Source organism: Sparus aurata, chromosome 1 (genome assembly GCF_900880675.1).
Source record: "Sparus aurata chromosome 1, fSpaAur1.1, whole genome shotgun sequence".
Taxonomy (NCBI): domain Eukaryota; kingdom Metazoa; phylum Chordata; class Actinopteri; order Spariformes; family Sparidae; genus Sparus; species Sparus aurata.
The window spans coordinates 28,991,218-29,043,046 of record NC_044187.1 but is presented as its reverse complement, the minus strand read 5'-3'; the positions used below and the strand labels follow the sequence as shown (position 1 = coordinate 29,043,046).

The window sequence follows — 51,829 nt, the reverse complement described above, 5'->3', positions numbered from 1 at the left end:
ATGGTTATTTGTTGGTGCACGGGTTTCGCTTAAAGACTTCATCACTCAGTTGGGTCGGGACTGAATGTTTCCCATTTATTTACCATTCATACACATAGTTTACATGTGCTCCTACAGCAAGTCGATTCAGTTGCTGTTCATAGCATTTTATGTTGAGCGAATGGTTAAGTCATCAACATTCCCAAGATGTGGTAGGTTTTTAAAATGAAAGCAACAATAGCAGCTATCGTAACTGTTGTTCTGCAGAAGTGTCCGCTGCCGTAGCACCAGACTACAGAGCAGCTTCTTTCCTTGTTTTCCTTTTTTTAAAATTTTCGGAATACAACCCAGTGTCGGGTGTGAGGAATGACTATCTTTTTTTTTTTTTTTGAATAGCCAGTCTACCAGCAAATGGACGTTTTTGCTTGTGTAGGTAAGATTTCTGTTCCAATTTTTCAATATTTCAGACTTGATTTAGAGCAAAATTCTGATGTTTTAAAGCGACCAGTGGTGCATTAGCAGCAGTTTAAACCCTTCTATTGGGTCACATGGCACAAAAGTAATAAATAAATTTGAGCCTTGAAATCAAAAGAGCGTCACAAAGGTAAACTCTTTTGTCCACACCTGTCATCAGCACAGTTCCTCAGGGTGTATTGATAGATGCATTATGCTACCAGTCTGAAGACAATGCATGTATATCTCCCACTGAAACTCACTTTCTCTGTTGGGAAAATCTCCTGCACCAAACATGAGTGAACTGCTGCAGATTAACTTGGCTTCTTGTTACCTAACGTGAAACTAGCTTTAGGTAATATGAGAGAAGGTTGCTGACACAGTTTGGATCCTGCACCGCTGTCCGACACTTTCATCGCGGATTCGACCGGACGCCGGCAAACAACCTCTGCTCATTACTTTGAGCAACTCCTGACAAACAGACGATTCAGTTGGAGTTATTTGTGTGGGCCTGAGGGTACAGACATCATTAGGAAAGTAGCTGGAGGACAAAGTTTATCAGAGATTTTGACTAATTAGTTTCACAACAGGAGGGGGCAGGGGGATGGATGGAGAACAAACGAGAGCGAGTAGAGAGGAACAGGAGAGATTTTGCTTCCTCAGGGCAGTCTCACCAGATTCAACAACCATGACCTCAAGCTTCCCACTTATTTACTTCTCAGATAAATATATATAATTTATTGATCCAAATATTTAGTCAAGGTGCACTTGCAGAATATTGATTCTTTTTATATGAACTTCTCATTCTTACCGTGCCTGTCCTCACATGACCAAGTATCTCCAGTGGTTTGAAGAATGATCAGATCTGTTCTTAGGTAAAAAATACCACACCGTGAAATAAAAAAAAGAAATCCACTTCCACTACATGTCCCACATTTAAATCCTTTAATAATCATTCTCACTGGTTTGCTGCATTGATGTTTATGTTGAATTTTACTGCCGTAGATGTTTAAAGTTAAGCTAATTTTAACTATTATACATTGTTGGGTAGTTTAATCTACAGCAATACATCATATTGTCACAGCGTGGCTGTGTTCTGAGAACTGTGCATTTTACAGCTATATAAATAATAAATAGTGCATTCATCTTAAGAAGTAGGAGAATTGTTTCAGCCCTTAGAGGGACTCTATCCCGCTGTTTATCAGAAGTCTTTACATTTAAAAGCACCTCATTAAGGGTATGAAAAAAGGTCATCTTAAAGTAGCGACTAACTAAAGCTGTCAGACAAATGTTGTTCAAATTGTAATAACATCCCAGATTTTTAGTAGACTGCAAACTGTATCTATGGCCTCACCAGTAGATAGGCTGTGATGTTAAATATACAAAATATCTTTTCCATTTCCATTTTACTTATTTTCCTCTTACTCACACTTCTATCCTTAAAATGTTATTCATCATTTTTACTTTTGTTCACTACAAATATCAGTTGTTAATGAACCTTTTTTCATTAGACATCTTTAAACCTGCAATAACAGATATTTTCGGCCACTTGGGGACAGTGGGAAAGAAAATCATAAACGTACATTAAGTTGATGTGTTAACCGTGATAGGAAGTACTTGCTTATTTACAATAGTTACTGAGTAATACATCATTTATTTTGGCATTGTTTGTGACCAGACTGCGACTGTAAGTCCAATATTCACTCTTCTTTTAGCTGTTTTTGGTTTGCACCAACTTCTGAGGGAAAATACTGCACACGTGTCATTAGCTGCTTAACGCTCCACTTTGTTAATGAGTTAGTGTCAAACTACGTCAGTCTGCCGTCTGATGCCGAGTAGGTAGTGTGCGGGGATATTTTTGAGTTTTTTGCTGAGAACAGGTGCCTCCTGTGGCAAAAAAAACAACACTGTGAGAGCGGTGATAGTAAGCCAGAACAGTAAAGTTGTGATTTAGACGGCTACTTAATGAGCTGAAAATCGATATACAGCTATGTTGAGCTGAGGGGATCTGTTCATTTATAATCTCATTGTTTTCACATTATCACATACATACAATAATGACAAAAAATATTGATACAGTAGAATACAGTTGCTAAAAGGTAAATATTGGACGGGGCTATGCAGAGACATGCATGAGATACAATACATGACATCATCAGATTTTATCCAGTACGGTGATAAGGGTGTTATGCTGTCCGATGCAAAAAGTGTGAGGGAGATGTCAATCAAGCACTGCGTGTACACAGACAGACGGTCGTGAAAACAGGTCGAATCAGGCAGATTAAGTGATAAAACCTGTGTGGGTGGACCAATGACGGTGCAGCGGCTTTAATTTGGTTAATTAAACATTTGCAGATATTTCCCTCAGGAGTTGGTAGAGACCAAAACAGAAATACGAGTAGAGTGACTACTGAACCAACATTTATCAGCTGGTCAGGAGCACAAATATTTGCTAAGTTTGTATTTACAGCCGGTTCTGGCTCTACCTTTTTTTCTGATGTTGAATAATTGTGATAAACTCTGTTGCACCCTCTAACATTTTAATGACATCACTGACCGTGTATTTCCATGTATTCGACACGAGCTAGACTTGCCTCAAAAAAGAGTGTACAGTCAAAACTATTGGTCAAATAATAAAGTCAACGGAGATGAGTGTGCCGTAACGCTCTCTGCAAACTCCTCTAAACACACTGGATGGAGACTAAGCTGCACGATTTTTTTTGCTCAGCAGTTCATACGTGTCTCGACAGGGGACAACAAATAAAGAAATGATCCAAGATGAAATCATTTGTTATGAAAGACCTAGTCATCGAATGAAAAGTCATATTTCACTTCTGCAGCATGAGGGGGTAAGAAATCAAGTCTTCCAATGACACCCAATGTATCAAGACTCAGACAGCAGTGTCAGCAGGAGTGTGTGTGTGTGTGTGTGTGTGTGTGTGTAGGTTGAGCTGACAAGGTTTGTTGTTGGAGCTCGCCTCCAAAGAATGTGAAAGACGGTTAGTTTAAATGTTCAATCTAAATATGAATGTTTTTTTACCCAAATAGTCAAAAGAAGAAGCGCGAGTTGTAGTAGGAAATCAACCTTTATTTAAAAAAGAAACATAAATATACCTAGAGGAGTTAGAGATGAAAGGGACAAGACTCTACAATTGAAGAAATTGCATAATTCAGATCTGCTTCCAGTCAAAAAAAAATAATCATTTAAAATGCTCTGAACGAGAAAGAGCTAAGCTGAATTTCAAAGGTTGAATGAATTAATCTTTTTTTTCCTTTACTAAACTAAGACTCAAAGTTGCCAGACACACACCAGTATTATCACCTTATGAATGATAATGTTTAACCATTGTTCCTTCGAAGCTAACCACTGCCGTTAACACATTTATTTGTTCAACTGATGGAGAGATGACTTGTGCGACACGCAGTAGTGAATGCTGGTCATGGCTTTGTTCAAAATCATAGTTTGCAACAACAAGAAAACATTTTTTTACCACTTCAGAGCATTCTCAAACTTTATCACTGCTCAGAATGTTCTACCCATTAGCAAACATAGAAATACAAAATACTTGTAAATTGGTTTTGAACATGGTGACAGTTAACATTCACACGATGAGCAGCCGCAGAGAAAGAGTTAATGCTCTAATCAAAGAGGAGATTCAAACTGAAAAAGGCTCATTACCAAATGTGTTAGGAAAGACGTGTTTCACCCAAAGCCTAAATCTTCTGAAGAGAGATAAATCATAAGCAATGTACTGTGATCAGCAGCAGCAGAAGCTACTTGCATCATCATCCATGAACATGAATATTTGGGTTAAAAACAAATGAAATCCAAACTTTCATGTGTCAGTTAACAGTCCAGCCAATACTGCAGATTGCACACGAGGAACCAGCGCAACACCGGCACTTCCTTAAAGTATCACACACACATACGAACGGCCACAAAGGGAGAAAAGTCTGGAGAGTTCTCACGTCTCTCCTTAAGGTGCGTCCAGCCTGTCAGTGTCCGTTTCCATCATTCAGGTCACAGGAGGGACAGACGATGAGGAATCGAGACGGATCATTTAAAACAACAATGGAGGATTGTACTGGTTTGGTGTTTGTATTGTAGAGTATGTGTGACAGTGTGTGTACATGTCCACATGCACAGAAATGTACTGTGTATGTCCATCTGTAGGGAGTTGGAGGTTGTTTCAGGAGATGGTAGAAAACTCTTTGAGCAGGACGTCCTGGCTCAGTGTGTTCAGAGAGACATTCTTCCTCACGTTCAGGCTGATGGAGCGCACCTGCAGACAGACGGGGAGGGAAATGTATTAACAGCTCATGTTTCTATAAAAACATTCATGGAGAGGCAGAGCCTTAGTCCTATCTCAGAAACTGCAACCTCGCCACGTCAACTCAGCATCTGTGTGTTCCTGTCAATACTTTACCACATTTATGATTCTGCAGATTAATCTAAAACCCTCTGACAGTGAGTCTTCTTATTGCTCACACTCTGCCACCTTTAAAGCCCAGTGCATGCACGAGAAACTGCAGGAAACACATTCAATTTTAAGTTCCTTATCTGGTTCTTCTGTTAAACTTTTGCAACGTCTTTCTTTTTTCTTTGGACAGAAATCGTAGACAGCCACCTTTAATCTGTACTTTCATATGAGTTTTAAAGGTGGGACTGACCAGGCAGAGACTGTAGGGACTCTCAACTGAGTTGCATTATAGGAAGTGTAGGATCTAGCCAATATTAGGACTGAGAAGTTAAGATATCTCGGCTGGTGCTACTTCATTATTCACCATTCTTTTGTTGTTATCTTTGCCTCACAAATACCTTACTTTATGCAAGTACATTACTGAATCAGTGGATTATTCCCTTTGAGAAAAGAATACGGTATTTCTTGTAAGAAATGTGTTTTCTGTTTTTACAGGGAAATAACACATAAGCAAGGTAGTAATGTGTCATAATTTCCTGCTGGAGGTGTGTGGTGAGGGCATCTTACTTACCTGTTTTCATCAGTTTAATTTTTTTCAAATAAAGTCTAGAGTTTTATTTCACTATTTAAGTGAAAACGCGAAAATCTTATACATCAGTCATACAAAAGGCCAGGTGAAAATATAACAATTTGCAGTGTAGATACTGTTGTTTGACTGATTCTTACAGAGAATGGTAAATATTCAGGAGCTTATTTCTGTTCACTCTCTATTACCACTACTATCTTCTCTGGCTCGACTTAGCTGTGATGTGAAGACATCACCCAGCTGAACTAGTTAATTTATTCTCCCTTTCAGACACGATGATAAGACTCTTGTTAAAGTTAATATCTTTCCATCTGTCTCTTTCAAGCAACACTTGAACATCATTCAGTCACTGCTGAGTTAAAAAGAAAGACTGATGTTGAAGACAGTAAAAAATTGAGGTTTGTGGCTTCCATGTGGTCGGAGCCGAATAAGCTGCCCGATTTGTGCTGCTCGTTTTTTTCGGTCTAAAAATGTTATATTACAGGAAGCATTTCCTCTGCTTTTAACTTTGCATAAAGATCGTTTACTGTAAACAGCAGTTAGAAATCTGCCATTTTAAAAAAATTGAAACCTTATAATTTAGAGATCATCCTCCACAGCTGTGAGTGTGACTTTATATAAAGTGACACTCGCTCTTACCAGCTCCTTGAAGAAGGCAGCCTCTTTGGGCTGCTCCGAGTATCTCTCAAACTGGTCCAAACCATCCTGCAATTTGAGCGTCAGTGTGTCATAGTTGGACCGAACCACCTCCAGCACCTGACAGGGGTGAGAGAGATGTGGGAGACAGAAAATGAACACAACTCCCCAACTCACAGAGTGCTTAATGGTGGTTAAGTGTTTAATACTTTACTACTAAATGTATGTATTCATGAGGGATCACGTGGCAGGTTGCAGGGATGTGACAGGGACACACCCCTGATTGTTTGTTTCGTCCCATTTCCCCACAAAATTGATCTCTTATTTCTTTTGCAGTAAGAGGTCACAGAGGTACAGAGGAGTTACTCTATCATTTTAAAGACTACAAATACAATCCAGCAAATGCAGTAGAAAGAGTGTGTGCACTGTGGTTGTAAGAGCACAAGACAGACCCGCCTGAAGTAAAGTCCAGCTGAGATAAGAAGGTGAGCTGAAATCAGAGCTAATTATGCAGAGATTCTCCACACTTGCACCCCTGCCATCCCCCCATTCAGCCGTGAAATAGCCCCTAACCAGACCTCTTCCATTATTTTATTAATGCCCCTGAAACACTCCACACAGCATGAAACATTCACAATGAGATGCACAAGGTGCACTTTGTCACGCCTCCCACAGAAGATATAAACACACACTCCTCTAAAACAAGTCTAGCTCTCATCCATATAAACACACAGATGTTAACCTGAGAGAAGTTCATCTCTTTCAGCTGCGGCAGTACAACTACCGCTCAGCCAAATCATCAACATTTCTCTTCCTTTTTATTTTCTTCTAATAAATCTAAAGCTCTTGCTTGTGGGAAAAAAAACGCTGTTGTTTTTATTTCAACCTCTGATGGTACCCTGATGAAAAATTCATACCCATATCTCTCTGTTTCTCTCTGCCTCCTTCTACCTAACAGCTCTCCATCACCCTCCTCTCTCTGTGGAAATGTGGGGGTAGGTTTGAATGAGAACTTCAACTAATGTCGGTTTAGGTTTTCTTCCTCACCGACAGCGCATTAGAGAGGACAGAGAAGATGAAGGAAGGAGGAGGGGGAAATGGTGAGAGCATAGCATAAAAACAAAGAAAACTTGAAGAAAAGTAAATAAAGAATTAACATTTAAAAAAAGACAGAAGTGATGTAACCTATACCGCTTTACACACAACTCAGCTGAACAACTTTCTGCATCACTGAGCAGACATGATTGTGTGCATGCAGCTGCCAATGTTGTATTTTTCTGCGGGCCATCCATCTTCTGGTGTCACTGTGGGGAATGAAGATGCTCCAGGCAGATGGAGTGCAGGTGGTAAGCGTGTGTGTGTGTGTGTGTGTGTGTGTGTGTGTGTGTGAGAGCATGTATGTCAAAACACAGAGGGAAGGGAATGCAAAGTTTCAGCGAGGAAAAGACACTCAAGAAAAGAATATCTGAAAGTCACTCAAATGGACCCAACCTATTCTTGCTTTCTCTTCCTCTGCAGCTGTGCACCGACCACTGGAGAGCTAGTCCTGTTACAATAATGTTCATCAGTGGGATGCAAGACGCGAGGGGGGGGGGGGATTTACACAAGCCTTTCATGTCCATGTGCTACAAGTATTATTTTGTTCAGCCTGAGGTTAGATTGTTCACATGAAAGCTCTTACTGCGGATCACTCCGTTCTCTCCTGCTTTTGTTCAAAATCCGACCTACATTTGATGAATTTGGAGACTAGCAAAGTACATTGTCTAATAAATGAACAATGCTCCAAAAATAACTTTTAAAAAAGTCATTTTAAAGCAGACAACAGCAGGGACATGACTGAGGGGAGAGTGGGACTGGGGAGGAAGTGAATCAAAAGGTCACCAGTCGAAAACAAACCTGGCTTTTCATTGATGAATTCCAATAATATTTAATTTAGAGTAATGTATCAGTGTGAAAAGGTTGTGTCATATGCTCAATATCAATAAGTTAATGAGAACATGTTTCTTGTGCCTAGCAGGGGTATGCTAATCACATATCAAATAATTAAGCCAAAGTTCAATGCAATGAGCAAAATTGCTTTTGGAAAAGAAAGTCCGGATATAATACAGTAAAAATCACCTCACCATATAAAAAATAAATAAAAAATTGTCATATCTTTCTGGTATCATGATATTATGGTATTATGAATGACAAATAATCTATACGTCTGATTTAAAGGAGCTAGAATCAATACTAAATCACAATCTGACAGTGTGAAAGGGTTCATAATGATGACCCTGCTGTTACATCTGCCTCAGCCACCCCCCTTCTACATCCAGGGGTTAATTGCCATTTCCCCGGACTCTCCCCGTTTGTGTATGTGTGAGTGCTTCAGGTGTGCCCGAGACTGAGCAGAGCGGTAACCACCAGCTGCATCCAATCCTGCAATCAGCCTGCCTTCATATGCTCGGCCCTGCCACTTCCACGCTGCCAGATCGTTGCAACTATTGAGTCAGTATACTGCACATCCAGCCTCTGTACTTTGTTCCTTGTTCTGGGGTTTTTTGTAACTTTGATCTCCTCTGTTTTAGACTTTATGCCTGCTCTGCTCTCCGGCCTCCGTCACTCTGGACCTGCTCCCCCCGTTTGCTCCGTTGACCCCGCTCAGGATTCAGCCTCTTGGACTGCTCCCCCCGCCTGAACTCTTCCCCTTCACGGACTCTCCCTATCTGGACCATCCAAGCCCTGCCCCAGATCCAACCTAGTAAAAATAAACTAAGTCTGGTTTGAACCATTACCTTTTTGCTTCCCTGTCCGTGTCTGCATCTTGGTTCACAGTTTCGTTGGCACATAACACCTCCAGGGAGTTTTTTCACTCTCACTGCTCTCATATTGTTTTCTTTTTCCAGCCACAGTGGGCAGGTGTTTGCAGAGAAAAGGTTTTAAAACCCCATTATACACAGTTAGCAACTATCTGATGAACATAGTGGAGGATTTAGCAGCTAAAGAGGCAGATATTACCCTCAGGATGTGGTAGAGAACAAAAGTTGGAGCTAAAAGAGAGTGACTATTAGGCCTCAACACTGGACAATTGTCAGCTGGCTTGAGACACAGCTCCAGATGAAAGTTGTTCTGTATCTGCTGGATGTGTTTGCTAACCAGCTGCCATCTCAACTTGTTTTTATAACTTGTTTTTCCAATGCCCAAATGGCCCAAAAAATCAGTTTTTGCAGGTTCAAAAGACATCAGTTAGAAAAAAAAACTGATTTTAGGATAAAACATTAATACAAAAGGTTACTTTGTCTTCAGAGCTGGGCCTTAACATCTAAAGTGGACATATAACACCAGAGGCAGCTCATTGACAACAAGGCTACCTTCTGCCTTCCCTCTTTGTTGAGAATAAATCTAGCAGATAAAAGCAAAGAAGTAATTGCAGTGTCTAATGACCAAATCCATCACTCGCTTATCAGCTTGTTATAAAAAAGGACTCCTCTGGCCGTTTCCCAATCCTCACCGATTGGAATATAAATGAAAAAAGTCTTAAATGGAGCTGACAAAGCTCATATTGTTAAAGTTCAGCCTCTTTGCAGACTCAAGTTTCTCCACTAATGAAGAAGAAACAACTCAGATTTCAGACAATGTCTTAGTGATCCAATTCTCACTCTGTGTTTGTCGAGTCATATTGTGTGGATAAATTGTCATTGTTTTTAATATACTTCAAATATGTACACAAAAATCTATAATCTGTATAATAGGAGTATACACAGCTTGTGAACAGGGTCCTCTCCTCCCCGTCTCATTTCTGTGCAGTGAATCAGTCATGATGAGTTTTAAGCTCGGCAGTGTGTGATAACAAATGCTCTTCTTGGTGTCTCAACACAATAAGCGATGTCTGAGTCATCCATCTCTGCCACTACTTCTTGATAAATGGGTATTTTTTCAAAATAAAATGCAGCAAAAAAACTCTTCTCCCATACTTAAAAGTACTCAGTGTTTACCTTTGTGTACTAAAAAATTAATCAGGTTCTACTTTTGAAACAACAAGCGTGAGGTTTCAGAGTTAAGCCCACATGACCCTGAGATGTTGCTGAAGTTCATGTTTATCTACATGCAACTTTTAGTGAGAGTGTAAAAGCAGGTGTTGTGTTTCTCTCGTGCTCACCTGTTCTTCTGATAGCTGGGAGATGTGGTTCACTGCAGCGTACGACTCAATCTTGGGGTTAAAATGGTTGATGATGGCCCTTAAACACAAAAACAGAAACATTTCTGAAATGAAGCAGAATAAACATTTTCCTAAAAGTCCAAGAAAGTTACGTTAACTGAACATTACAGATACATGTGATTATACCATGAGCTATAATCTTACATTGCCAATTACATTTACTGCAATGACTTTTAGAAGTTTATTGTTATACTGTAAAATATTCTCTCTCATTACATATTTCAACATTTTAAGGGGATCATTGTAAAATGTCTGAATTGAAATGAATGTCTGAAATGAATCAGAATTTTCCACTTTCTTACATCAATATCAGCCTCAAAGTAAGTACTGGTCAGGCTCTATCAAAGTCTTGTCATGTTGGTGGTGCCACAAAGTTGTGAGCAGAGAAGTCATCACGTCCACCTGAAGACATCTGAATTCAAAAATGCACCTTTTTCTATCCTCATCCACACCAAGTGCCTTTCCATCCACCTGCTTTTAGTCACATTTTCAATTAACGCATAAAAAACCTGAGCAGAACTAACAAAACTATGCCTGAGACAAAAAATATTCCTATTATTATTCTTTAATTGCTTCTTCTTCTGGGGTGATTTAATGACAAACAACTAGAGAATTAGCTGCTCCATGCAGTTAACTGCAATGAAAACTCCCAATATTGACATAATAACAGTTAATGGAAAAACAAATGACATGTTGTCATTGGGTAAGTGGTCCGTGGGAACCCCAACACAATCGCTCCCTTTTCCACCTCCATCCAAACCAAGCACACTTGCCGTGGAGATTGTGCACAAGTCAACCACATGGAACATGCTGGAGAGCCTTGTGTGGACCACAGCACTTGAGTAGAGAGAGTAGCGTCGGCTGTGGTTACTCCAATGGACCATTATTTTAAAGCAATGGCAGATCGTGGAGTCTTTCAATAGTTCCCAGAAGTTAGTTGCAAATACTAGTGACCCTGTATTGTAAATCAATCAAAAGTATCAACTATGAACCACCAAACATCGTACTTCTTCTCTCTTAATTCATGAATCTAAATTGCCCGCTTGGAATTTCTTGGGTCCAAACAAGCTGATTGAATCAGCTGGTGAATGGAGGCAGGTGTGCAAAAGAAAAGAAAAACAGCAATGCCAGTATCTCTGAACAACTTGAACTCTGAACATGCACATTCACAGATAAGATGTGCAGCCTGAAGAAGCAGATTTCAGCCTTCACTGTTTTCTGGTTTTGTTTGTCCTCGAAAACTGAGCGTTTCCAAAGTGGTCTCCTAAGTGGATGACTGGTAAAATGCCAGCTTGCTGGTTTAGTGTTTGGGGGAAAACAGAGCTTTGGTTAAGTGATGAGTTTACTCTGTCACAGTAAACAGAGAATCTCTTGTGGCCTCTAACTTTAAAAGCACAAGTTGTTATAATCCTGCATTTATGTGCATTTGTAGGACAATGTCACAGTCATCAAATAAGGATCAGCTCTGCAGCCTAGCAGCCTGTGAATGGCTGTCTGACTGGCAGGCAGTATGTATGAGATGCAGTCAACCTTTATTTCATACTTGTTCAGCTGTCTGACAACAGATAGCGTATTGATGGGTTAGAGTGGACCAAATTATTCTGTGGTGTCGCATTAAGATTTAATGCAGATTTAATGCAGATTTAATGCAGATTTAATGCAGATTTAAGATTTCCCTGACTTAGAGGGAAACAAAGACCAAAAGAAAACAAAGATATGTGGTGACAGGGGTCTCTATATACTTTTGGCCATGTCATATAGATTCGCAGCCAGCGACAGCCCCCCAACTCATTTTAATGTGCATCTGATATTCCAAGTGAGCAATTTGTGAGGTTAGTTCTTGTTATGGTGCAAATTTATCATACAATAATAGTCAATGTCCAATAATATTTGAAAAGTTCTAAACATCATCAGTTACAGACAGGCTGTCATTTTCTATCCATTCCTATTAAATTCTTTCTCAATGCATCCTTAATACTGCGTAAGCATTTCAGATGTGAATTCAGAGGTGATCTTTTCCAGCATTAGCATTTATTTCCATGAAATAAACTGCTTTATGGCTCAAATAGGAGTTAATGCAATAAGCAAACCTCTGAGATGACATAGCTTATTTCGTACTGACTTAGAGTTCTTCATATATCAAATAAAAATTAGAGTGACTAAAATACAGAGAACTCTCCATTGTGGTAATTCTGCTGTCATTTCGTGTGGGAAACCAGCTGATGAAGGAATGAACTGATGGGAGTAAAATGGAATTGGAGTTAATTTCAACACTGTCTCTGTGCTTCTTTATATCCCTCTGCCTTCATTAATTTATTCATCTATTCTTTCAAATATTACTCTATCAATCCTCCTCCTCCACGCCTTCCCTCCAGCCCCTGAGTCTGCCTATTAAAGCAGTCGAGTCTGCTCCATCAGGAGCCCAGTTGCATGAGGGAGTCCTCTGGGAGGACCCCGCTCGCAAGGGCGCCCTCAGGGACCTCCAAGCCAGGGTGACCTTAGAGGATCATTTCCTCAGAGAAGGCGGAGGAGGGAGGAGAGATTACAGGGGGAACTGGTGGAGAACAGACCAAGCACAGTATGTGTGAGGACTGGAGTAGGGTTAGGATGAAGGAGATTAAGGCTTAAAAATTATCAAATTGAGGGGCCTAGGGGAGGAAGTTGAGGGAGGGGGAAAAAGGAAGAGGTTGCGGATGGAGAGCCTATATTACAGATTTAACTTAATTCACTTTTTATGACCTTCCTCAGTCACATTCTTATTTGAAATTCCCCTCAATCCAATATGATTCTTTTCTCCTTCTTGAAACACGGTGTGAGTTTTTACCGAACATTGACAAGGGCATGTGTGACTTTGCTGGCTGCCTCCTTCCACTGGCCCGTGTTGGTCGATACTCTTAGAACTGGAAGACAGAAAATGATAAATAAAAAATCAATTAGTGCACTCAGACTCAAACTAGATTTAGGACTGTCACCTGTCACACCAGTCTATTAAATGTCAGAAATTGTAAAAATAGAAAAAATACAAATAAAAAATAAAAATACACAATAATGATAATAATAATAATAATAATAATAATAATAATAATAATAATAATAATAATAATAATGGTAACAATAAGAAGAAAAAGAATGATAACATAAAAACATCCATCATCACACTTTCCTTAGGCCCTGGCATCTATTTTTTCTACCCACGCCAGCGGAAATTGAAAAATATTATATTCAAAATTATCCTAAACAATAAAATGCAGCAAATTCTTGTACTGAATACGCTTGAAGCAGAGGGTGTTTTGTCTTTCTGCCTTCATTCATTAGTATGATATGACTATTATTGCATGACTGAATTAGTGCTGCAGAAATGTAAGTAATTACACCTTCCTTAGTGTTTTTTCTAACCCAGTAAACTCAGCCATTAATTAAAACCTTTAATATAAGAATAAACCATAACTGCTTCAGCTGTAGTTTAATTAATTACTGCAGTTTCTTCTTACATACCCATACAGTAGAGGTTGTCCAAGACCTGGTGCATTCGTACAATTTCATAGTACAGCTCGTCGTAGCTGTTGGAGGTGGGCAGGAACGTGTCGCCATATGTAATGAACATGTTGAACAGGTTCACTACCTGCATAAGGAGACACACATTAGTTGAACACATACAGTCCCAAACAAAATAGAACACAACAGGAGAAAATAGAGAAGAAAAACAAACCAAAATAGGTTTTCTAAAGGGAAATCAATTTATACTGCATCGGTTTCTGTATAAACAGCCTGTTTGGCTTCTTTTGTCTCCTCTGACAATCTGATACAAGAAGTTTAAACTCTTGTGTGTGACTTGACTCTCAGTTGGGCAAAAAGCAGCACCAATGTTACAGCATCTGGCAGCAAACATATTCCTGTGAAACTAATTTCTATTGTAGGACGCACTGTCAAGGTCCTGTCTGCATGTTCTATGTGCATGTGTTTCTCACCAGTAAGGCCAGATAAAAGATGTTGTGCTTGGCCAGCAGTGTGGTCTCATTTGACAGCAGGAACTTCAGCAGGTTGATGAGAGCTGTGCAGAGGGAGACATGCACACATCAATGAAATAATCTGGAGTGTTGTTAGTTGTCTACCAGAGGTGGCATGTGGCAGCAGTCAGTGTGCATCTTTATTAAGGTAGATAATGGAAACACAGGAGGGGGGAACCTTTCAACACCAAATCAAACTAAACCCATGAGAAGAACCAAACAAAGCTTTTCAAAACACAACACAAAGATAAACACATCTATTGCTTGAATTTGGCTATTTTTTTCTCTCCAGTCTTATTTCATGGTATGCTATTATAACCACTGAGAGGAGGGGGTCAGTGTCATTCAGGGAATTCAGTGGATTATTGGTCTGATTAGAGGAATTTGTTTTCTAATGAGACACAGTACGATGGGGCCATTACGAGCTGAAATGTTATCCTATTGTGTGTTGACCAGGATGAAAACAAGGCCACCAGATGGATTGTGCTTTCTTTAGAGACTCATTATCCAATCTCAATGATGCAGTACATTTCCAAAACAACAGGCCCAATGACTTCAGCAGGAAATTGGCTTTCTTTTGCAGAAGGGGTACCTATTTACAAAACTCTTTACAGTGAAGCTTAGCAAATCAGAACATTTCCAGATTTAAATTATTCATCTGTGGTGTCCTGAAACTTAAACAGAATAATCAAGTCCTAAACTTTGAGGGAGAAGCTTGCTACAACTCCCAAGGTGCATTTCAGCAAAACAAAACATCCAATCGTCATGTAGCATCAATTTTAAAATATCTTTCTACTCCTTTGACAGGTCCAATGTTATGCATAGGCTATCTTTCCACCAGTGAAATACTTAAAGGTCGTGCACCTTTGAAGAGTACTCCCCTTGTCATCTGGGACAATCACACAGGAACTGATTTTAAAGGTTCTTGTTCCTCAGAGAAAAGTTCCTGCCTACCCCATCATTCATACCAAAATGAAGCTAGAGAGAAAGTTTGGTATCTTTACCTGACCAGAGCTCCCTCCATGTGTAGTGTAACCTGATTCTGCACTTCTTCTGGTAGCACAGGAGTTTGTGGATGATCTGCACACAGCGCCTGCACAGGAAATGAACACAATACTGTGGTGACGGAGCTGGCTTGTGGATGAGGCTAGAAAAATGTGTGAGCGTGATGTGCATGTGTGCTCACAAGTATAAATCCATTGGGAATTCCTTCATCATATGAGTGACAATAAACTCCACCATCAGATCTAGACAAAGAGGTACAGAAAACAAGGGGAAAAAAACTTTCAGAAGGACACATAAATTGTACACATCTTTATCTCAAAAGATGCAAAAACAAGGCTATGCAGGGAAAAATGTGCCACCTTCAACCAAGTAGTGGGGAAATGTCCAATGAATAAATATGATCTATAACATGGACCAATTGCACCTGCATCACAGATGTTATTTTGTTGTTGTTTATGTTGTTTAAGTGCTGCTTAGGGGACTAAAGCAGGCAAACAGCATATTTGTTATTATATATAAACAGCTTAGTTTTAATTATTTTAAACTGTTTCATAATTTCTCCTATTCAAAATAAAAATGTAAACAACGCGAGGAGTCAAAAACACAGTTCTGACTGCTGCGACTGTCCAATGGTGTATGCTCCATCCTGCATCAACATCTGGTTTGTAGTTGTTACCATGTTAAATTGCAAAGACTCAGAAGCTAGCAGAAGACAACCTAGCCTTAAAAAAATATCAGACATCAGTAACAGTTTGAGTCCAGAGTACAGAGAACAGTACAGAGAACAGTTACTGAATGTTCCTCATACCTAGAACAGCACACACCAGTGGTCGCGAAGGGATGTTTTTGTCCGCTGCTTTTTTTCTGTGTCTCATTGGCTGAAAAAAAGTCCAGAATTAAAGTAAACAGCAAGTATGTAAAGTTAATACACACAGAAAATATTTTGCATGTCACTTAAAACAAGTGTCAAATTCAGCAAACATAATAAAGTGTCATGGTCTTTATGTTTTTACATGCACTGAAGTTACCAGGTTACAGCGGGCTTTCTTCAATAAGCTGATTGCTCATTGTGTAGACGAGAAATCTTTTTAAAAACCTGATTTTCCAGGTAGTTTTGCATTATAAAGGTTTCTATTCAGCTTTTAACAATACTCCTATTACTAATAATACTACTTTTACTAGTACAATGAGAATACTTGAAAATCTGAAGCACCCGAATACATACCCTTTAAAGAAATAGATATTGACATTAGCTTATATGGGTGCACATTTTTCCACGACTGTAAGGTAAAATGTAATGTCATCCTCACAGACTAATTTCATGAAACTCACCATTCTGTGAAGATTGACTCTAAAGTTCATGTTGTCATCATGTAGAAAGGCATCAGCGTACTGGTCCTGTCACACACAGAGTTAAAGTCAGAACAAAGACATCTGTGGTGGGTGCAAATGTTGCAGAAATGTGGCACCAACCTACCTCGGCTATGCAGGTGAGGATGATTAGGCACAGTCTGGCACTGTTAAGTCGATGCTCATCTAAGAAACACAAATATGAGTAAACGGGGGGTCAGTTTTTCCCTCTGGTGTTTTAGGAGTGACTGAAACCAATTAATGTTATAAAACTTGGTATGATTAGCTAGATTGAAGAGAAAAAAAAATATTTGTCACTGCTGTGGACACTTCAGGTGAGTTATGGAGAAACAAAAGTGAAAGAATGAGGACGCAAAGGAAGGTGGAGTGACAGAGGCAAAGAGGGAGAGGGCATGAAGGTTGCTCTTTACCTTTAGTATCCTGCATTACAATGGAGGCGTACTTGAGGAAGGTGATAAGAAGATTGCTGGTCTGAAGGTTGGGATCCAGAGGCAGCTCTGGGTTGTTCATCACTGCACAACAGATAAACAAACACAACGTCAATCACACATAATCCCTGCGGTTAAAATGCCACCAACATTTTTTTCTTATACCAGAGAAAGAGGACAAATATACAAGTGTTACCAAAAAGATTGAAATGTTATTAAATATAAATGCTGAACATTTGAAACTATTTCAACATAAATTTTCCACAGTATCAACATTGATACCAGCTGTACTTTCTCTCACTATCATGTTTCCAACAGCCAGTTGAAACAGATACACTGCTGCAGTGTCCACATAACCTCTAACTCTTGCGTCAATGGTCAGAAGTAATTTATCTTAAATGCTGTTCTGCTTAACACACAGTACACTATTACTGCGAAGCCATGATGTTTCAACACAAGCAGGGTGTGGCCTTGCTGCTCCAAAAGTTGATTGTACCTTTCAGTATTAATGGTGCCTTCACCATTGAAGGCCATGGGTTGTTCCACACCCCAATACCATTACCGATGCTGGCTTTTAGTCTTTGCACCGATAACAATCTGGATGGTTATTTTTCCCTTTGGCCCACAGGTTGTAACGTCCGTAATTTCTTCCAACAACTTGAACATGCATTTGTAGATAAAGCGATAAACTGTGTTTACCCACAATGTTTTTTGAAAGTGTTCCTGAGTCCAAGCAGTAATACCAATATACAATCATGTGTTTTTTTTTTATGCAGTGGCGCCTGAGGAATTGAAGTTAATGGGTTGCATCAATGTCAGCGTGAGTGTACATTTTTATTAAAAAAATAAATAAATAATAAAGTTTGTCAGCTTTAACATTAAGTATCTTGTACTGTATTCAACTGAATGTAGGTTGGAAAGGATATGCAAAATATGGCATTCTGTTTTTATTCATGGTTTACACAGCGCTCTAAAGTGATTGGAATCAGGATTTGATGAACTCATAACTGTGCTGTCACTTTAAATAGAGATATACCATAAATATTAACATCCCAAAAACCTGAGCCTCAACTCAAAGTCTGCTGTCTGAAAGAGGGAATAAAATGAGCTGTTTGCCTGGTTTGGCCAGGCGCAGTGCTCATTCAGGCAAATAACAGCATAACAAAAAGTGATGTCCCATTACTATATCTACTGTAGCTTGCTGTGTTGTCTAGACAAGCATCTTCATCCATTTAAAAATCTCTGCTCGCTCAAACATACAGCTTGTTTCATTGATAAATGATGAGTCGGTCATTTCTATCTCTCTCCCTCCCTCACAAAACCCTCATTTGTTTCCTTCATCCTCAGATCACTGCACGCCCAAAGGAAGATTTCACACTGTCAGGAAACATATCATCACAGCGGTAAACTGTGGGAGGAAAGAGTACATCCCTGACATATGATTGCAGGCATATGTGTGCAATTATTTCTGGCCTGAGTGGAGACTCCTCTAAGTGCTGAAGCTCCCATGACATGGCATAATGCACACTGCATGTGAAACATTCATCTGGATTTGAAGCTGGAGCTTAATATTTAATAGAGAAAATGGCTCTTAGGTTCGCTAGCCCGAGATAGAAACATGTAGCTTTTAACATTTACGACGTGTGTGCATGTTAAATGACCTGATTTTGAATGTGCTAGCTACAACATTCACCTTCCATGAAACCTGAAGTGACAGCCCTGTCCTCAAGTTTAAAGATGTAATAATAAGTTCTTGGGATGTTGTGATTATATGATTTAGATTAAATAAACCCAGATCAGAAGTGCAATTCACAGCACATGAGAATCTATATTGTATCAGATAACCTTTAAAATCTATTGAATATTTCAAAAGGCTGCTGGCGTGTGTGCATGTGTATGTCTCAAGGCAGAAGTGAGTGAGTTTTGAAAAATGGATGTAAAAAACGGTTAAGGTTAAACTGAGGAAAAGAAATTGAGAGACTTGATGCCAAAAGACTTTAGAGATTATTCAACTCCATTTTTGGACTTTCAGGTGTTCTGAGGGGATCAAAATGTTCTGTTCCAAAAGGTATGCAAACACACAGAACTGACAAGACAAGATTAAAGTTATCCTCAGCTGTAAGCTCTGAGCTCCTCTGAGGTAGAAAATATTAAAGCTGCATTGCAAAATCTGACACTGACTTTACTTAAATAAATCAAGGAAACTGATCACCTCAAGATTACCATGGAGACTAAAAATCAGAGGATACAACTTTTTAGTTTGTACCTTTTAAATAGTCTACATTTAGTAGGTAATTTAGTAGGTAATTCTGAGGTAATCAATTTCCTGACTTTTTTAAAGTATGTGAGTCAAGTCAGTAGGGGTGGGAAAAATTTCGGACTCTTCGATGCATTGCGATTCTCTCTAGAATGATTATGTCTCGATGCAGATAAGTTAATAATCATAATTTTAAAACTGAAATTAGTTCACCCGCTGTAACATTCAGCTCGCCCGCTTCAACATTCTGTTGACTAATTTGAGAAACTAATTTGAGAAACCACCTTGCGCGATACCACTGAGAGTTGGGAGAGAAGCAGCAACCTGTTGCAGATGCCAGCCAGAGAACAATCAAGCAGTTGGTGGCACAGCTTCAACCGAACTCTGAGAGAGCGAAGTGGATTACCAAATCCATTGCAAATGTTATTCCACTGGATTTAAGACCGTATTCAGTTGTGGAGAACGTGGGTTTTCGGACAATGGTATTCGCTCTAGAGCCAAGATACAAAATACCATCTCGGCGTTACTTCACTGACACAGCCATACAGACGCTCTACAGTGAAACTAAAACAGAAGTTTTGAACACTTTGATGAAAGCGGGTAGGTAAGTAGCCATGTTTTAGTATGAGAGCTGATACATAGGTCCATAATGTGTTGAAATGCAAGTGGCGTTGAATATTGCATTGAAAGCTTTTTTTAAATTTTTATTAAAAACTTACATCTAGTGTTGGCTTTATTAAAAAATTAACTTTTACTACATTACCTAAACCCATTCTCAAGCAAAAGACAAAGTTTCCATAACTCTGCTGCAATCTGAAATATCATGTTGTCACAACTTAGAAGCTTCACTTCAGCTCCCTCCTGCAACGGAAAATGTGGCTCAGACTTAAAGACTTCTTTTCAGAGAACAAATGGGTGATGTCATAGACATCAGTCGTCTATGTCTCCCTAAATAAAAAATAAGACAAATTGTACAACTCACTGTCTAGGGAGGGCGGCGTTGTGCCAAGTGGTGTTGTAGGTGTAGTTGGAGTAGGGGTGATAGGTGTGGCTGCGATGTCCATCTCGGGGTGGCTCTGTCGAAAGAACAAAAACACATAAACATTGTCATTAATAGTGAAAAGCTGTCTCTTGTGTCCTGTAATGTACAGAAACAGAATGCAATACAAAAAGCTTGGTGAAAGAGTCACATTAAGACTAAAAGATGAGAACAGGATGGAGACTTGAAGAAAAGTGTTTACTTCTAGTCGTGCAAAACATTTCTGCAAAATAACACATTGATTATCACTTCTAATTTACCTTGAGAATTGTAACTGATCAGCATTGCAAAAAGCAGCACAAGAGCTTAGTGGCTTCAGAATGGACATCAGTCCGGAGGCACCGTTTAATGGCTGCCCTCCTAACTGCATTTCACCCATCTTAACTATTCAGTTAGTGAGTCTGGACGGCTCACGCTCAACTGGAGTGTCCCCACAGGGATTAATAAATAGAAAGTATCTTTGTGCATTGATTATACCTCAAGAGATATCAAATAATGCATCAAAAGAGAGGAGATGAAACAACGAGGACTGAAAGCTTTGAGAGACGTGTTAAAGATGGAGCGTTCTTATGTAACTGATGACTTGCCCTATTGTGGTGTTCAGACAATGCAGACTCTTAACAGGCCTGCCAGGGCTCTTATTCTGAACCACCCAAAAACTACATTTCCAGTCAATAAACTTCAGGCTGACTGATTTTCGGTGGCTGATATTCAGTATCAATGATTTTAAGTCTGATTGAGGATAAAATAAACTAATTTAATAAAAATGAGCTACTTTGGCTGCATTCACTCACAAAATGCTTCGCCTACAACAATATCTGATTAATAACACATCACAAAATGAATCTGCAAAGTAACTAGTGAACTGAATGTATCAAACAGAGTAGTGGTGAGGAAGTATACAGTAGCAGAAAAAGGAAGAACTTAAGTAGAGTACCTCAAAATTGTACTTAAGATCAGCTCCTGGGTAAAGTTTTCAGGTTATGTTCCAAATATCAGCTATCTGTCCCCTTGATTTCTAATAATCGGTATCAGTCCTGAAAAAGCCATATCAGCCAACCTGTTCTAATTAAAAACAAGTGAGCACACATGCACACAAGGAAAAAGTCATGTTTCTTACCTGTGCCAACACTGTGATGAAGTTGCGGTTAAGGTGCACTGCCTCATAGAGTGCCAGCAGAATCGCCTCATTTGTCCTTGAGAACAAACAGAAGTCCGTGATCAGAATCAGCTCGCTCATTTATCAAGTAAAATCTTCACATAACATTAGACTGAGCAGGGTAAAGCTTTAGGCGTTGCTCCAGTCCAAAGGGCAGTTTATTAAAAATCAATTCCTGCTACAGCTGGTCACTTTGTTCATTTTCTGTATCATTAACTGCTGCACACTGTGTGTAACTACTAATACATCATTTCCCATGTTTCTGTACATTCACTTTTAATGCTGATAAATGAGCTGACATTAAAGATTTAGAACAATGATAACCCCTGCTCACAGATAGAAATATTTGACTGCATTTTTAATACTGTCACCCACACTGTTGTGAGTCACTTACAGTAAGAACAAAGCTAAACAAAGCTTTTAATCTTTGCTCTTGCGTGGTTCAACATCCGTTATTGTTGCCCCCAAAAACAATGGGCCTGTGTCTTGAGCCAAACAAATTTAATTCCGTACTGTAGTGGCTGCGATATCTTTTAAAATAGAAGATTCACATTCAAGTTTAAAAAGTTAGATTGCCCACTGCAGTATGAAGTACAATAATATATACCAGTATACTAGATCACAATATGCAGATTTTACCTGAGCAATCATGTTTTATCAAGATGAGTTTGGTTACTGTTCATACTATTACCACAAATATGTTAACTTCAACTTTTGTACCCTTTACACAAAGACAAAATAGAGAACAAGCAAAAACCACAGCAGTGGTAATTCATTTTCTCATTGAAGGTGTCCAACAATGCAATTAAGTCAACTGATGAATGGGTAAGAACTTAAATCACTTCACACTTACTGTACAGAGAGTTTCTCATCCGCATCTGCTATAAACATGCTGCCCACCTGTGGACAAGAGAGATCAAGCTATCAGCCAACAGTATTCAGAGCTGCAGATGGACATCTCTGAATCCAAAACACATCATAATGGAAGACATAGCAATCTATCTAAATATCTATCCATCTACTATAAAAAGTAAGAATGATATCCTACCATACTTGTGAGGGTAGAGAAGAACCCACCCTGGTTCTCCTCCTCTTTGTCTTTGTACTGCCTAAAAGGGAGAAAACAAAATGATAGAAGGGAAGTATGAAGTGACAGTGAAAGTGGAGAGAATGACAAATAAACTGAAGGCAGGAAGGGCTCGCTCAAGCACAGCACTCATAACCTTGCACAGATTTACCTAACATCTTTTTCTACTTCCTGCAATTTATTATCAAGGGGGCATTCAGTTTATACACAAAAACAATGAACTGTATAGCACCGTCATCCATCCTTTGATGCGTCTGTCTATGCATGTAGACAGACAAGACCTCCCTCAATAACAGCAATTTAATTTCCAAACCTTGCCTCACCCAAAAAAACATTACAGGCTGCCAAAGAAAACTGTCACATATAAATAACTTCAATAATAAATGGTCTGCTTTTTTTCAGAAGAATAGAAATAGAACAATTGTGTGAGACATCAAACAAAACTGATGACATCAGCGGCCTCTGGACACCGTACACTACATCATTAAAAAGCATGTTTTTGACACATGGGACAGTTTTAGATCTCACCTGTTATATTCTGTCAGAGCTTGGTGAACAACCATACCCATCCCCTGTGAGAAAAAACATCCAGTGTTTCAGTCAAACCTTTGATTATGTGCCTGATGTGAAGACCAATGCCCACATCACATTGGCTGTACATTATTCTGCAGTTAGGAGGACACAGTAAGTGAGAGCATACTTACATCTAGTGTTGGCTCATCATCCACAATGGAGAGCTTCACAATGTACGGATTCACAGACTAACAAACAGAGACAATCCGTGAAATCAGAAACTGTTAAATATTTGACACAATTGCTGAAGTTTATACTTTGACTCTTAAAGGATTTCTCTCTTTTCAAAAATCAGCACGTACTGCTCCGAGATAACTACTGTTCTTATTTATTGTGGGCGAAACATTAATGTGTTTCAGCGAGAGGCCATCATCAGTAACATCTGGGGAAGACACTGTGGTGGCTTTAAGCTAAAATGTTTGTTTTTGTCCACAATAAATAAGAACACTAAATATCTGTGAGTGCTTGTGTTTGTCTTTTCAATTTGTCAGCTAGCTCAAGAGGCTAACCTACATTGCACGTAGTAATAATACACAGCCAGAGGACCTCTTACATTTTTGATGTCAGGTTCAGAAATGCCACTAAAACTGTGTGTACTTCAGCTTTCTTGGGAAAAAACAGGAAATCTAAGCCTGTGTGTTCCAGGACTATAAGACGTTGGATCAGTTGGATTTTTTGCTCTATCTTTCATGCATAACACAGACCTTAAATGCATAAAGCTACATCAGATTTTAGACATGTCTTACTTATTCATACATAAACATTTCACCGAAGTTAAAGCAAAGCCGGCTCCTTGTGTTGTTGCCTACTTTGCTTACATATGAGGGTGCATCCAAAACCTCCCTCCTAACCTTTTTATCCCCTCCCACACAGCCACTCTTATCCTTCCAGGAACTAACTGGAGGGGGAAGTGGGTTGGAAGTCATTTCAGGGAGCATGTTTGTTTCTCAAAAAAAATAAAAATGCCATGTTCACCTTCTACTTGCATAAATATCCTTTGGACGTGTTCATGGATTAACATTTCTTCCCAGAATTTAACGATCTCACTCATCTGAGCTTTTTTAATATTACTTTTGTTAAAAAGAAGAAAACTATGATTGAAGAAGACCAATTAAAATCGTGCACCCTCCCCCAAAGTTTCTGTTATGTGGTGTAACTGCAATTGAAAATACACATCTGTACCACCGATCCTGTATTAAAACAGACCTCAAGAGTTGCTTCTATGTTATCCTCTGCTGTTAAGCCCGTACAGCAGCACAAACATCAGTTTTTCAGTTACGTCAAAAGAGACAAACAGAGGAGGAAAGGAGGGCTGATCTCTGGAGCTTTTGGATACACTTCAGTACATCTTAACAAGGATTTACTCCACAGTGACTACACCCCCCTGCTGTTCAAAAAGCTTGTCTATCAACAAAACAAGTACAATCCCATGTGAGTATATGTACACACCTCATATTTCCTGTAGTTGACCAGCAGGGCAAGGAGGACTACAGCATCATAACCATGCTGCCCTCTACTGGACACTTCTGACAGAATCTGAAAATGAGAAGAGTGGGAGAACAAAAGTGACACAAGTTGTAAAGAAAGGAGATTTAAAAACAAAAGTCACAGAATTACAGCTCATCCCATCACTTACCTGTAGAATGGCTTCAAAGATGCTGTTGATCATCACATATTCCAGTATGGTGTTCTGACTGATATTGTCTGTTACCTGTAATTAAACACATTTTTTCCCACATATTTGTGATGCTTAACAACATTTCCAACAGCCTACTGCACTGTAATTCATCTTGCTGTTAATATGTTCTGTCTCACCGTCACCAGACACAGCAGCAGTTTGAGACAAAGACTCTTCAGACTCTCTGAGCCGTCTCCACAAAGAAGGCTGTCCAGTCTCTCCATCAGGTCCTGCGAGAGAAACAAAAAGAAGCCGTGGCATGAATAAACACGACCACTACTTCAACACTTTCCTTACCCTCTCAGGATATTTTCCACACACCTTCATCCTTTGCTCGGCCTTGTCAAACCCCATAAGCATGTTAATGATGTCGAAGCCAGACGCAGACTTGTTCTTCTGGTGAACCCCCCGGAAAAGTGCACAGAGAGTCTGAAGAGAGAGGTGGATGAGTACAGGCGTTAGTCAAAAATGTATTCCAGTCTCAAGTGTTTTTGCCGCTATAGCAGAAAACTGTGTCCATGAATCTGACAAGCAAAGACAATTTAAGTTCAGTTAAAGTCATATCCACATGCTTCAGCACTGTAACCTGTCTGTGAGAATCTATGTGATCCTCCTGAGCTTCAGTTACCTGTAGGGCATTGACCACTTTGATCTGGTGCTCCTCTCCCAGAGCCTGCACACAGTGATGGAACAGAGAGTTGATGTTGTCCTGGATCCGCTGAACCTCCTCACCATCTACGCTCTCCAACTTGGACTCCAGGTACTCTAGGTTCACCTGAGACATTGCGAAAGGATGGAGAAAAAATATAAAATAAGATTGAATGAAGAGAAGATGGATTGGGGTGCAAAGGATGGAATAATAAGAGTGGAGGATGATGAGTGCCAGAGTCATTAGGAAGTATTCAAATGACAAGTGTCTTGTCAAAGCTACTACTATCGAAAAAGAATATGAAACGGGGCGAAGCAGAGCAGCTGCACACTCAATGCAAATGAAGCCACCAAACAAGATTCACAGTCTCATGCTGTGGGTTAACCTTTGCAGCATTTGTTCAGACTGTATCTGATTTGTGTATGTCACTACTTTCTGTTTTTCCTGCATAAAGTTTGCGAACTCTGACCACAAAATGTTTTAATTTAAAAACTGCTTGTTGTTGTTTTTGTGTTAGAGTTATATGAATGGACCGAGTGGGCTGCTTATGAATTGCTCTTCTTGGAATGAATAAAGTTGTCTTAATCTGAATCAAATATGTATGATGATGAATGAACTTCAGTGCCATTTTTCTGTGCATTATATTTTTTCCCACGTAACTGCACTTTGTCACAAAGGTTGGGCCCTACTTTTCATATATAAACAGAAATTTGCACATTCTATACGTCTATGATAATTTCTTTGTTTTATTTCCAACTTGACTTCATTCTCCAATATGCTGCAAGGTGCATACATACTTTTGACTAATTCAGTATTTTGGAAGACTTGTACAACTGATACTATCCATTTCTCGGTAGCTGCACTGCTACTAGTCTGAACCAGAAAACAGTACAGGTAGAGGTGCGATCCAGGTTTGTCAAGTATTTTTCTCTCTCACTTTACCTTCATAAGAAACAGCTCATCCCAGAAGCGGGGGTTGTTTTTCGCCGGGTCTTCTTTCTAAATCAGAGGAAAAGACAGGACCTTGTTTACACCATTTTACCTCCCTTTACTTTTCATCGCTGACATTCTCCCTTCGTGATACTCACCGCAAAAATCTCATCATACATCAGCACCACCTTCTCCTTCAAGGGTTTCTTAGAGGACGACGTCCGCCTCAACAGCCCAGCCTTTTTCTCCACCTGAGACATGACTAAGTCTGAGGAGAGAGACACGGTGAGCTAGATAAGGGTGTGCTCAAATGATGTAAAAATAAAAATGATGTTTCACCAATTCACCAAGATCTCTTCTACTATATAAACTTGTTAAAATGATTATGTAGACATTCTCTATTTATGTGAGCCTCAACCAATCCTTCATAATCCATACAAAAGACCAAAAACCAGCAAAGAATTTCTCATTCCTTTCTGACTTCTGCAACCTGTATGCAGCTCTGAGACCCACACCCATTATTTCCTACAAAGGATATAAATCTTTTAAAATGTCACCATTATATAGGTTTATGTCAAAAGAAAAAAAAATCTGGGCATTATAGTAGCAGACACTACTCAAACAGGAGTGAATTGTAGGTGCGGAAACTGGGACGATTTGGTGCACAAGTAAGTCATTTACAGCATCATGGTAGCAGGTATAGAACTCACTCAAAATAAACTACAGTGCCCATCTTAAACAGAATGAAGATATATGTCAGCATGTGCAACCATGTGGCTTATGAATGCGTTTTTAATACATTTTTGGGCTACAATAAGGTGTATGGCACAAAGCAACAATACAGGTTTGCACAGGCAATACTATGTTGGCAGGATAAATTATTTGATGCCTGCCTTTACTTAATACATTCTATATATATATATATATATATATATATATATATATATATATATATATATATATATACACATATACATATATATATATATACACATATACATATATATATATATATACACATATACATATATATATATATATATATATATATATATATATATATATATATATATATACACATATACATATATATATATACATATATATATATACACATATACATATATATATATACATATATATATATATACACATATACATATATATATATACATATATATATATATACACATATACATATATATATATACATATATATATATATACACATATACACATATATATATACATATATATATATATACACATATACACATATATATATATATACACATATACACATATATATATATATATATATATATATATATATATATATATATATATATATATATATATATATATATATATATACACATATACACATATATATATACACATATACACATATATATATACACATATACACATATATATATACACATATATATATATATATATATATATATATATATATATATATATATATATATATATAGATATCATTCTATTATTCCATATAACTTGTGGGCACTGCATCAGTCAGCAACAAACAACTCACCCCTGTTATAGCTCTTTTTACATGACCTCACAAACCAGGTCATTAAGAACTGTCACCTGTTGGGGGACATAACTATCTGTCGTTAATGACTATTGTATCTTACTCTGCTCAGAATAACGCTGTTAAAAGTCGACTGGCCAAGTGAAAGATTTCAAAGTAACACAAGTAACTAATTAACGTTTTTAAGGTTAGCACAACAGAGTATCATGTTATACGCAATGTCTAAATAAAGTAGCTAAAACGGTATTAAGTCGACTAAGTTGTTATCAGCGGACACTTGCTAAAATTAATGGCACATGATATATAAACAGCTAACGTTAGCTTACCCAAATGCAAGTTGGGATGGGCTGCTAGCTAATAAGCTAGCATTTGCTAACTGGTACTTCGTTAGCTAATCGGTTTCAACTGGCTTATTAACGTCTAACAGCAACGTGGCGACGTTATCAAGCAAATATTGTTGTCCAGTCGTCACTCAATGAGCATTCCGTTTATCAGCAGTAAGGTCACAAAACGTAAATCTAACGTTACTAAAATGTTCAGTCTTTGCAGCTAACGCTAAAGCTAACGCCGCCTAGCTAATGCCTGTCAGACATGAAATGTAACACAGATTCAGCCCTGGGTTTTTAATGTCACAGTGCAACGACTGACAACATCATTGTGTCGCGTTGTTTAGATAGGTGCTGCGTAGCTAGGAGTCTGGTTTGTTCTTACCTCAATTAAAGTATTAAAATCTGTGTCGTAAATGTAGTTCATGAATCCTTGTGACAACACTAGCCTCTGCTAGCATACATACTGATATCAGCTGCCTCCTGCTGGTCTTCAGGGTCCTAGCACCCCTCGGATCTTCTTTGGGTTAACTACAGCTAACAGCGGTGACCACACTGGTACTTCTATGTATTAATTGTAAGGAATCATCATAACACACCAATTACTTCATAGATAAATAAGATATATAGGGCAAACCTGCATCAACCCGTCAGAGGAAAGAAACTCAAGGGCCTGTGAGTAAACATTGTAGCCAAAAGGCTACTGAGGTAATCTGTCTCTGTGATATGATCACTTGTTGCTGATTTGCAGCACAATGATGGAAGAAGATAAGAGAAACTTCTCATTGAGCTGCTCACCTCCTCACATATGCTCCCACAAGTTACATCAGTTTATCACACATTTCGCCTGTAAGAGCAGGACACAGAAACACTTAACAGAAGACATTATATTTATATAGTTCCTCATATGTGTTGAATGTATTTTGGTCTCACGTTTTGAGTTATGTTTACATTGTAAACTTTATATAGCCAGCTTCGACAGTTATCATGACGATATAACACATCTGAATCTGAAACTGAAAATACTTAAGAGAGAGACAGTGAACAGAGAGATACAAGATCAATCGTCCAACGTTTGTGTTTATATGTTAATGTGAAGCTGTGATCGTCTGTTCCCTCTGTAGACCGTCTAATGACACAATCTCCTTCAGCACTTTATATGCCCGTCATGATGAAAACACACAGAGTGGTCACATTTGCAGCGGCCCGGTCACCCTGTCAGTCAGTTACCTGTCATATGTCTACAAAAACAGTAAGTCCATACGCTGTTGGATGTGCAGAAAGTAAAAAAACATTTAAAATAAACATGCAACTTTAAGATTATAAGAACAACAAGGAAACTTATTTTGTCATTTAGCAGCAATAGGGGCAGTTAAACATGCAATTTTAATTGTGGAAACTTTTGGGCAAAGTAAAAAAAATAGAAAATAAAAAAAACCTGTTGCAATGTGAACCATCATCTCCACTGATACTGGCTTTGCTATTGAGCTCTGTGGATCCTCATTCAGCACAATGGTTATTGTTATTTTTTTCAAAACACTGACATGACAAGTTGAATAACCTGCTGCAGCTGACTGATTGTAAACTGGGTTTCTGACTTAGCTTTAACTTCTCAGCTAGTTTTAGTCTTGTGTTTTGTGAAGTCCTCTAAAGCTTGGGGATCTTAAAGGTAAGGACTGACACGCACAGATATAACATCAGAGTATAACTGGCAGACTTGCTCCTCTGCACTTTGACAATAAATTGCATAACCCTTTTTTTTCTCCTGTTCAAGCAACAGTTGATGCTCATGTTTTTGACCTCACGACTTCCTTGGTAAATTAACTTCACCATCAAGGGTGCAATATTCCTGGTAAAGACTACATGGAGCGCCTCAATTCCCAGAATAAATGAGACGATGAGACGAGCTCAGCTTTTGCCGTGTCATTAGACAGAGAGGGAGATGAGGCAGGAGAGAGGAAGGAAAATCAGAAAACAATGAAGAGGAAGAGAAGTAGAAGTGAAGTGTAGCCACCGACAAGTGAAAGAGACCATTAGATGACTCACACTCACAAAAGGCAGGTAGGCAGAGTTGTTTTAATCTTCAGTTTTTAAACCTGAAAGTTTATATTTTATTTTGTGGAGAAACAGAAACAGTACAACAGACTTCAGGAGGAAAGAGGATGAGTGACACTGTGAGTAACATAATGACCTCTGAAAGACAGATTTCACCAGATTATACACCAAGTTTCACTCAGTTTGTGACCGACATCAGAGACATCTCTGCATAGACCTGTGTAGATCTTTTAATCCGGTGTGTCATAATGGATTGGTCACATGCTTCATTATGTTTGTGGGCACTAAACCTGAAGAATGACTGCAAGTCTTGCATTTTAGATAAACCTCTCCATTAAGCTTTGATTTATTGCCCTTGAATATGCTGTAAACACTTTGCTGTGAGGGAGTAAGTTACAGTTATGTCTCATACTGCGAGCAAGTATCATTAAGTGAGAGTTATCGTAAAAAAGATGCGGTCTGTAAATACCATTCCCCCCGATGTTTGCTGCATTGTGATTTATGTGTTGTGATTGTCTTCGAGAAGACAAACACAGAGACTCAGAGACCAGCGGGAGCTTCGGTACAAGTTCATCAAAATTAAACACATCCCATAACTCTTCTCCAGCACATCAACATTCTTTATTCCCCAAACACTATCTTCTCTTTATCTGTCACCGGAGTGGTATCTTTCAGATTTCATCTTTTGGATGGCTGCCGGCATTAGAAGCAAAGTATTCACAGTTTTATCATGAAAGATAGACAGTGATGAAAGTAATAGAGAGCTGCATGTGTAAAGTGGTTTGACATATTGTTGATTTCTGACTAATTCAAATGGTTCACCACGGGCCTGTCATATCAAAAAGCAGCATTGATACTTAAAAGGAGCAGTTCACCCAAAAATGAAAATTCACTCATTATCTACACACTTTCGTGCTGATGGAAAGTCAGGTGAAGTTTTGTGGTCCACAAAACATTTCTGGAGCTTAAAGGCAAAAACAGCATTGCAACTTTCCCCTTAACAACTGAAGTAGATGGGGACTTGTTTTATAACTTAAAAAACAAAAACTAAAGTAGTAAAATGAAGATCCATACAGCTTGTCCAGCATGATCCAGGTCTCCAGAAGCCCCGAGATCCCAAACTGATTTGAAAAGTCCTATTTACGTCCTTTTAAGAGCAGAAATCTTCACTGCTAGGCTAAAAATGTTAGCATGAACCCATCTTTACTGGGGGAAGGAGTTCGACTGCACGTCGAGAGTGTAAATAACGTCATTTCACATCAATTGGGGATCTCTAAGCTTCTGGGTACTTGGATTAAGCTATTTTGGAGCCATTATAAGGGATTTATTGTCGTTGTTGTTGTTTACATTTTTAAACAAGTCCCCATCTACTCTAGTTGTGTAGAATAATGCTGCAATGCTGTTTTGCTGTGAAGCTCTGGAAATGTTTTGGGGACTATGAAACCTCACCTGACTTTCCATCAGCATGTGGGTGAGTAGACAATGACTGAATTTTTATTTTTGGTTGAACCTTTCCTTAAATTCTCTATTGTACAGGTTATTCTATTCAAAGGGTCGGAGGCCACAGATGACTTGGCTTAAGTTTGGACGTTTCCGACGCAGATACATGACATGTATAAAGTGCATATACTTCATCATTATTGCTGCAACAAAGACGAAGTGCTCACCTTCAGTGTGAGAGAGAACAAAGACTGTCTGCTCTTCTTTGACGGAGAGAGTTTTCATCAGGTTGTTAGAGCCTGACTTTAATCCCAGGAGATCCTGAGTGATTCAGCTGGCTGGAAGCTTCACTGCAACATCACAGCTCTGTGACACATGGAGTGGGGTAAATACATGAGGAGTAAGTGTGAGAGTTGGCAGGTGGATCTGCTACAGGGGTTTGACATGGAGACCCACAATTAAAAAGTATGTGGCCGTGGCTCCTCATTCTCCCAGGGAGCCAAACACACATCTCAAATACTTTGACTGTAGCAACTTTAGAAAATGAAAAGGCTTTTCATAAAATCAAAGTCAGGACACATGCAATGATATATACATGCACTTCCCTTTACATCAGCTCACACACCATGCCACACCTTGTTGCACCACAGTCACAGAATTGTCAGTGGCACCAACCTGCACATCAAGATTTTTTTCATTACACCTGGAGGCTTGTTCAACCTCTGACATACAGTATCTTTAACAAGAGAACCTGTCTCACAAGCAGGGCTGTGAACCTCTGGTTTGCAGTCTGGTCCCTGGGGCTGTTCCATTCTACCTGCTGTTCTCATTCAACAATGATGTAGTGAAAGCATTTAACCAGTCTGTAGGATAAAAAACCTGCAGGCCTCTTTGCCTGGAGGACAAGATTTGAGGAGCACCAGCACTGCTGGAAACTTGTCTGAGAGCTCAGCTTCATTGACTGACTGCAGAGGGATGTGACCCTGCAGAGGAGGGGTTTGTTTTAAAGTCAGAAAAAGAGTCATGTGCTGTGCATCAGTTGGTATGGACCAGGAAAAAAGGATAAAATCACCTTGAGTTTGAATTTTTATCTGAACTCTTCCTCTCTCATTCTCTTCACAAGTATGCAGTTAAAGTGCTTCTCAGCTTATGAGAACAGTTGTTAAATGTCCTCTGTGGCTCTGAATTTTTCTCAAGTCTTCAAAAACAACCAATGACGGTGTCACTAACCAGTAGATAGCACTCAGCTTGTCCTGCTCGAAGTGCCACAAAGAAAACAAAAACGAAAATTGGAAAAGAGATCTCAGTAGTGTCTCATTCATTTCTCCTAGACAACTATGAGATCTATGTGAGACCAAAGTGAGGCTGTGGCTGATTTCTCCTGTTTCTCAACTGTTTCTCCTGAGAAACAGGTGCAGAAAATCTCAACTTGGGCTCCCTGTAAGTTTCAAAGGATATCTCATCAAGCTATCAATGAAGTTTCAGAATGTCTCCCCAGTGCTGGAAAGGAGCAAGGTTTAAGCGGTAAAGTCTCAAGTCTTACCTATTGCTCCTAAGGAATTTTAGGAGAAACAAATGAGAAATGTTTGAGACCAAAAAAGACTACAACGAGACTGAAATGAGAACTCTCATTGAGCTCCTTTATAGCTCCATAACCATAAAGGAGCAAGCTTTGAGCAGTAAAATGTTCCTCTGGGAGAGAAGGCTCTGTCTCCCCAGGTTCGGTGCTTGGTCCTGGGAGGTGGAGTCAGGAGGTTTGCATCAGATGAGCGGAGGCTGCGGGATGGATTGTGGTGATGGAGCAAGTCAGTGAGGTAGGAAGGGGCCTGGTTATGGAGGGCTTTGTGTGTGAGGAGGAGGATTTTAAACTGAATACGCTGTGGAACTGGGAGCCAGTGGAGGTTCTGGAGGGCAGGAGTGATGTGATCACGGGTGGGGGTGTGGGTAAGCAGACGTGCAGCGGAGTTTTGGGTGTACTGTGGTTTATTTAGAGTTTTGGATGGTGTGCCATAGAGGATGCTGTTGCAGTAGTCGATTCTGGAGGTGATGAAGGCGTGGAGACAGGGTGGAGTTGGGGCCGATAATGATAAGGTCTGATTTGTCACAGTTGAGTTTGAGGAAGTTGGTCTGCATCCAGGATTTGATGTTGGTGAGGCAGTTGGAGAGAGTGGAGTGAGTGGCCGGGGTGATGGATTTGGTGGAGATATAAAGCTGGACATCATCAGTATAGCAGTGGAAGTGGAGACCAGGGTGGTGAATGATGTTGCCAAGGGGGAACAGTAGAGTATGAAGAGGAGAGGGCCGAGCTCAGGATCACCTGAGCACCACAAGCCGAGTGCCTTCTAGTTCCATTACATTCAAGAGAAGACAGGCGTCTCTGTGGCCAATTTCTCGAAAACTTGCCATCTCACACCAAAACTTTCTATATGGATGAAAAGCAGTACAGGTAGGAGAAGGGATCTGTATTTGTGGTTTGGGGGGTGTTTACAGATCCTTTAAAAACATAAAAAATGTGTTCACACGTGTAAAAATGCTGTTGAAGCAAACTTATTCCACTTCAGGGCAGTAGTTGCACTCGTAGAAACACTTTCTGTATTAAAAGGACTTTATAATTCCTTTAAAAAAAAAAAAAAAGAGATACATGCTTTTTTAATGTAAATCCAGAGAGGGTACACATGCTGTGCTATTCTCATGGGTCTCAGCAGTGGTTTAGTCTTCATCCTTGGGCTCCCTGCTGTCCAACTACAGGAGCAGAGAGGAACCATGACTCGTCTTCCAGCTCTCTCCTGTACCGTAAACATCACTTCCACTAGTTAACTCAATGTTGTGTCAGAACTACAAATCAAGAATTAACCCAGAGGCCTTGACCAACACCAACATCATTTATCAGCTGTAGGGCGCCGATTATAAATTCACCACATACACAATATTTTAAAGTGAAAATGTATCTTTTTATTGGTAACATACATTAATTATCAAGGGCAGAAACTAACGAAATCAAAAAATATATATCAAACGATGATTTTTCTACAGGGGTTGGAGAAGGTACAAGTCACCATTCAAACTCAATCATCAACTGTTGCTGGATCAACTGTGACGAAATGGAAATGTACAAAACACCTAACAGAGAGTCAGCTGTTTATAATCAGACTTCACAGACTCAGCATTGCTACCAAATATGCCGACTGAGCTTAATGTTAAGCTGGCTTTAGAAGATGCTAGGATGTTTCATGGTATCATTCTGTTGGTCATGATGGACACTGCAAAAGTAATGATAATTTAAACAAAAACTACGAGAAAAAAAACAAAAACAAAACGGATTTAGCCGATGATGAAACATGAATTTCACCGGTTAAATAAAATTCAGTGAACACATTCACTTGACATCAAGTTGAAAGTTGCGGTACACAAAACTGTGATTAATGTTAAGTGAAAAATCAATTCCTTTATGGATGAAATACATGAATGAATTTCTAAAATTTCCAAAATAAATATGAAAGAAATCAACTGAAACATGTTAAATCATCACTCCATGGTGCCATTGTACCCCCGGGGGGTTTTGTAATTTAATTTACACAAGTTTTAAAAAAGAGGGAGGAGGAAAGAGCAGGTGGGAAGATAGAGGGGGACAGGTTCATGAGTGTTTTTTCTCCTTTTTCCTATTTTTGTTTCTTTACATTAGATCGGGATGGCTTTAGGTAAATCTAAGTAAGAATACATTTTATTACAGTCAGACAGAACTTTGCTACTACCTTAAATATACAAGCACAAATACACAAAAATTTAAATCTTCAAAAAAAAGGAACAAAAAGACAAAATAAAAACATCCACACTAAATTATTTCTCTTTTATAAACATAAAAGATAAAAACAATATATTTTAGAGGGGGGAGGGATAAAAGTCCTGTGTTGCTCCTTGGTCTGTAGCTTTTCAGTATTGGTAGAAAATAAAAAAGTAACAATTGAAATGAAGGCGTTTAATACAAATTAAAAAACATTCTAGGGAAATATATACTGTATAAAAACTCTTAAAATGTGTAGCTGTGTGTATGTGCGTGTGTGTGTTGTAAATGCTCTCTGTTTGAAAGACTGCATCCATTGTAGTCTAATCAGAGATGGCTCGGGCACTAGGGGACTCAAAATCCTTCAATCATTAGGTTTAATTGTGAGTGTATGTGAGCGAATGTATCTGTCTGTGTGTAGTTTCCCTAGTGCCACATTTCAGCTCTCCTACTAGTGTGTGAATTTCAATGGTTTCAAAGTCTGGTTCTAAATTCTGGTCCGTCTGCTTCAGCAAAGCCACAAATAAGCTCAGACTGCTTTTTCTCTCCTGGCACACTTCTCACACACACACACACACACACACACACACACACTCACACACATATACTCTATTAAGAAACATTACGAGTGACTCGTGCATCAACAGAGCAGACCAGAATTGAGAGCCATGTTTAGAGGATGAGTGGACAAGTGGTCCCTAAGCAACTCGCCACCATGTCGAAGCAACTCGCCACCATGTCGAAGCCCCGCTGCCAACATCCCCTCCACCCCAGCCCTTCCTACATGTGAACTTCAGTGTGGATCGTTCAGTGTGCACAGTTCTCCCCTGGGTTTAAACCCTGCGCCTCCTTTGTCACATCTACCGCCGGTCGCTATCTAAACTGAAAGCTAGCGAGAGCAGATGGAATATTTTGAGTGTGAGATGAGGGCATGGGTAGACAGAGGTGGGACACCGTGTCCGAACATGGGCAATGATGACAACTTGTAAGACGTCCTCAGGCTCAGTGACGTCGTCGGAGACATACTGAGCTCCCTTGCGCCGCCGGTGTGTGATGAATCTGAGCTCTACAGTGATGTCTGGGTTGGTGAGGAGGAGACGGACTGTTGCTGATGCACTCGTGGCTGTCAGGGTGGGGTGGGTGGGGGCTTTGAGAAGTGACAGAGGGGGTTTGTGTTGAGGTCGCGGGGCTCTGGGCTCTACTGCGACGCCTGTGAGGTTGGGTTGTCGCTCTTGCTCTCCTGGCTGGAGGGGGCCTTGTTGTTCCAGGGCGAGTTGGAGCCAAGCGCCGGAGAGTTGTTGAAGCTGTCCTCGTCGTCGATGCCATTAGCTGCGTCAAACTGCGTGTTCTCCAGCCGTGTGATCAGACGCTCGTCTTCGTCGCCGAACTCGCCTCCCATCAGCGTGGGCTCTCCCACCACCATCACATCCTGCAGGGAGTAGGAATGTCAGTTTGGTTAAATTTGTTTTTACCCGTTAAACTGGTAACTAATTTTAATTATAAAAAAAAAAAAAGCAAAATGACGTGAAATAAAAGGTGGACCTTTCCTCCTAGTCAGGCGCCCCACTGAGACAATGAACTTCAGCACTTGTAGTTCTTCTATGAGACCTGCTCACCAGCAGAGCTCACGTTACTCTCACTGGTAGCAGGGTGCTTGTTCTTAATTTGGTATAGCATAGTTCTAGTAGTACTACTAAACTGAAAAGTCGCACCACACATAACTTACATTTGACTTTGTTGCCATTCTGGAGGAAATGTTCCCACACCGAGCTTCATTTTTAACCTCAGACTGTTCTAGTGAAGCCATTAGGCAGTCTTTCTGTATGCTAATTGACCTAAAGGCCGACATAAGTACATTTGTTTACCTAAAGATATTATTTTCTTTTAATGTACAATTGTCCTTATGGTGTAGAGATCAACCTACTTTTAGACAATGAAGGTTTATTTAAGTCTAATTCACTTGTCAAAACCGTCATTACACTGAGGTATTGGGTGCTCATCTGACTTATCTAAGAAGTGGTAATTCATGTATAATTATGTAATCAATATGTGTAATGAAATATTACCTGTGGGTTTTATCTTCTAACTTTAATAAAAAGCTATGAAGGGAATACTTGTTATTGGCCATGTATGTACACTACTTTATGTCACTGCGTCAGGCTCTGGTTGCTTCTATGACACGTAAAAGTCTGTTGATGAATCAGTGCAGCAGTTTCTGCGTGAACAGAGAAAATGTTTCTGCTGGAGGTGTAATAGCAGACTATCAACACTAGGTAGCAGTGATGTACTCACTGGAACTTGGCTGGACAGGGGGAAGCCACTGCCAGGGCTTTTCTTTTTGTTGTTGTTATTGTTGTTAGTTCCTCCTCCTCCGCTGATGGTGCTGCCACCTGACATCTTACGCTTCCGCCTTTTGTTTGGGGCCTGTCTCGATGGCTCAGCTGCAGAGAGGGGATGAAAGGAGAGTTACGGATTCAGTAACTGTGGCTGTTTGTGTGATGGTGTGCGCCTAAATGTGCATTGTGTTTGCCTACCTGGTGGTGCCACCATCCTCTGCCATTTCTGGAAAAGGCAGGTCTTGAGGCAGTCTCTGGGGCTGAGGCTGTATGTCTTGTGTCTGGACATCAGCTCCTGCATGGGCTCCAGAATCACACACAGCTGGAAGAGGGAACAAAGAGAGGCAGCAGGTTAGAGATTACACGGTGCTTCAGATCATTAATGAGGCTCTGATTGATTGAGCACCATGATTATCAGCTGGTGTTCAGACAAATGACTCAATCGCTGAACTAAAAATTCTCTGATCGAAAAACCTGAGGGGCAGAGACAGGGGTGTGATATTTTGCTGTGTTAATTTGCGACCCATAATTGGTAGATATAAAAAGCATTGTCTCCCTAATTTGTCTGCAAATCAGGGATTCCACCAGGCCAGGAGCTCCGCACCCTAACAGCAGAGATCTTGTCCTATTACGGCAACAGTAAATGGTTGCTATAAGCTATGGCATGGCATAGTTACTGTTTAGATAAATAAGTCCTCTAGCTCTAGTCCAACATGTGCAGCTTTCTGTTTGTTGGCAGAACACAATATACATGTGTCATATGTATCCAGTATATCATTCTCAACAGTTACATTTATGTTATGCAATTATCCTTAAGCCACCTTGAAGGAAAAAAAACATTCAAGAGCAGTGTTGCTCTGGAGGTAAAATTTTGTATTTGTGCTTCACTCACTCGGAGGTAGTTGAGGGTGGAGTTTGACAGACCACATCTTGTTATGTTTTTGGACAGCTGGTCCAGCATCTGTGGGTCCTGGGCCTGAAACGTCAACAGAGGAGAGATTTCAAATCTCAAACTTACACAAAGACATCATTGTATACATCAGTGAACTACATGTTGTCAGTGGGTGCACTCACATGCATGGCCAGTATACTGCGGGGGATGAGTTCACGGTGTTGTCTGATGCTGAAGTGCCACGTCTTTATCCTCATCATGTCGTCAAACATGAACTCCAGGTACAAGCGCCCTTCTACACACACCTGCAGCAGTTCAGAGGACTCAGGTCAGTTTACAGCAGTTGGACTCTATACAGAGATGGGTACAAGCTTCACCTCTGCCCAGAGATGTAAAGCAAACACTACATGTGTACTGTCAGGGTTGTACACAGGTTGGTCACATTGCTGAAGACTTTCAAACTATCTAACGGTTTGGAACCCAGTTCAATAAGATTTAGATTTAGGCTTTACTCCATAGAGACCCTACAAGGGGGTGTGCATCCATCTCTTTAAAAGGAGGGAAACTTGATAATGGACTTGTGACGATTAATCAATTAGTTGTTCAAAAGAACAGTAAATGCCAACTATTTTGATAATTTATTAATCATTGCAGTCATTTTCCAAATAAAATTTTTAAACATCTTATTTGTCATTTATGCAAGTAAGCAGTAGTTTTGGACTGTCGGTTGGACAAAAGAAGCTTTTTGTAGTTTACAACCATTTACAGTAAAATTAAACCATCTTTTTAAAACATTTGTTCCACATAAATCATTCCAAATGTTTGCATTGTTTTCATGAAAACCATACCTTCTAATCAACCTGAGCTTACGAGCTCAATATCTGTGTTGTTTTCTAACCATATTAATACCTGACAGAAAAAGCTGTACACATTTTAAACAAGATGAAGACCGATAAAAACTACAGACACAAACACACCTGTGTGAACATGGGCTTTCCATTCTGGGTGACCATGGTGCACTGATCACAGTCGAGGGAGACAAAGTTATTGTGGAAGGACTCCTTGGGGTGTTTTAGCACATAATAGAGCTCAGTTGCACCGCCCTCGAATATACTCCGGAAGTACCTTGGAATCAACGTCCGGCCAATTGCTTCAGAGGAGAGAAGACCAATGTTATAGTACGCAGACCATTAGTGACTGTGGGACTTTACATTAATGGCTGACTTTGTCCCTTACTGTAGCGTTTGGGTCCATCTTCAAGACAGAAAGTAATGGTCAACATGGCATCATCTTCAAAGAATTCTGTAGTAAATGCATCCCACCACAGATTATCACACTCCTACAGGGTGCAAAGGGGGAAAATAAGCAGTTAACACAATTCTTGGATTGTTCTGAGAGAGTGTGTGTGTGCAAATGTACGTGCCTACAAACCTCTGTCCAGTTCTGTAGCCGTTTATTAAGTTCAAATATTCTGTAGTCTGTCTGGTTGCCATATGGTGTGTGCCTCCTGGTCCATCACAGAAAGCCAGAAGGAGGATACAAAAGCAGGACAGGATGTAGAAAACAGTCAGCTTGTGGTATTATGAACGATATAAGTCAAGAAAATCATCCTGATCTCAGCGAGGTTAAACCTCTCACTGCTTCCACACTTATAGAGCTGTTTCACATTCTAATTTAGTCTTGTCACAGACTTAATGCACAATCTCTATTAGGAGTGAGATAAGAGAACAACTTCCCACCACCTTATCTTCACTTGTGTTATTAGTGCCTTTCACACCAGCTAGAGATAATGGGAAATAATGCAGCCTTACCCTATTCCTGGCTCCAGGTATGTGGGAGGATACATTGGGGTGGGACTGGAGAAACAAGAGACAGAGAAATTATTACATTCAGCTATACTGCTAATATGCCCTCCTCCACGAGCTGGTCTGTCTTTACAACCCTGGGACGCAAGCCAAACATGGCACAAATTGGATGATACAAGGAGACAGTAAATAACAACACCTCTCAGACACACACAACACACAGACATACCGCAACCAAAGCCGAATTGCTTACTGCGAAAAGACAAGCTGTGAAGCACACTGCACAGTACTGCAGAGGTATACCCATTAACTTTACTGGGCCACATAAGTCAAGTCAAGTCAAATCAATGGTAGCATTAACACCAGTCACACACACAGCCACTCCAGTATTTTCACTTAAGTGAGTGGTGTTAATGGTGATAGACTACACTCTTAAATACACTGGTTATTGGATCAAACTTTCACCAAATGACAGGAGACCGACAGCTGCGAAAATATCACCAATAACCTTCCTGCACCCAGGGGTGTTCCCAGAATCAGTTTCAAACTACTATATGATACACCAACATAAAATTAAAAGGGTCAAAATGTAGAAATTAGTTGGCAACTGCCAAATGCTTTATTCATAATAATAATAATAATAATAATAATAATAATAATAATAATAATAATAATAATAGTAATAATAGTAATAGTAATAGAAAAGAAAGTCTAAAGTCTCAAATTCCATTTTTGGTTCTGTTCCTTCCTTATGACAGTAAACTGAACATCTTAAGGTTGTGGACACAACAAGACATTTAAGGTCTTCTTCTTGGACTTTGGTAAACACAGATCAACATTTTTATCATACATTTTATAGATAGAAAAATAATAAATCAAGAAAATAACCAACAGATTAAGTGACGATGAAGATAATCGATAGTTGAAGCCCTAATTGAAATATTCATATTCATCACCTGATTCCGGCATATGACATTATCCTGATACAGTAGCGTACAAGTGTCAAGTCAGTGCACCTGACAGGACAAACACAGTGATACCTGGAATGTTCCTGGATTTAACCTACGGTTAAAACTGGGAAAATAGGCAGCTGTCCTGGGAGCATATCTTAACAGACCATCAACACAAACCAGTTCCTCAGTCAATTTAAAAAAAAGAGAATAGGCCTCTTGGAGTAACTGTTCAAGGCATTTCAATCCGTGTGCATTTCAAATTCACAATGCAGTGCTACTTGCTGTCACTATTTTCTAGACTACTTTCTTCCGTTCGTTGATTGCTGGCTGCCAAGCTAAATCGATCACCAGTAGGTTTTATAGACTAACATCTTATTGCAGAAACGACACTGATGATATTTAGGCTGGATTTGCACAGCTATATAAACATGGTATACAAATAGCTGTCGAAGACATTCAAGGCCATGACTGAACTCCTCACCCAGAAAACACAAAAAAAAAAAAAACAGACATAAAACTCACCCCACGTCTCTGTCCAGCATGGTGCCGGGGTGGAAAGGGGGGAAAGTGCTACCGTTGGGGGGCTCCTTGGGGGAGTACAGTTTGAACGACTTGGAGGAACAGCCTGGAAGAGAGGTGAGGATAAGAAAGAACATAAATGTTGTATTCAACTTTCACATTATATGTTCAAGGGTTACTTAACATGTTAGATATTAGGGGTTTTAGATAAGGGCAAAAGAAAATCGAAAACAATGTGACAGCTAAACCCAACTACACAAGACGCATGCTTCAAAGTAGGTAATAAATGCATTTATTAAGCCAAAAATGTAACGATTCACACGGCAAACCTTTCAGCATGTAAATACCTAAATTATAAGACACAACTAGAGCTGCACAAATAATCACAATAAAAACAAATTGTATGAAGATGTAAGTAAAATGGGATAATCTGAATAACAATGGGTTAGGGTTAGTTAGTTAGTTAGTTAGTACTGTAGTGTTGCAGAGATGTCCTGGTCTATAAATTGTGATCTCCAGAAAACATGTCTCTTTGTTAAAGACCCCAACAAATGCCAAATCATCATGATTTTATTTTTTATTTTGTGAAAAATTAAATGTTAGCAAAAATGATCATTCCCACCAGCCCTAAACTACATAGCAATGTCTGTCAAAATAATCGCAATATACTCCAAAACCTTGTGGATTAACAATATGCAAAAATGTTTTTTGACGGATATTGCCATTTTCATGAGTCATGATTTTAGTGGGAATGGTAATTTTTGAAAAAATAGAAAAATGACGACGTTGTGATTTTTGCTGGGGTCTGCACAAAACAAACATGTTCTTCTGAAGAACATGATTTGTGTGCTGGGGACAGCTCTGTAGCACCACAATGCTTCATTTTTAATGGTATGTTGTGACACTTCCTGCCTTTCTCAAGAAACTGCAGCTCCTGCACTTTAGACTGCACTTGGCCATACTCTAATTTTGCTATAATTTGATCAACGGTTCAGCCCATAATTTAAGGTATATCTAATGTTATTTTTTCACTTCTTTTTTTTTTTTTTTTTTTACAAAGGATGGCTGGATCGCATGAAGGTGAGGGCACATGCAGCCTAAACTAGCCAGTATGTCCCAGTTTCAGTTGGCTGCACTCATTCTCGGGTCATCCCCAATACACCAATCATGTTTCACAGAGGCCCAAAACAACAACACGATGAGGAGGGAGCCTCCTGTAAACAATGCTGCTACTGCTACACTGCTGCCCTCCATCTACAAATGCCAAACACAAACAGACGGACCGATACTGACTCAATTCACACCCCCATATAATGTTTATTTTTTTGTTTTTTTAAAACACACAAAAATAGATGAGTCCCTCCCTCACACACACAGCTCCAACTCTTGTTCTACTCTAATTGCCCAGCTCTCCAATAAAGGCCATCCAGGCGTGGCGGCCTCTAGGTCACGACCCCTGCCGTCACCATGGTGAAGCCCCGCCTCATTAATGTCTCTCTGTCTTGTCTCTGCATATTAAACCAATCTCTGACACTGTGTGCGTGTGTGAGAGAAAGACACACACACACACACACACACCTAGAGACACGGACACGACTTAAGATTTAATTGCATTAATAGGATGTTCTTCAGCAGGGGAAATTATGATTTGAAAAAACAGCAAAGATGTGAAAAGTAATATTCTTGTATATGGTATGACAAATTTGTAATTGCCTCTCATCAGTAAGAAGGTTTAAAAAAACAGACATTTTCCAGTCTTATAGACTCACATTAAAATGTCTCCTTCTGTATTTTGATCAAGGGACATTACATTACTATAACCACACAAATATCAGCTGAGCTGAACAGGGACATTGGGAGACACACTGATACAAACTAGATTAGTAAGTCAGTCATCTATGTTCATATCCCTTTCAAATCAACCTTCTTTCATACAACCGCAACATCTCTTTAAGGAGATGTGTTACATCCCTACAACTTTCGATTCTACAGGAATATTACTGTTATTATGGCCAATAGTAGTTACAGAGTCAATTTTTAAAAAGTTTTCCATAAAGAGGAGCACAGTTTCCTCAATACTACATCTGAGGCCATAGAGCCTCAATCTATTTGAAACCCTGCCTTCACTTTGTGTAATAATAAGTTGTTTACTGTGTGAGGCAGCACTGTCTATGCTATAGGCTGGACGCACCACCAGAGGAAAAACAAATGGGATTGATAAATAAATAAATAAATAATCGATGGTTATGTGTCCATTAGTTGTTGAGAGCTCCATTAGCTCCTCTCCTCTCCTGTTAGCGGTTAATGACAGGCAGTCACAATCACATCAGCTGGACTCCACTTCCTCCACTGGGAATCGTGTTCCTCTCTCTTACAAGTAGACACAGTAACGTTATACTATGCATACGTACACACACACACACACACACACACTATACGTGCATACAATTATAATCGTCCTGGAGTGGGTGTTGGTAAGCAGATTTTCACTACAAATCAAAACCCAAATGTTGAGATTACACTCGTAAAACTTCATTTCACCTGAACTGCAGACACAGAAATCAATTCAGCATGAAGTTTCCTCAACATAAGAATAACCTGTAGTGGTTTTGGACTCCTGCCACCATGATTGCTCTGGGGGACAAGCAGCAATCCAAACGGAATATTAGCTATAGCTAGGTTGTACTGAACGACTAACGTTAACCTACTGTAGCAAACTTTTCACAAAATAAAGGATTTCAATCTGTGTATTTTTAAGCCACACTTAAAGAAAACAACATCTTGCCCAGCATATGTGTAGCTCATAACTTTACCAGTCAAAGCACAAATGACATGGAGTTGTCTGGTTACAAAGGCAATTAGAAAGGCAGCAAGCGCATAATGCTAACACTTAGCTGTTAGCTAGGCTAAAACACGAAACACAGGTGATTCCGGGACGCTAGTAAACTTCACTACGTAATACCAACACGCATTCATTTCAACCAGCCAGGCAGCGAGGCGAACATAGACTGAGCACGACCAAAAACCTCCACATTTTCAACCACCAAAACGTCCACTGTACATAACACTGTCTTGTAGGCCTGCAGGGCAAGCTAGCGTTAGCAAGCCAGAAAACAGTTAGTAACCAGTTAGCTGGTGTTAGCCGCATTGCTAACGCCTTAGCGTTAAATCCCTTTTCAGCGAGAAATCACCGAAATAAGACCAGAAATAACAACCGCGGCGGCTCGGAAGCCACATTTAATCGCCACAGCAGACAGAGATTACAGTAAGTGTGTGTGTTCGGACAAAGCGACCCCTTTACCTGCAAAGAAGTCCAATCAGAAAATTGATGTTTACAGATCCGTGATGATAGACCGTGTGTACGCTCCGTGCGTAAAAACGGATAGGCCCGCTGGACGGCGGTTGGCTGGACGCGACGTACCAACACAATACGTCCCTCTGAACTGGATCAATGAAAAAAATCTCCTCAAACCGCGAGACTGGAAGGGGAAAAAGGCCTAAAATTGCGGGAGTCGGTCGGTTATGTTTTGTCCCGCATGAGGCCTTGTCAGTGGGCTGAAGCCTGCTGTGGGTTTACATACGGACCCAGATGAGCCCTTTGTTCACGGGAGGACATGAACAATAGCTGTAGGCCCTCCTCCTCCTCCTCTCCCTCCGCAATGCATTTGCTCCTCTCTCCTCTGCCCAGCACCGCCAGCCGCCCTCTCCCCCCTTCTTCTCCTCCTCCCCCCACTAATGCACAACTGCACATGAAGGTTGTCTGGTAAGCATTTTTTTTTCTTCTCTTCCTTCCTCCTCCCTGCATCCCATCCCTTCCTTGTAACTGACACAGATGAGAATTGGCCTAATGTAGCCAAGTGGGAGTGTGTGTGTGTTTATGTGTGTGTATGTGTGGAAATAAAGATCATGCTGACTGCAAAGTGGTTTTCATGTTTGCCTAATTAGTGCACATCAGCTTGCTGCAAACAACTGAAGTGAGACCGTGACAGCCAAGCGGAGCCTGCTCATATGCATTATACACAGTGTGGGTCCATGCAGTGCTACGCATAAACAGCTGATGCAGCAGCCTGATCAGTCAAAAGTAGATTAAGATCTTCTAAATTAACTTCCATGTAAGGATAACAGACTCGGGTTGTTTACAATTAATTGTGCCTTTGAGTTTGTACACTGAACTGTCTCCAAGGTAGACCAATAAATCCATTACCATTGGGAATCTCTCCCTCTCTTTCTCTTCCTCTCTCTCTCTCCACACACACACACACACACACACACACACAGGAAGCACTAAGCCAAAAGGAGAATCCCATAGGCCGCTAAATCTGCTTAAATCGCCTCAAATTATAATCAGATATTCAGATCACAGCCAGCGAGGGCTCACCCATATGGCCAGAGTTGGGATCTAAAAAGAACAAGCAGCATTAGGTCAATAGTTCCTCATATATTCATGCAGATGTATGTCATCATATTTGCAAATTTGATGTTCTTCATCCCTAAAGGTAGAAAAGTCTGAGACTCCTAACACTTTTGAAAAGTGATCCCCCATCAAGTTTTCTTTGCTCTCTAATACTGAAGATTTTACTTACTGAAGGACGCTGCGGCCACCAGCTTGAGTGTGGCTCTGATTTATTTTCTGCTCATGTACACAGAGAGTGAAGACACAATGTTTCATAAATGATTTATTTGCAAATTAAGTCGCTCTTGGGAGACGCTCTGTGGGAATGGTTAACAGGCTTTCTCAGAGGCTGCTGTACACCTGAATGCCGGTAATATTGTTATAACATAATTCAGCATTATTCAGGATCAAATAGAATAGAACAGAAAAGGAGGCACAAGTGTAAAGAGTGTGGCCTACAAATACAGGCTGCATACATATGAGTAAGTCTTATTCTGAACCACGATCATGTGGAGGATCATGACCTAGAACAACTTTTAAAAAAAAGTGTTTTGTACACAAAGAGTGCTCGGATTAATTTGAGTTAGTATAAAAAGTGAAGCTCCAGGGTGCATTTCACAGATCAACTCGGCAAACTGAGTTTGGATATTGTGAGCATGATATATGCTTTTCATTTGCTTTATTGCACAAGTGCGCATAAAACTGCTTACATCGCTTGCAATATTTTGTCTGATTTAAACTGGCTCTGTGCAACTTTTGTGTCGTGTTGGAAGCCAGTTGATAGTTTATGTTCGGGGACTCTTAACTCTTTCTTAACTAACGCTCGCTGCTCTCTGTCTTACAAAAGGTGCTGAGACGAGAAAAAAGTCACAACCTTTGGACTGTCCAGCACCATTAAACAACTTAAACATGTCGTCCAAATAGGCAACCAAGAGAGATCTCAAATTAAACGTCACGTAACTATCCGCTCACATATGGCCAATAAAAAGGTGATTGATACATCTTCTTTGTATCTTATTTTGTGTTATGTTTTTATCTATTCTTGTGTTATAGGTTGTTTATAAATGTGCTCTACAAATACACTTGCCTTGCAGTAAATTGCTGCTGATTTTAACATAGAGGCCCTTTAAAGAAAAAAAAAAAGGAAAGCAAAGCTTCCTTTCTAAAAAAATATTTTTGAAAAAGGAACATGATGAGAAGGCAAAGATATCATCTTTCTTTGGTAAATTCGTTAAATAAAAAGGGCAATTCACTGACTGTCTTTTTGTCTTTATGTAGCCTTATTGGATAGAACAGCTGAAGATATTGGACAGGAAATGGGAGAGGGAGAAAGGAGACATCATGCAGCAAAGAGTCACAGGCTGGAGTCAAACCTGGGCTACTACAGTAAGGACACATGTCACTTCTGTGTCTGCCAAAGATGGGTGACATAATGCCCTCTTTTCTTTACTTTTAGGCCTTGATATAGAGCTATTTTATTCATCACCTTCAATACTCTGACATTTTGGACACAGTGAAATGGGTAACATGGTAAAATTATTTTCTTATCTTTTTTTCCAGACTGTGTCTGTAAACGGTACTTTCCTGCTTTCTCAAGCTTTATTCTGACATTTTTGCAGACCTTCTCTGTCTGGAGGTGCAGTCTTGGAAGGTATCTCCTTTACGTTAGCAAAACAGAGGCCGCAAACTCTTTGCAGACTCCCATGTTTGGAGAGTGCAGTGAAGTGCCCAGTCTCCCAGAGGCAGACATGTTGAGAGGATAAGCTGCTCGGAGGCCTGTCTCTCACCCGACCAGCGACAAAGATGCCCGGGCTGAGTTTATGTATATTGGTCCGAGCATGGTAAGCTTGTGACACGAGCACTTCGCAGCTCACGCGGCTCCTGTCAGTCCTTTGGCAGCATCTTTGTGTGTCTAGTACCAGGGGGAGGTGTAGTCAGTAGTAGCTTAGAGTGTCTGTTGTGGGTGACTTATGTGGATTTGCCTATCTTACATTTGCTGGCCCCTGTAGCCATGGCAACACGAGCAGTCAATGCTGTCACAACCGGAGCGAGGCAAAGAATCATCCATGGAAATGGACACACGAGGGTTAATCCTGTGTGTGTGTGTGTGTGTGTGTGTGTGTGTGTGTGTCCAAAGCTCGCCCATTGAAATGGTACATGACGGGGTTAATCCCCACTGAATGTGTGTGTTTGTGTGTGCGTGTGGTGATGGAGAAGAGGTGGGGGTGGGAGGTGTGTCAGGATAAGGCTTGAAGGGCTTACACACACCGTCTCTTTCGCTCTCAGGCATAGGGCAGGCCTTATCTTCAACCAGCACCCCAACCAGCGAGTCCCTCACTCACACACACACACACACACACACACACACACACACACACACACACACACACACACACACACACACACACACACACACACACAGCTGCCCTAACCTTCACTTCACCAGCTATAGCCTCATTTCCCAACTTGCAGTCACACATTCACACCTAAAGCCATAAATCCATGTACAATAAGTGATTAAAGCTGGAGCGCGCGGTGGCTGAATAAACTCCCTGAAGTGCATGGTGTGATGTTTTTCACTAAGCTTACATTTAAACCTACAAGTGCAACTTGTTTAATTCACCAGCATCAAAGTCCCCCAAAAAATAAGGGAAGCAGACTTGTAGGGCATTTTTCTTAACACCTACAACAAGAAAAACATCTTTCTCGGCTTTTTAGATAAGTTTGACCTCAAAGGGGTTTTGTTGCTGAATCAGCTGTGAGAAAAACAACAAGGAAAAAGTCAGTAAGAGACTTACCACCTTCAGTTTCAAGCTGTTCTGTCATCGCCATTTTGTCACCCACAGATGCACTTTCACAGCTCCATACTGATCTAACTCACAGACCCGGTCTCTGTTTTCATGCCTCACCCTCTCTCTGATATCTCCCATGTCCAGACTGTCAGGCTCAGGGGCACGAGGAGGGGGGAGAAGGATGCCTACGGTATGTCTATGCGTGTGCTATGAGAGTGTGCATGCTTGTCGGTGTGTGTGTGTGTGTGTGTGTGCGCGCGCGCGCGCTCTCACGCATGTGTCGCCTTGTGTATGTGCAAATGTGTGCAGCCTGCCACTTCCACTCACTAGTCAACAGGAAACTGAGCGGCACACACATCTGCCAGAGTTCTGATAACAACCGTCCCAGTCGGCCTCCCTTCAACACAGTCTCAAACACTGATCTGGGGACAGTCTTGTGTCAGTATGAGTGCAGAGACAGCCCTGACTAAACTGATCCTGTAGAGATCCTGAGAGATAACTTTTAATGAGAGTCCCATCAGTTAATTGTTGTTTTTCCCATGTTGTAACCCAAACAGGAATAAAAACAAGACCACTCCTGTTTTCATGGATTGCATTCACAAGGATTCTTCCACACAGGGTCATGCTAAAACTACTGGTTCTTTGGATTTTACCACTCCATAGTAAGAAAGTCAAACAAACTGTACAATGGCTCTGCCAAGAGGTGGCTAGTTGGGCCATGGCCACCCTCATACATTCACTGCCCCCCAACCCCACCTCAAGGGTGGGAGGGTCATCCCATATTAACAGCAAAAGTGCCCTCTTGGTTGCCCCAGTGGTAAAAAAACAACAACAAATAAAATCATGACGAAGCATCCTCTAGGTTTCCCTCAAAGTGGATAAAATGCCTGTAGAGCCCTCTGGGGCATAAATGTATCACAACTTTCTGCGTGCTTGTGCCCCACCGCATCTAGCTGGTGCTTTTTTTTTATTCTTTTCACCCCCGCCTCTCAAGCATTCTGAGTCGTTACTGAGTTGGCCGATATTATTGGCTGATATTGGCCTATCACAGATATATTGCTATCAGCATATATGTTGTCTGATGTGCACACTTTTTTTAAAGATTATAAAGCAGAAGAAGATCCTTGAGCTCATTTATAATTATTAAAATCACAGATATGTTTACTGTTTTAGTGAAATTATGTCATTTTTTACAATAAAGGTAAACATCTATCTATTCTATCTATCTATCTATCTAAACACATTTGATAACCGCACAACCTACATTTGAGTATATCATCATGAATATATTAATATCATAATTCGTAACTCACAGACATTATGAGCCTTAAAAATGGAGTTGCTGGGTTTTGATATCTACCTGATATATTCCTGAGTAGCATAATGTGCTTCAATTTATTTAAATCAATGTATGTATATTTTTCATAATAGCCATCGTGAAAGAAAATAACAAATGCATAACCAGCCAGCTGCTCGTGAATATCCATCAATGTGTCGGACTGTCATGCCATGATTTTCACTGGTCAGCCCTATGACAGATTTCTGGGGGCCCGACTGATATATCAATAACACAGATTGTCCCATTTCTTTCTCTGGAAGCTAAATGTCTCTGGAGCTGTTTTCAGTGGTCGCCGTCACTGCCAGTTTGGATACTTTTGGCAGCTGGGCTCTCTCCTCTCTTAGTGGATCAGACAGAGGAACAGAGATCTATCTGTCTGATTCAGCTCTGATAAAAGATCCAAAGGACATGCTGTCACTTTTAGGAGGATTGAGCGCTAACAGAGAACATCGGCCAACTTTAGACAAAGAGTCTGAGTCAGAATCACCCACACTTTTCTGCAGCAGTACTTTGCTTGAGTACTTCCATTTTGTACTTCCGCTCCAGTACATTTCAGAGGCAATATTGTACTTTTAAACAAAATGTATCTGACAGATAAAACGTTGTTACTTTACTGAGAGCCCAGTCACCAGGATTAAAAGTTGGCAGTTAACATTTCTAGATATTTCAGATGTTTTTAACAAGATCTCATGACGTCTCCAGTGGTTTTTGTGGAGACCAAAACAGGTATTTTAAACCAAGTGGGTTCTGTGCTTAAATCTAACCAGACCATAAGCACAGTGTTGTTATAAGATGAAAGTAAAATTTAACCTAAACACTGATCATTGGGTTGCAGGCTACTCACTGGGCTTTTAAACACAAACATACTCGAATAACGACTCAAATATTACTAGAATATGATGAACTATTACTAGTAATAAATTTAACACTCCAACAATATAAAAAGTAACTCAACTTCTCCTTGGCCATCTGGCACATAAAAATCTTTCTTTGACAAAACTAATGGTATTGTGGCCAATATGATGATATTGCAGTAATACTGTTATACTTAATACTGTATGTCACCTTACAAAGTCAAACTGCAGTAACGTAAGTAAGATCAAAATATTTTAGATTTGATCTGACTTGTTGACATTTGTTGTAATATATAAAACCATGCATTTAACATCATTAAGAGT

General features: G+C 40.0%; 2 protein-coding genes and 1 long non-coding RNA gene across 3 annotated transcripts; 1 reads left to right on the top strand and 2 right to left on the bottom strand.

Annotated features, from left to right (window-relative positions):
* Nucleotides 1-3,499: 3,499 nt before the first annotated feature.
* armh3 (armadillo like helical domain containing 3) lies at nucleotides 3,500-28,864 on the bottom strand. Its single transcript, XM_030429250.1, has 26 exons — nucleotides 28,732-28,864; nucleotides 26,618-26,727; nucleotides 26,472-26,528; nucleotides 25,509-25,655; nucleotides 25,202-25,309; nucleotides 25,018-25,110; nucleotides 24,839-24,913; nucleotides 24,652-24,738; nucleotides 23,334-23,390; nucleotides 23,158-23,201; nucleotides 22,591-22,651; nucleotides 22,396-22,442; nucleotides 21,504-21,579; nucleotides 20,327-20,420; nucleotides 17,070-17,171; nucleotides 16,766-16,824; nucleotides 16,621-16,686; nucleotides 16,097-16,166; nucleotides 15,470-15,530; nucleotides 15,288-15,376; nucleotides 14,245-14,327; nucleotides 13,772-13,898; nucleotides 13,101-13,176; nucleotides 10,217-10,295; nucleotides 6,079-6,195; nucleotides 3,500-4,715 (listed from the first exon to the last, which is right to left on the bottom strand). The coding sequence occupies exons 2-26, from the start codon at nucleotides 26,717-26,719 to the stop codon at nucleotides 4,623-4,625; spliced, it is 2,070 nt and encodes a 689-aa protein (XP_030285110.1). The 5' UTR covers nucleotides 26,720-26,727; nucleotides 28,732-28,864; the 3' UTR covers nucleotides 3,500-4,622.
* Nucleotides 8,387-8,851, top strand: LOC115588584 (uncharacterized). Its single transcript, XR_003985381.1, has 2 exons — nucleotides 8,387-8,565; nucleotides 8,646-8,851. It is a non-coding gene; the product is annotated as an uncharacterized LOC115588584 (long non-coding RNA).
* Nucleotides 28,865-34,770: 5,906 nt separating the features above from the next.
* ldb1b (LIM-domain binding 1b) lies at nucleotides 34,771-49,459 on the bottom strand. The gene is made up of 11 exons (XM_030413204.1): nucleotides 49,319-49,459; nucleotides 42,131-42,233; nucleotides 40,662-40,706; nucleotides 40,282-40,357; nucleotides 40,087-40,189; nucleotides 39,828-40,000; nucleotides 39,033-39,155; nucleotides 38,851-38,934; nucleotides 38,157-38,280; nucleotides 37,915-38,063; nucleotides 34,771-37,051 (listed from the first exon to the last, which is right to left on the bottom strand). The coding sequence occupies exons 1-11, from the start codon at nucleotides 49,350-49,352 to the stop codon at nucleotides 36,821-36,823; spliced, it is 1,245 nt and encodes a 414-aa protein (XP_030269064.1). The 5' UTR covers nucleotides 49,353-49,459; the 3' UTR covers nucleotides 34,771-36,820.
* Between the last annotated feature and the right edge of the window lie 2,370 nt (nucleotides 49,460-51,829).

Coding starts and splice junctions, on each gene's coding strand:
- armh3 (XM_030429250.1), bottom strand. CDS start 26,719: ATGTCTCAGGTGGAGAAAAAGGCTGGGCTGTTGAGGCGGACGTCGTCC. Junction 25,111..25,201: donor AGGCCGAGCAAAGGATGAAG/GTGTGTGGAAAA, acceptor TTTCTCTCGCAG/GACCTGATGGAGAGACTGGA. Junction 22,652..23,157: donor GCTCTGACAGAATATAACAG/GTGAGATCTAAA, acceptor TCTCCCTTTTAG/GCAGTACAAAGACAAAGAGG.
- ldb1b (XM_030413204.1), bottom strand. CDS start 49,352: ATGGCGATGACAGAACAGCTTGAAACTGAAGGTG. Junction 39,156..39,827: donor GAAAGCCCATGTTCACACAG/GTGTGTTTGTGT, acceptor GAACTGCTGCAG/GTGTGTGTAGAAGGGCGCTT. Junction 37,052..37,914: donor CCCTGTCCAGCCAAGTTCCA/GTGAGTACATCA, acceptor TACTCCCTGCAG/GATGTGATGGTGGTGGGAGA.